General features: G+C 33.0%; 4 protein-coding genes and 1 pseudogene across 5 annotated transcripts; 2 read left to right on the top strand and 3 right to left on the bottom strand.

Moving 5' to 3' along the window:
* The first annotated feature begins 27,915 nt into the window (after positions 1–27,915).
* On the top strand, positions 27,916–30,343 carry LOC132280139 (uncharacterized). 2 transcript variants are annotated; one of them, XM_059782265.1, is made up of 4 exons: positions 27,916–28,022; positions 29,490–29,574; positions 29,665–29,827; positions 30,044–30,343. In XM_059782265.1, exons 1-4 carry the CDS (start codon positions 27,946–27,948, stop codon positions 30,046–30,048), a joined length of 330 nt encoding a protein of 109 aa, XP_059638248.1. In that variant the 5' UTR covers positions 27,916–27,945; the 3' UTR covers positions 30,049–30,343. The 2 variants fall into 2 exon arrangements, with proteins under 2 accessions (XP_059638248.1, XP_059638247.1); XM_059782264.1 differs by having other exon boundaries at positions 29,665–30,343.
* Positions 30,344–31,104: 761 nt separating this feature from the next.
* LOC132278121 (hexokinase-1-like) lies at positions 31,105–41,817 on the top strand (annotated as a pseudogene).
* Positions 41,818–42,163: 346 nt separating this feature from the next.
* LOC132280138 (receptor-like protein kinase 5) lies at positions 42,164–46,369 on the bottom strand. Its single transcript, XM_059782263.1, has 2 exons — positions 43,673–46,369; positions 42,164–43,573 (listed from the first exon to the last, which is right to left on the bottom strand). The coding sequence occupies exons 1-2, from the start codon at positions 46,296–46,298 to the stop codon at positions 43,146–43,148; spliced, it is 3,054 nt and encodes a 1,017-aa protein (XP_059638246.1). The 5' UTR covers positions 46,299–46,369; the 3' UTR covers positions 42,164–43,145.
* Positions 46,370–55,820: 9,451 nt separating this feature from the next.
* Positions 55,821–59,301, bottom strand: LOC132280137 (receptor-like protein 52). The gene is made up of 2 exons (XM_059782262.1): positions 56,619–59,301; positions 55,821–56,517 (listed from the first exon to the last, which is right to left on the bottom strand). Exon 1 carries the CDS (start codon positions 59,095–59,097, stop codon positions 58,324–58,326), a length of 774 nt encoding a protein of 257 aa, XP_059638245.1. The 5' UTR covers positions 59,098–59,301; the 3' UTR covers positions 55,821–56,517; positions 56,619–58,323.
* LOC132278120 (receptor-like protein kinase 5) lies at positions 56,189–58,242 on the bottom strand. Its single transcript, XM_059779939.1, has 2 exons — positions 56,619–58,242; positions 56,189–56,517 (listed from the first exon to the last, which is right to left on the bottom strand). The coding sequence occupies exons 1-2, from the start codon at positions 58,240–58,242 to the stop codon at positions 56,189–56,191; spliced, it is 1,953 nt and encodes a 650-aa protein (XP_059635922.1).
* Positions 59,302–72,089: the final 12,788 nt, after the last annotated feature.

Below are 72,089 nucleotides of genomic sequence, written 5' to 3'. Positions count from 1 at the left end.
CTAGATATTGGTATGTTTCTGTCTATTTTCTTCTTTTATTTATTTTATCGTAATTATTCCCTGTCTATTTTTATTTTATTTTTAACATTTAACCAAGCTTTAGATTTTTCTGTTTTATTTCTTTTACTTTTTTTTTTTTGGTCCCAACAAGGTCTTCATGAATCTCACTTCTACTAATTATTATATTTTACTTTTTTTCTAGTCAATACTCACACATTCATCTTTGAAAGAATTATTTATATTAAAGAAGAGTCGAATGTTCAAGCTCATGTTTTTTGAGGCACTAAGATACCTATTTGAACCAACCCTAGGGTTGTAGTTAGATATATTATTGTTGCGACTCAAAATTCCAAAATTCTATTTTAGAATTGTAGAATGAGTCGAGCGGAGCCAAGGGGGGGCTGGGGGTGGCCATGGCCCCTCCTAATTTTTTGGAATTTTTTTTAGTATAGGTAAAAATAAAAATAATATAACATGTATGGTATAAAATTTATACTTGGTCCCTCTAAGGAAAAAAAAAATTTCCTTTCTTTAATTAGCATTTAACAATAGATAATTTATATATAATCTAAAGGAAAGTAATTTAAATGACTGATAAAAACTGACTCATATAAAAATTTAATATGACTATCTTAAAATTTCAACTCAAATATAGTTATTTCCATAATGTGACTAACTTAAAATTCTTCCAACTTAATCACGATTTTTTCAATAACCTTATTATCCTTAAATTCCATCTCATACATGATTCTTTCGATCACTTTTTTTTTTTTCTTTTTTTTTCTTTTTACTTGCCAATATTCTTTGATTTAAGTTAGTCAAAATTGATTTATTGTTGTTTATTTTTTTATTGATATATTGTGTAATGATTATTACTTTGTGCGAGTAATATGAATTTCTTTATTTTTTATTTTTATAAACTAAAATCTAATTGTTTAATTAATTTTTTTTTTATTTATAATTTTGGCATAAATCTTGTTGGTGTTTGGTCAGAAAGTTTGATAAAAAACTTGTTTCAATAACTATTTTTTTTATTTAAATAAATTGGCAAAAGTTTAGATAGATATATTTTTATCTGAATATAATAAATAGTAAAATATTTTTATCTACGTAATATTTTTTTTCTCCCAGAAGTTCTAGCTAAGTAATGTTGCTTATAATTTTGGCCCCCCTAACCTCAAGATCTTGGCTCCGCCCAGAGAATGACAAGAGGTTTCATAAACTACTAAAAAGGTTAATGTGTGTATTGCCCGTGGTATATGGTGTTTTTCAAATTATTTAGACATTAAACCAAGTTCATGTTTAAAATTGAAAGCATAATTAATGAATACTGAATACATATAGGTGCTAGTTACATTCCTGTAATTTCTATGACGAATCACTATAAATCTTTGCACTTGTGTAATTTTCATTTTCAGTCAATAATTGACTGTACCTTTGTAGTAACATGCATTCATATGTGTCGAATTTCATAACAGAAATTTGGTAACTAGCTAATGACTTAGCATTTCAAGTTTAGTATTTAACACCATAACATGTATTTTAATAGTATGCTAATGTGTTTAGGTGTATGTTGCAAATTCATGATAGTGACCAGAAAATGAAGGAAAGCGAGGTATTTTAAAAAACCATTTAAGCCTAATTGGTGGGATATTAGCATAAGCCTAACCTTTAATGTTACTCTGACAGCTATTGTTTGATCTAATACCAAACTAAGACCAGAAACAGAATCTCCTTTAAATTTTAATGGTCAAACCAAGAATGAGGGCCATTTTAGACTCAACATTCTTGAAAGAAAATAAAAAATAAAAAATATTCTTTAATCGTATTTGTCAGAGCTTTCCATCTAAAAGAAAGGTGGAGAGTTCAAATTATTTTTTTTAAGACTATTGCTGAGAAAGTTATATCAGAATTGTCCAAGAGAAAAGAGAATTTGAACTCCGCATCTCAAGATGTAAGATAAAATTATTTATCATTAGACTATTTATTTGATGGAATGAATATATATACACCTTACTTTTAACATCCTTCTTATCTTTTGTCCAAGTTTTTGAGTATTAAAAACATGTTCAGAGTTGATTAAATTAATTCATACTTCCTTTTCCCCATCTCCTCAAAATAATTTAGATTATTGCATGCATGGATGAATAAATAGAATATGGAACTCAAACAAACATTCAATTAAAACTTTTGTTCACCAACTGTGGTGTTTGGGGTCCATTTTGCATTATCTCTAAGTAGCATAATTTAGTAGATAATATTTAAAATTCATTAAGATATTTTAAATTGGCTTCTATTTTAAGATTGCATGCATACACATATCAACACTTGACATCCTGTTACACCTAAATTGTAAGAAAAATGATTCTCAAATCTAATATATAAAATATAATCCATCAAAAAAAATAGAAATTCCTTGATTAGAATTCTAGACTAAATTATTAAATTTGAATAGCATTATTCAAAATTTAATTTTTTTTTTTGACAGAAAATAATTGTGATTTTGCAAAAATCAAAATGTCAAATGAATTTTTACTGGGCCACGTGGCAACACCCCACAGGATCAACAAATAGGAATATTCACACTTTTCATGAAATCAATTTTGAAGATTCAGAGTGCTTTTCATTACCAGCCTTTTTAGCCAAAAAGGTCTAAAGTCTGTACAAGCACAAAGGAGTTGGCAAACATATGCTACCAATACCAGATTTGGGCTTTAGGCCAGCTTTTTCTTAATGATTGCCTTTTTGAAAAGCTAAATTGCACTTTAGCCAAGCTTGCTTTTAAGTATATAACAATTAATTATTACTCGTGTAGATTCGTAGACAATATATACGAAATGTAAATGAAATTTAAATTCCTATCTGATTTGCCTCTAATAGATTAATAATAAATGGGACATGCACTAAGCCTAGCTTGTTGATTAGATTCATCAACCCAAAAAAGGTAAAGCAATTGTTGATCAATTTAGGTATCAACTTCATAAAGATTGGCTAGCTTGATACATGCAAGCCAATGAGGCTTAGCGACATATATATTAGTAATTTTTGATGAAAAGTGGTTCAAAAGTGACATAGTAGTTTTCTTTTATGAAAAGTGATTGAAATTAATCGCTCAGCTCAACAAATTTTTTATTTCGACTTCCTCATTAGTTGGCGGGCGTGTTTATTTATTTATCTCTTAACTCGGGATGGGAGTATTTATTTTGAAAAAAAAAGATCTTGAAGTGTTTAGATTATGTCGTGATGATATCGATCTTACCGCCTTTATTTCTTCTTTTAATTGAAGTTATATTATAAAGACCTGCCATGGTAACGAAGAAATTCAGAACTTGGAGCTTGACCGATTGAGTATTTCAATGGAGTGTAACTAGAACATGCAGTTGTAGCTAGGGTGAGCTAGTCTCCACATATGTCTACAAATAGTTTAATAAGAAGAAAGCAAAGCTGCCCATATCGCTGTCAACAAAATTGGAAAGGTCTTAAAAGAAGAAATATAGGCATGTGAAATGTGAGATTGTGTTGCCGAATAGCCTTTGCATATCCAGCTACTTGCCTCACACGCACAGCTTACCTCCACCTTCAACATTTCATATTAATGTTATCATATATATATATATATATATATATACAAAGTACAAATTAAAGATGAGAACATCTCTTTGACACACAAACACACACACACACACACATAACACCAAGGAGTGGTACGTACGGGCTATGCCTTGATCATATGCATACATAAAAACATATATATATATATATATATAATTTATGTATATTACCCATTATTTGAATCTTCTTTGTGTATGGGAGTGGGCATGTTATTTTCTTTGTTTGGTTGTAAACGCTTTATGAGACGATAGCCGAGAGCGAGCGAGTGTGTCACTTAAAATTAATTAAAGGCACAACCAATTGGAAGTGCCCCACACGCATGCCATATCCCACGTGGGGCGCATTTCTGCACATGGTTGTGATACATCTCATTGTCTCAACCCAATATGCCTATTTTGGCATGGTCAACACCTCCACCACCACTACTTTTTACCCTTCTCAGCTCATGCCTTGGTGTTTGCTGACTGGGCTCAGCCACGGACGTCTTCCAACTTGGCTCAGCAGCCACAGCCCACTTTTATATATGCTTTTGTGTGTGTGTGTGTGTGTGTGACTTGTGTGTGTATATATACATAGTGAATTGCATAAAAATATTGTATAAAATTTCCTCCACTTCCACTTGTAGCGTTTTGCAAGAATTTTTTTATCAAAATATCCCCAAGTCACCCGGCCAGGAGTAGAACTTAGGTGTACTGGACACATCAGCAGGACCGTGCGTATATTACCCGAGCGGTAGTCAACAGTAATGATTTGCAAATTCTTTTCCGGGGAAGGAGTTATGTAGCTAGACTAATTATAAATATTGTTAGAATATATTATAATTATATTGTATAATATATTCTAACCTTATATAAAGTTATCATATATAGGTTTATCTTGTATAGAATTATCATATGTATAATTACCATATAAATATAGGCTTTACTTTTTCATCACACATAACCCCTTTTATATAAACCCCTCTTGTATACATCTTATCTTGTATTAATATATACAATACAGAGTTCTCTCTTTTGTATTTAACATGATCATCACACGCGCCACAACGGTTGTGGCGCCTGATCCGCCTGTCGCGCGCCCAGGCATATCTATCTCCGCGTTATCTCCGCGTCATCAACAGCAGTGCTAACAGTAGTGTCATGTCACCTGCCACAGTTGCCATGTCAGACACAGTCAGCAGCGATACCAGCAGTAGTGCCACGTCAGTTGTTAATCGTGCCTCCATTATTATCATGGGTGAAAACCCATCTCCACCAAAATTCAATCAATTTTCATGATCTTGCCTTCAATCTCAAGTTGGGTTCATACTCACCTTGCAGTTTGAAGGGGACTGTTAGATTACAGAACTCAACTCACCTTGAATTTGAAGGGGACTGTTAGATTACATGACTCAACCCACCTTAAGTTTGAGGGGGACTGCTAGATTACAAGTTTACCCATTTACCTACCATCTAGATTTATTGCATATTACAAATTATCATATACATATAGAATATATTATTACACATAACATCCTACAAATCGTAGTTCCACCACAGGCTATTGTTTCTTTCTTGGTGATTCACTTATCTCTTGGCGTAACAAAAAACAGATTGTGGTTACACGATATAGCACAAAAGCTGAATTCAGGGAGCTTGCTGATACTATTTCTGAGCTTCTGTGGTTGCATTGGCTCCTTCAAGACATGGGAGTTTCTTCATCCACTGCCACTCTTATTTTTTGTGATAATAGGAGTGCAATCTAGATCGCACATAATGATATTTCTCCATCACTTCACATGAGCAATCTCAGATTGCTGATGTCTTCACCCTTCCGTCATGTCGCTTTTACAATATATTAGAATATATTATTACTATATTGTATATTATATTCTAACATTATATAGGATTACCATATATAGGATTACCTTGTATAGGATTACCATATGTATAGTTACCATATATATATACATATAGGGTTTATTTGTTCATCACACATAACCCTTCCTATATAAACTCCTTTTATATACATCTTATTTTACATCAATATATACAATAGAGGGTTCTCTTTTGTATTTAACAAATATAATTGGGCGAATTGTATAAAGCCTTTTAACTTGGTAAGGGTATTTTTGACAATAACTCAAAAAGTAAACCTCAAGGGTTTTGAAAAAAAAAAATTTAAAGTAATTTGCTCCAAAACATTGAAAATCAAGGAGGTTTTATATAATTTACTCCAAACCCATCATGCTAATGTAGCCCAAAAGATCTAAAATAAGTGTTCAAAAACAAAAGTTAGAATTTAAAATACATGTCCAAAAACAAAAGTTAGGCAATGCCTAATTTAATTTTATATTTAATTTTAAAACTTGTCCCAATTTTATTGGGCCACATCAGCAGATTGGATGAAATATTGTTCATACAATCTAAATTGGACCCAAGTATTGTTCATATATATACATATATATATACCGTTCATATATATACATATATATATACTAGGAAAAGGCACGTGCAATACACGTGATGAATGTTTGGTAACTTATTTTATTATTTGGTAAATTATACATATTTTACCTATTTTTAGTTTTTTTAATAATGATTTGAAACTCTTTTATTTTAATTCATTTTATATCAATTAATAAATAGTTTTATATTAATAAATAAATACTGAAATACTAAAAGAAAATAAAATAGTTAATTTGTGGTAGAGTTTTATAGAGTATTTTTTATATTAATAATTCTTGTCTAATTAGATTTCATTTTATTAAAAAATTCATAATAAAAGGTAATTTGTGGCTCTTTTTAGAAAAAATATTTAATTTTTTATATCAATTAATAAATATTTTTTTTTATTAATAATCTTATCTAATTAGATTTTCTTTTATTAAAAACTCATAATAAATAGATAAATAGGTAATTTGTGGTAAAGTTTTATAGAAAACTTTTTTAAAAACTATGTTTATATCAATTAATAAATATTTTTTTTATATTAATAATTTTTGTGTAATTAGATTTTTTTTCTTAAAAAACTCATAATAAATAGATAAATAGGTAATTTGTGTTAGAGTATAAAAACTCATTAAACATATCATTATCTAATGTGATAGAGTTTTATTGAAAATAAAATAGGTAATTTGTGTTAGAGTTTTATAAAAATTATTTTATTTTCTTTAAACATATCATTGTCTAATTAGATTTTCTTTTATTAAAAAAACTGAAAATAAAAGATAATTTGAGATAGAGTTTTAGAGAAATTATTTTATTTTTTATATTGATTAATAAATATTTTTTATAATAATAATTATTGTCTAATTAGATTTTCTTTTATGAAAAAACTCATAATAAATAGATAAATAGGTAATTATGTTAGAGTTTTATAGGAACTCTTTTAAAAAATTATTTTATTTTTTTTAAATATATCCTTCTCTAATTATATTTTCTTTTATTAAAAAACTTATAATAAATAGATAAAATACATGTTATATATGATAAAGTTTTAAAGAAAATAAAATAGGTAATTTGTGATAGAGTTTTATAGAAATTGTTTTATTTTCTTTAAATATATTCATAATAAATAGGTTATACGTGATAAAGTTTTAGAAAAGTTATTTTATTTTTTATATCAATTAATAAATATTTTTTATATTAATAATTATTGTCTAATTAGATTTTCTTTTATTTTCATTATAGAAATTTGTATTTTTTTATTTTTATTTTCATTGATCAATTGTAGAAATGGTAACATGACCTTGACTTTTGGAAATATGAAAGTGGACATTAAGAAAAGGGAAAGAATCTACCAACTTATTTGATTTGAAAATTTGAATTCTCAAATTTAGTTTTTGTTACAAGGAAATAGTAAAAAAAAATAAAATAAATAGTTATCATTCTCGTAAAATTTTAAATACAGCCCGTTATCTTTTCGAAGTAATAAAGAAGGTTGTAAAATTTTAAATACAACCCGTTATCTTTTCGAATTAATAAAGAAGGTTCTACTAATGTATGCTACCACTGCCAGATTACAACACAGCATCGAAGATGGACATTTTTTTTTTTTTCAACTTTCGTTGTTAAATCTTAATTTATTGTATATTAGTATTTAGTATAATTACTTTTATAAGTATTTGCTAGTAATTTATTAAAAAAATCAATAAGTTTTATTTTTAAGAGTAATTTAATAAAATTGACTATATGGGTAACCCAAATTAACCCGACTTTCAAACTCGAAATAAAAGCCCGAGTTTAAAATTAGAATGATGGGTTGGACTTGTGTTGAGTAGTTAGGGATAGGGTAGAGCTTGGGTTAAACATTTTATATGTCGGCGAGAATGTGTGTGAAATTACTCAATTCCACATGGAGACCATATAAATATTAATTCATAATAAATAGATAAATATATAATTTAAAATCAAGTCCAACCAAAAATGGAAAAATATTGAAACCTGACTCAAAATAATATATTAAGAATGAATCAAAAATAAAACAATAAAAATTGAAAAAAAATAACATATAAAAAATAATATATTAAGAATGAATCAAAAATAAAAAATAATAAAAATTGAAAAAAAAACATATAAAAAATTTTCAACAACAAATTCAATTCGAAATCAAGTCTAACCGAAAACCAAAAAACATTGAAACCTGTATTAAAAATGAACCAAAAATAAAAAATAAAATTGACAAAAAAAATTACAATCCAAAGTAAACTTATAAGGAGTAAAATAAAAATAAAAACTAAAGAAAAAAAAAGAATAATGATACTTCTGAAAAATAAAAGTAAAAGAAAAAAAAATAACAATAGTGACTCAAAATAATAATAAATTGTGAAAGAACCAAAAATAAAAAATAAAAGAAAAAAAAATCACGATCCAAAATAAACTTCCCAAATCAACCATTTCTAAACATCAATTAGAAAGAGAAAAATAAAATTTAAAAAATCAACTACTTCTAAACATCAATTAGAAAGAGAAAAATAAAAATAATAATAAAACAAAATAATAATAATAATAATAATAATGCTTCTAAAAAGAAAAAGTAAAGAAAAAAAATAACAATCCAATAAATTATGAATGAACCAAAAATAAAAAATAAAAGAAAAAAAATCACCATCCAAAATAAACTTACCAAATCAATCACTTCTAGACATCAATTAGAAAGAGAAAAATAAAATAAAACAAATCAATCACTTCTAAACATCAATTAGAAAGAGAAAAATAAAATAAAACAAATTAACTACTTCTAAACATCAATTAGAAAGAGAAAAATCAAAATAAAAATAAAGCAGAAGGAAAAAAAATAATAATAATGCTTCTAAAAAGAAAAAGTAAAGAAAAAAAAAATTTAACAATCCAACTTTCTCAATATAACAAATTAAGAATAACAAATTTTTAGGGGTGACAAATAGGCGGGTTGGGCCAGATTTGGATTGAGTTGAAAATAGGCGTGTCAATATGGCTCAAGACCCATATTTAACCCATTCAGAGCGGGTTAAATATGGACGGGTTGAAAATGGACAGGTGTAATACCCCTAATTTTGTAAAGGATATAATTGAAATTTACATTTTTATTTTTGTTCATTTTAGGTGCTTACGTGACTATATGTGTTATGTGGTTTCTGTTTTGTATTTAATTGGTTAATTGTTTTCTTTACTTGGATTGGTTGTGTAATTGATTATTTTGTTTTTGTCTAATTATTTGCATTAATTGGTTAATTATTTTTTTCATGTTATGTTATTTAATTAAATTAGTTTTAAATTTTTAAATATTTTGTTAGGTTAAATTATTAATGTATTTCATTTTAATGTAAATTAGGGTTTTAGTTTGATGGACCACATTATTGGGCTGATTAGGGTTTAGTTGGGTGTCCATCTCTAATGCAAATAGACGTAGGGTATATATGCCTATATATACTGTTATAAATCTGCTTAGGGTTAAAAGCACCAACCCTATTCACGAACAGTGAGCATATAGAGGGACGTGAAAACAGAGAGAGAAAACTGTAAGGAAAACAGAGGGATTTGTTGTTGGGGTTTCTACTGCGGATTAAAGGACGGGCCTAGGAGGAGGGAAGGTTGCACAATAGGAGATTGACAATGAATTAGACGGCGACAAGGTTTTTATTCAAAGACCACATAGGCAAGTTCTTTCCTTCTCTCTCCCGTTGCCTGTGTTCTGTGCATCCCTAGACAGTTTCTAGGGTTTAATTAATCAGTAACTGGGATTTACATGTTTACAGTATGCTATATTGATGATCTGTAAGTGTTGAATTAAATTCTATTACAGTTAGTGCATGTTTAGTTCAGTTCATTTCTTTAAACATGCTAAATTGTTATTGTTATTGGTTACTGTAATTGCTTCTAATCACTGTAAACAAACCATGGGGATGATACTAGGATTAGATAAGACTCCTAAGTTCAGTATAGAAGAAGAACAGAAGAGGTGGAAGCAGTCGGAGACGAGGCAGAAGGGCGTAGAAGTTGCAGAAGTGCAGACGGCTCTCAAAGGAGTGAGAGCCGGCTCTCCAAAGGGGAGAGCCGGCTCTAGGGCAAGGAGAGCTAGCTCCCCTTGTGGGAGAGCCGGCTCTAGGCTAGGGAGAGCCGGCTCCATGCAAAAATTGCACCTGTAGGTACAGTTCTGAGGGTTTTTTGTTAATTTTCAGGGGCTGTGGGGCAAATCTGGAATTGTAATTGGGCTTCTATATAATTTTAAATAATATGTTTAAGTCCCAGGATGGTTAGTTTATTCAATTAAGCTAAATTGACATCATGAAATTTAAATCACTTAATTGTATGTTGTCCATGGAAGTGAAGGATTTAACTGTAGGTTGCTATTCTAGCAAGTATTACGGGTTGGTATGATTATACTCTAAATGTAATTTAGTATAATATGCTCTGTTAGGTATCGGATTTGTAATATATCAGTTCCTGGATTGATAGTTATTTAATCGCATACTGTAACCGGATAGGGAATATTTAACTGCTTGTTGTGAGTCTAGCAAGTTAAAGGATTGGTATGATTGTACGCAAATATAACTGAATGTAATATACGTGGTTGGTTTTCTAGTTTAAATTATATTATTCTCGAATTTATAAATCGACACTTTACTATTGATAATGTTGTCAACTGCTGGACTGTATTAGGGGTTAGTTGAACTTTAAGTTAGATAAATTAAAGTATCAATGACATGGATGGATTCTGGATTTTAACTTGATGAAACATTAAACTTTATCTCATTAATTATATGGATGGATTCTAGATTTTAACTAGATGAAACATTAAACTTTGTCTCGTTAATTACATAGACGACTTCTGGATTTTAACTTGACAAATTAGTAAACTTTGTCTCGATTAATGACATGGATGGATTTTGAATTTTTAGTTGATGACTTGTTTAAACTCTGTGTTTATCAACTATATGAATATTGTGAACTTTATTTGATGTACTACTTATAATGTTGCATCATTTACGGATCATATGCATGGTATGTACCGGTATGAGACGGTGACATACGGAGGGACGGATTAGATCAAAACACTAATTCCAACCCATTCATACATACGGAATGGATTAACTAAAACAGTTAAATCCTACATGGTTTCATGTCTTGTCAACTAAAATAGTTGAACGACATACTGGATGGTTGTTTATATTTCTGCGTTAGGATGGATAGGGTTTTAACTAAAACGTTTAAATCCTGATTATATGTTGTGTCTTGACCAATGAACTATTGACCGGCACAACATTGTATTTGGAAGGAACTTATATATATAATTGGAGTAGGGATTTAATTAAAACAGTTAAATCCTAATTTTATGTCGTGTCATGGCAACGAATCAGTTGAGCGGCACTACATTAGTTTGGATGGGAATTTATATATATAAATTATGGTACCGCGATTTGAGCTTGAGTCTCATAGTCGACGGTTAGGGTGCGTATATGCAGTAGGATGCGTAGCTAGTTATGTTGGTTGAGGTATACCCCATTAGGCTTAGGTAGTCATGCCCACTCAGGTGCGTATTGCATGTTACCTTCTATTCAGGTTGAGGCCCTCAGCATAGTTAGTGAGAGTCCTGTAGTGTGGTTATATATTTATCTATTACGTACTATATAGATATGTTTGAGACGTCTAGGATGTATCTGCGTATCAGGTCTCTGTTTGGATTGTAGTTAGGATAGAACTTGTTCGTGGGCCTGACCCACTATTATTTTTCAGGTAACGGACGGTTCCAGGTCTTAGAGCTTGTTCGTGCTGAGCAGAGACGACTACTCATTCTACCGACGATGTAGGGGGGTTCTTCATGGTTTAGCAGTGGATTTCTTTTTAGTTGTTCGCTTTCCAGTATTGGCTTTTGATTAGGGGTCCACCAGATGGATTCCCGAGTTGTATTATAATTGGAAAAGTAGGATGTAACAGACTAGTTCTTATTTATAAGATTTATTCTGAAGTTTTTAATAAAGGATTTTCATTTAGTTTCTTTCCAGCAAATTTTATTTACTCATGTTTATCTTAATTATATTCTGTGTTCGGTTATTGCTAATTTGATTGATATCCTTGGGTAATCGGGCGTGGGCCTGGCCAACCCGCATCCGGAAATCCGGGGGTATCACAATAGGGTCAACCTGTTATGACTCGTGTCCTGTGATCTGGAATGTGCTGTCGGAAGATAGCACCCCCTTGCATGGACTATTTTTATATACTAAAAAGTTGTGACATCTGAAGAACCGATTTCATATTCTAATAGTCTGCTCGCTTCCATAGAACAATATCGTGGCAACGTAGACCTAAGCGGTCATATTAGATCCTTGGGAACCATCACAAGTACGGCCGGCCTATATTTGAACGAGAATGCTGTGTCGTCCAGCTGAGCCTAATGAGTAAACAAATACTCCTCCTAGCTAGCATTTTTGCCCGCTCTTTTGCTTCTTCTATTCATCCATTGAGGATGGAACCAATCGTACGCCCAAGTAAGAGAGGGCTCCAACAAAGCTAGTAGCAAAACAGAGGGACACTTGGTCCTGGCCCAGCAGGAAAGATTGCTAGAGAATAATTGAAATCCCTCATTTGAGGGAGACCAAGCCGAGCCACTAGTGGAGTGGTGAAGGAGGCCTACTATACGTATACCAGATTAGTAACCGGTGACCAAAAAAACGAAAATTTCAGTGAACTATTGTAATACCCCTAATTTTAAAATGATAGTCTCGGTAATTTGTTTAATTGTTTTCTGTTCATTAATTATTTTTGGTTCATTAATGGTTTTGAATTATATTTTAATTGACTTTTTAATGAGTTAGTTTATTTGTTTTCTTTGGGTTAATTAATTATTTGAATTATTTTAAGTTAATTGTTTTAATTATTTATTTGGCTTTAATTCTCTGTAAATTGTATGTTATTTTCTGTTTTACGGTTAACTTGGAATTTTTATTTGTTTCGTTAATTGAATTAGTAGTTAACTTGGAATTTTTATTGTTGACTTAGTAATTACATGTTTTAATTTGTGACTAGGTATAAAAGTGTGGTTAGGGTTTTAGTTCTGTTTAGGTTTAGGTTTATTTAAGGAGCCGACAAGGTTTACAACCTAGGTTGAGTTATGGGCCTCGTTTCAGACTGTAGGTATAATTGGACTTAGGGTTTTGGTTGCCTATAAATATATAAGATAAGTCTGCGTAGGGAACAAAATAATACAACCAAAACACGTCTGTGGAATTAGAAACGAGGAACAGAGGAAGTTGCAGTAGGAGTCGCCGGCGAGTGTAGATGACAACGTAGAGATTTTAACAAAAATCTCACAAGGCAAGTTCTAACCTTACTCTCTCCCTTATACTCGTGTTCTTTGCATACTCAATGGTTCCAGGATGAATTACAGGTTTAAAAATAAAAGACGTTGTCTGTGTCATGCTTAGAGTGTAACTGAAACTGAATTTGGTTTAAAACTTGTAAAACTGTTTAACTTTGAACTGTCTTATTTAATTCTTGGTTTATCCATATTAGTAGCATAATAAGGACTGGGTTAAGGACTGGAATCCTCTAGGATTAATTGAAACTCTCTGAAACCTTCTACTGTGAAGTGTCGGAGGCGTAAACGGCGACCGGAGAGGAGAACACGAAGAAGAGGAGGGGGAGAGCCGGCTCCTATTGGATTGGAGCCGGCTCCCCTTGGACTGGAGGCGGCTCCAATGGTCTAGGAGCCGGCTCCAGGGCCATTGGAGGCGGCTCCAATATTCTGGAGCCGGCTCCCGGTTGTGTATGCGTGAGTTTTGATTCTGTGGGTTGTTTTTCCAAATTTTTTTCCAGTGATTGGGCTTCCTACTGATTGTTTTAATGTGTTTATTGGTGAATGAATACTGTAATGGGTGATTTAGGAGTGGTCTAGGGTAAACATAAATATGCAAAGACCAGATTAACATAAAATTGGACACAAAGTGTTAACCATTAGGATTACATGGAGTTAATTACGAAGGTCTTGTAGACTGTGTAGATTTGGAGTTTCTAATTTCTTAATTATATTAGAAATTTTCTGTGAGAGCTTGTCCACTCGAATTATATGTTCATGACAATAGAAACTATGCTAAAAATTTATATTTCACTGAAAATTAGTTGATGATTAAATTTAACGGTTGGTGCGGCAAGTTGTTGGACAGGAAACTATAAGTATAATAGATTACTTATATTTATTCTGCGTGCTATGGATGTGAGTGGGAAAATATCTATTTAGGTTCTGTTAATTCTATGGAAACTGGGAATAGGGGATCATTATAAAGAAAGCCCTGTATGATCAAATTATGGATTCTGAATTGGCTTACTTAAGCATGTTTGTTAATCTGTTCTAACATGTTTAGTTTGGACTGTTGGTATTGACATTTATATGGTCATTATTTTGTCAACTGTGCATGTAAATAAGCATGTTGATTATCTATTTCAATATGCATAGTAAGGAGTAGTTGACATTGATATTTATATTTTCAATGTGAATCAATCATTGGTATTTTTAAGAATGGTTGCTAATGCATTCTATTATGTTTAGTATGGAATTGTTGATATTGTTGTTATAATTATCGATGCTTTATCAACTATTGGACGGATTGGATTGTATGTACCGGTATGGGACGGTGACATACTGGGTTGGATTAGCTCAAATTGCTAAGTCCTACCTATTTTGGAGTAAGGGCACGGGTTATAAACTACAATCCTCCTTATATATATAAGTCGGTACGGTTGACTACGCCGAGTGACTTACTGGATTTCTGGTGGATGGATAGAAACGGAGTTTAGATATATTTTTATGTTACCGTGTCATGAGCTTGAGTCTCAGTGTCGACGGTTAGGGTGCGTATATGCAGTTGGACGTGTAGCTGACTGTGAAGGTTGAGGTATACCCTGTTTAGGTTTAGGTACTCATACCCACTCAGGTGCGTATTGTGTGATGCCTTCTATCCAGGTTGAGACCCCCTTCATGGCCTAGCGAGAGTCCAGTAGTGTGGATATATTTATGTACGGATTATTAGTTATTGTTGAACTATTTAGTATGTACATGCGTATCGAGTCTCTGCTTGGATTGTAGTAGGTTAGAACTTGTTCGTGGGCCTGACCCACTCCTATTTTTCAGGTGTACGTCAGTTCCAGGCTTGAGCTTGTTCGTGCAGAGCAGAGACGATCTTCCATTCTACCGAAGATGTAGGGTTTCTTTCCAGATCTTGGATTTGGGTTTTATCTTTTATTTTACTTTCATTTAGTGTGAGACTTTTATTAGGGGTCCACTAGAGATGGATTCCCGAGTTGTTCAAATTATGGATATTTGGTTTATCAAATTTAAGTATTTAATTATTTAAGGATTATCTTTTAGTTTCTTTTCAGCTTTAAACTTTCATTTCTTAATTCATTTTGTATTCTGTGTTCGCTATAAAATATTAATTGTTTGATACTCCCTCGGGTTTGGGCCTGGGCCTGATCAACCCGTGTCTCGGATCCGAGGGGTATCACAGTTGGTATCAGAGCACTCTAGGTTCAAGTGTCTCTAGGATGTTTTTCATATTAAGTCTTCCGCGTAGCGTTCTCTTGAATAGAGCTTAAGTTAGGATTCATTGTATTCCTTATGGTTCGTATAGAAATAGTGAGCATGAGGAAGTTCAACAGACTCAGGGTCAGGACAGAGATCCAGAGATTCCTCCTCACCTCAATGACCTCGTTGCTCGGGCTATAGAGGCTGGGGTAACAGCTGCACTCCGGAACCAACCACAGGTTCAGCAGGCACCTGTACCAGCACGGGTGGTTCAGACGGATTCTTGGGGAAAGGCTAGGAGCGCTTTCACAAAGGGGAGTCCACCTGTGTTCTCAGGCTCAACCGATGCGAGAGCAGCTCACCAGTGGAAACAGGACATTGAGCGTCATCTTCGTTTGGTTCAGTGCACGGAGGTTCAGAAGCAGATGCTTGCTACTTTCAAGTTAGTTGGGGATGCACTACAGTGGTGGGAGTCAGTTACCACCTCAGAGGAGAGGATGACATTGTCTTATGATGAGTTCAGTGCTCGCTTTGATGAGAAATATTTTCCCTATGCAGTCAGGGCAGCTATGAAGACCGAGTTTCTAAGTCTGCAGCAGGGAAACATGACAGTGGCGGAGTATGAGCAGCAGTTCACACGCTTGTCTCTTTTTGCACCGGAGGAGGTGGATACAGAGGAAAAGAAGCGCAACAGTTTTGTCAAAGGACTGATGTGGTCTATCAAGAGAGCTATTACAGGTAGTCCAGCCTATACGACCTATGCTCAGGTGGTAGACGCCGCTCTACAACAGTATCAGTTGACTGTGGACATCAGACAGGCTCGTGGTGAGAAGCGGGGAGATAAAGACTCTACTAATCAGTCAGCTGAAAAGGGGAATGGTAATGGTCACCGGCAGAATGACAAAGGCAAGTTTCAAGGGCAACAGCCTTGGAAGAAGCACAAGGGTGGTTCAGATGCTCATCGGAATGGGGCACCTATTCAGAGGCAACAGAATGGGGGACCACAGGCAGGACAGGGTCAGCCACAGGCTAACCGACAGAGGAGGCCATTTGGTACTTTCCAGGGTAGTTGTTACACTTGTGGAGAGTATGGTCATACCACTAGGCAGTGTCCTAAAGCAGGACAGGGACAGGGACATGGACAGTATGTGCAGCAGGGACAGAGGGCGCCAGTGCCTCTACCAGCTCCACAGGTTCCACGAATTCAGGGACAGACACATCTGGCTTTACCGGCACCGCCGCAAACTCAGGGACAGGCGCCACAGCAGTTGCATTATGGCAGGGTGTATAACCCCAAGCCACAGGATGTTCAGGCACCTCAGACTATTGAGGGTAAGTTTCCTATTCATGGTTTACATGGACGTGTTTTATTTGATACGGGTGCTACACACTCATTTGTAGCTAGGACTTTTGTTGCTTTATCTGGGATGAGGACGAGGGTATGCACTAGACCTCAGGGTATTTCTACACCATTGGGTGATACAGCTATTATACATGAGAGTGATGGGCCTGTGACACTAGATATTGGCAGACTCAGATTTCTAGCCAATCTATTGGTCCTGGACATGCACACTTATGACGTGATACTTGGGATGGATTGGTTGTCTCACTACCATGCCCAAGTTGATTGTTTTGATAGGTCTCTTCTTTTTACCATACCTGGTCAAGATATGTATGTAGTAGCTATGCCACGTTCTAAAGGGGGCGGTAGCACCTATTTGTTCCATGTGGAGAAGGAAAAGGATGAGGGGATTACTGTGTCATTGGATAACATACCAATTGTACAGGATTTCCCGGATGTATTTCAGGAGATTCCAGGGTTGCCACCTAGTCGCGAGATCGATTTTGTGATAGACTTAGCTCCAGGCACTGCGCCTATTGCTAGGGCACCCTATAGGATGGCACCGGTGGAGATGAGAGAGCTGAGGGATCAGATTCAGCAGTTACTCAGCCAGGGTTTTATTCATAGGAGTACATCACCTTGGGGAGCACCAGTTCTGTTTGTGAAGAAGAAGGATGGTTCGCTTCGTCTGTGTATAGATTACAGGGAGTTGAATAAGGTTACGATTCGTAACAAGTATCCTTTGCCCAGGATTGATGACTTGTTTGATCAGTTAAGGGGAGCCACATACTTCTCCAAGATTGATCTGCGTTCTGGGTATCATCAGCTGAGGGTTAGGGAGCAGGATGTTCCTAAGACAGCGTTTCTCACGAGATATGGTTCTTATGAGTTTCGTGTTATGCCGTTTGGGACGACTAATGCACCTGCAGTGTTCATGGACTTAATGAATAGAGTCTTCCGGGCTTATTTGGATCAATTTGTTATTGTCTTTATTGATGACATCTTGATCTATTCTCGGTCGGAGGACGATCATGCTAGACATCTTCGCATAGTCTTGCAGACGCTTCGTGAACACCAGTTGTATGCCAAGTTCGAGAAGTGTGAATTTTGGCAGCGGGAGGTGAAATTTCTGGGTCACGTGGTGTCAGAAAAGGGGATCGCAGTGGATCCGGCCAAGGTTTCGGCGGTGGTTGAGTGGGGACAGCCTACATCACCTATAGAGATTCGGAGTTTTCTCGGTCTGGCAGGATATTACAGGAGATTCATCCAGGGGTTCTCCAAGATAGCAGGACCACTCACTCATCTGACCAAGAAGGGTGTACAGTTCGTGTGGGATGAGCACTGTCAGCGGGCTTTTGATGAGCTGAAAAGGAAGTTGACTTCTGCCCCGGTTCTGGCTACTCCGCAAAGCGGGATAGAGTATCTTGTTTACACGGATGCATCGTTGCAGGGTCTTGGATGTGTATTGATGCAGGAGGAGCGACCAATTTCTTATGGATCTCGGAAACTTAAGCCTCATGAGCTTAATTATCCGACACATGATTTGGAATTGGCAGCAGTGGTCTTTGCCTTGCGTATTTGGAGGCATTATCTGTTGGGTGAGTCTTTCAGATTATTCAGTGATCACAAGAGTCTGCAGTACTTGTTCACTCAGCGGGAGCTGAATATGAGACAGCGCAGATGGTTGGAGTTTGTAAAAGACTATCATTTTTCCATACAGTACCATCCAGGGAAAGCGAATGTGGTGGCGGATGCCCTCAGTCGCCGACCTGTTGGTAGTCTTTCTGCTCTATTCACTACTGAGTGGAATGCTTTGAAGGATGTAGATGAGTTGTCAGATGCTTTTATGGCTTGCATGGTGGTTACACCTTCCATCATTCGCAAGATTTTACAAGCACAACTCACTGATCAGCAATGTGTCGACAAGGTCACAGAGATAGCTTCCGGAAAGGTTCCATTCTACCATGTTGGGGCTGATGGAGGTTTAAGGTACAAGGGACGGTTAGTGGTACCTTCTGCTGATAATTTGAGGAAGGATGTGATGACTGAGACTCATCACTCTGAGTTCTCTGTTCATCCAGGAGGCGATAAGATGTATCAAGATATGAAGCGGCAGTTTTGGTGGGCAGGTATGAAGAGGGACATTGCTCTTTTTGTTTCTCAGTGTAGTACTTGTCAGATGGTTAAGATTGATCATCAGAGGCCGCCAGGAGCTCTACAGTCACTACCAATTCCGGAGTGGAAATGGGAGAGCATATCTATGGATTTTGTGGAAGGGTTGCCAAATTCTTTCAAGGGGCATAATTCCATATGGGTCATTGTGGATAGGTTGACCAAGTCAGCTCATTTCTTGCCTATTTGCACTGACTACACTTCGGAGCAGTTGGCGAGGCTTTACATTTCAGAGATTGTGAAGCTACATGGCATTCCATTGTCTATTATATCGGACAGGGATTCGAGCTTTGTATCTGGATTTTGGAAGAGTTTTCAGCAGGCTTTAGGTACGGAGTTACACCTTAGTACTGCTTACCATCCTCAGACTGACGGACAGACTGAGAGGGTGAATCAGATTATGGAAGATATGCTTCGGTCGTGTGTTCTGGATTTCAAGGGCCACTGGGAGGAATATTTGCCACTTGTGGAGTTTGCTTATAACAATAGTTTCCAGAAGACTATTGGGATGGCACCTTTTGAGGCGTTATACGGTCGACCGTGTCGATCACCTGTTTGTTGGATGGAGGTTGGAGAGAATCGATTCTTAGGTCCTGAGTTCATCAAGGATACCTCTGAAAAGATTGCTCTTATTCGAGATCGCATGCGTACTGCCCAAAGTAGGCAGAAGAGCTATGCTGATCGTCGCACTCGTGCTTTGGAGTTTCAGGTTGGGGATCAGGTTCTTCTTAAAGTATCTCCTATGAAGGGTGTTATGCGTTTTGGGAAGAAAGGGAAGTTGTCTCCGCGGTTTGTCGGTCCATTCATGATTACGGATCGCGTTGGAGCTGTCGCTTATCGGTTGGCACTCCCGGATACTTTGGATCGCGTTCACAACGTGTTTCATGTTTCCATGTTGCGGAAATTTCTGCGAGATGAGGATCGATATCAGCATATCGATGTTGGGGAAATTGAGTTGCAACCGGATGCAACTTATTTAGAGCCACCGTGTCGTATTGTCGACCGACGAGATCAGATTCTTCGTAATAAGGTTATTCCTTTGGTTCGTGTTCAGTGGAGTCATCACAATGAGGCTGAGTCTACTTGGGAACGGGAAGATGTCATTCGCTCGCAGTTTCCTGAAATTTTGGAAGAAGGTAAGAGCGAATTCCGAGGACGGAATTCCTTTTGTTAGGGGGGAAGAATGTAATACCCCTAATTTTAAAAGGATAGTCTCGGTAATTTGTTTAATTGTTTTCTGTTCATTAATTATTTTTGGTTCATTAATGGTTTTGAATTATATTTTAATTGACTTTTTAATGAGTTAGTTTATTTGTTTTCTTTGGGTTAATTAATTATTTGAATTATTTTAAGTTAATTGTTTTAATTATTTATTTGGCTTTAATTCTCTGTAAATTGTATGTTATTTTCTGTTTTACGGTTAACTTGGAATTTTTATTTGTTTCGTTAATTGAATTAGTAGTTAACTTGGAATTTTTATTGTTGACTTAGTAATTACATGTTTTAATTTGTGACTAGGTATAAAAGTGTGGTTAGGGTTTTAGTTCTGTTTAGGTTTAGGTTTATTTAAGGAGCCGACAAGGTTTACAACCTAGGTTGAGTTATGGGCCTCGTTTCAGACTGTAGGTATAATTGGACTTAGGGTTTTGGTTGCCTATAAATATATAAGATAAGTCTGCGTAGGGAACAAAATAATACAACCAAAACACGTCTGTGGAATTAGAAACGAGGAACAGAGGAAGTTGCAGTAGGAGTCGCCGGCGAGTGTAGATGACAACGTAGAGATTTTAACAAAAATCTCACAAGGCAAGTTCTAACCTTACTCTCTCCCTTATACTCGTGTTCTTTGCATACTCAATGGTTCCAGGATGAATTACAGGTTTAAAAATAAAAGACGTTGTCTGTGTCATGCTTAGAGTGTAACTGAAACTGAATTTGGTTTAAAACTTGTAAAACTGTTTAACTTTGAACTGTCTTATTTAATTCTTGGTTTATCCATATTAGTAGCATAATAAGGACTGGGTTAAGGACTGGAATCCTCTAGGATTAATTGAAACTCTCTGAAACCTTCTACTGTGAAGTGTCGGAGGCGTAAACGGCGACCGGAGAGGAGAACACGAAGAAGAGGAGGGGGAGAGCCGGCTCCTATTGGATTGGAGCCGGCTCCCCTTGGACTGGAGGCGGCTCCAATGGTCTAGGAGCCGGCTCCAGGGCCATTGGAGGCGGCTCCAATATTCTGGAGCCGGCTCCCGGTTGTGTATGCGTGAGTTTTGATTCTGTGGGTTGTTTTTCCAAATTTTTTTCCAGTGATTGGGCTTCCTACTGATTGTTTTAATGTGTTTATTGGTGAATGAATACTGTAATGGGTGATTTAGGAGTGGTCTAGGGTAAACATAAATATGCAAAGACCAGATTAACATAAAATTGGACACAAAGTGTTAACCATTAGGATTACATGGAGTTAATTACGAAGGTCTTGTAGACTGTGTAGATTTGGAGTTTCTAATTTCTTAATTATATTAGAAATTTTCTGTGAGAGCTTGTCCACTCGAATTATATGTTCATGACAATAGAAACTATGCTAAAAATTTATATTTCACTGAAAATTAGTTGATGATTAAATTTAACGGTTGGTGCGGCAAGTTGTTGGACAGGAAACTATAAGTATAATAGATTACTTATATTTATTCTGCGTGCTATGGATGTGAGTGGGAAAATATCTATTTAGGTTCTGTTAATTCTATGGAAACTGGGAATAGGGGATCATTATAAAGAAAGCCCTGTATGATCAAATTATGGATTCTGAATTGGCTTACTTAAGCATGTTTGTTAATCTGTTCTAACATGTTTAGTTTGGACTGTTGGTATTGACATTTATATGGTCATTATTTTGTCAACTGTGCATGTAAATAAGCATGTTGATTATCTATTTTAATATGCATAGTAAGGAGTAGTTGACATTGATATTTATATTTTCAAATGTGAATCAATCATTGGTATTTTTAAGAATGGTTGCTAATGCATTCTATTATGTTTAGTATGGAATTGTTGATATTGTTGTTATAATTATCGATGCTTTATCAACTATTGGACGGATTGGATTGTATGTACCGGTATGAGACGGTGACATACTGGGTTGGATTAGCTCAAATTGCTAAGTCCTACCTATTTTGGAGTAAGGGCACGGGTTATAAACTACAATCCTCCTTATATATATAAGTCGGTACGGTTGACTACGCCGAGTGACTTACTGGATTTCTGGTGGATGGATAGAAACGGAGTTTAGATATATTTTTATGTTACCGTGTCATGAGCTTGAGTCTCAGTGTCGACGGTTAGGGTGCGTATATACAGTTGGACGTGTAGCTGACTGTGAAGGTTGAGGTATACCCTGTTTAGGTTTAGGTACTCATACCCACTCAGGTGCGTATTGTGTGATGCCTTCTATCCAGGTTGAGACCCCCTTCATGGCCTAGCGAGAGTCCAGTAGTGTGGATATATTTATGTACGGATTATTAGTTATTGTTGAACTATTTAGTATGTACATGCGTATCGAGTCTCTGCTTGGATTGTAGTAGGTTAGAACTTGTTCGTGGGCCTGACCCACTCCTATTTTTCAGGTGTACGTCAGTTCCAGGCTTGAGCTTGTTCATGCAGAGCAGAGACGATCTTCCATTCTACCGAAGATGTAGGGTTTCTTTCCAGATCTTGGATTTGGGTTTTATCTTTTATTTTACTTTCATTTAGTGTGAGACTTTTATTAGGGGTCCACTAGAGATGGATTCCCGAGTTGTTCAAATTATGGATATTTGGTTTATCAAATTTAAGTATTTAATTATTTAAGGATTATCTTTTAGTTTCTTTTCAGCTTTAAACTTTCATTTCTTAATTCATTTTGTATTCTATGTTCGCTATAAAATATTAATTGTTTGATACTCCCTCGGGTTTGGGCCTGGGCCTGATCAACCCGTGTCTCGGATCCGAGGGGTATCATAACTATTGAAGCTATCAGTATGATTGATCAGACAACGCGGTCTATTATTCCTTGCATCATAGGTGTTGCTGCTTCTTGAGATCCTAATTGGCATGGTTCTGCATCACAAGAAGAAATTGTGAGGAATAACCATTCTAGAACAATCATTTGCTTTGGTTCATTCTTTGACTGCTCTACAGTGTATAATGTTACTCTAGAATTAAACTAAACAATATGAAAATATTCACAAAATACCCCAGTGTTATTTTTTCATATCCTATAGAGTAATATTACATTAATTATTATTTTTAATTAAATTATTTTTTAATTTTTAATTTTTAAAAATTTTTAATTAAATTTTGTAAAATTTGTTAATTATTTTTTTATTTTTATATATTTTTAATTTTTTTTTATTGAAATTTTTATTTTTTTAATTTTATTTATTTATTTTTAATATTTTAAAACTGTTTTAATTTAAATTTATTTATTTTTAAAATTTTTAATTTTTAAAAATTGATTTATTTATTTAAAAAATATTAATTTTTTTATTCAAAATTATTATTTAATTTTTTTAGAAAAAATTTCTAGAAAAAGAAACTTAGAAAGAGAGAGAATTGATGAGAGACAAATTTAGAGAGAGTGGATTGTGAGTAAGAAAATTTTAGAGAGAGAAATGAGGTGGATGCAATATAGAATAGATGTGTGTTGTGTGTTTATTTTAGAGAGAGAGGATTGCGAGTGAGAGAATTTTAGAGAGATAAATGAGTTGAGTGCAATATAGAATATATGTGTGTTGTGTGTTTATTATGTGATAGATGAAATATGGGTTGAATATGATTCTTGATCCTCAAATTAGGTGGTTAAAAATTACCCAACCCATTTTGACCCTCAAATTAAATATGGTTCACTCATAACCATTAAAAAACAGGCGGATATGGGCGGATTGATGGTTTCTAACCCATTTTGCCACTCCTACAAATTTTGAACCATCCAAAGTATACTTTACAAAGAGTAAAATAAAAATAAAAACTAAAGAAAAAAGAAGAATGATACTTCTGAAAAAGAAAAAGAAAAACAATAATGACTCAAAATAATAATAAATTAAGAATGAACCAAAAATAATAAAATTAAAAAATAAAGAAAAAAAAATCAACCACTTCTAAACATCAATTAGAAAGATAAAATAAAAATAAAACAAATCAACTACTTCTAAACATAAACATCCATTAGAAAGAGAAAAAAAAAAAATAATAACATATAATAATAATGCTTATAAAAAGAAAAAGTAAAGGAAAAACTTACAAGACCAATTATAAAGAGAAAAGAAAAAATACGCACACCACAAGCCTGAACTAATATATATATATATATATATAGAGAGAGAGAGAGAGGGGTTATATGTGATAGAATTTTATAGAAAATAAAATAGGTAACTGAAATTTTATTAGGATAGAAAATAAAATAGGTAATTGAAATTTTATTAGGTAATTTATGTTAGAATTTTATAGAAATTATTTTTAATTATATGTGATAGAATTTTATAGAAAATAAAATAGGTAACTGAAATTTTATTAGGATAGAAAATAAAATAGGTAACTGAAATTTTATTAGGTAATTTATGTTAGAATTTTATAGACATTATTTTTATAAAAAATATTTTTATATTAATTAATAAATATATATTTATATTAATAAATAAATACTGAACTACTGAAACACATTTCACATTTAATAAAAGTATAAATATAAGGTTTGAATTCTTTCAACCATGACCCAATGGCTGTCCAATGAGGGGGAAGAGGGAGGAGGAAAAGAGTTAGTGTTGTTCTAGGTGGCAAAGGGGTTTCGTGGCACGTGAAGTCGGTGGATTTGCTAAGTTCATATGTTGGAATTAGAAGTCAAAATATGGTGCTTCTTTTGCAAAGCAAACAAATTTATTCAAATGGGATTCCTTAATCAATGGAATAATCAAAGGTATGACCAAGATATTCAAGTTCAAACAATCATAATTTTTTTTAGATGTACCCATTGCTACAACACATAATTTATGGTCAAAAGTTGATGAAAAGTCTCGCAATTGTGGTGCACCACATCATGCAAGGTCATGTTTGGATATATATTGAACTTTTTTCCAAACTGTTCAAATCTGAGGGAGTAAAAGTCATAATGTGATTATTTTACCACAAGAAGATTATCTCATGTTGATATGATTGGAGAAGTGGAATATGAGAAATTAATGATTTGCTAAAAGCATTAATAAACTAAAAATATGGAATGATGAGTATTGTAAGATCTGGCTGGATATGGGGGATCATATATCACTTATACCTGCAATCTCGGAGCCAAATTATTCTTTAAAGGATACAAAGTTTCTTAACATTCATGCGAAAAAATGTTGGAATAAGGTTACTACTAGAAAAATGAAAATTATAAAACTGTATAAAAACTCGGAGGCCATATTAGCACTCTACTTTTGTATAGAATTTCACACCACTTTTCTTTTTTCTTTAAAGGAAAAAAGAAAAAAATCACTATAAACTTATAAACTTTTTCTCATTAATGCATCCTCTCTCATTTTATAATACCATATCTATCATTTTCACTATAAATTTTTTCTTTTCTTACCTTTTTTACTTTCTCTACTATTTTTTTCTTCAAGCAAAAAAAAAAAAAAAAAAAAAAAAAAAAAAATTATTCAAGGGAAATTATGAGTTCGATTACATGATATTTACTAAATATTGCAACTTTTTCTCTAAATTTACAACCGTTCCTTGTAGATATTTTAAGATGAATCATTACATATCATAGTGGTATATAATATCATCTGTTTATTATTTTATTTTATTTTTGTTTTTTTTCAGAAAATCCCTAGTCTTATAATTTTATTATCAAAAAAGTTAGGACTTTAATTATCAATAAAGTAAATTTAAATATTCAAATTAATTCTTAAAAATCACATATGTAAAAAAATAAAGTTAAACTCAAAGTATAAAATAGAAAAGAATTTTTTAAAAGAAATTACTATTCCCATCACCATCCAAATTAATTTATAAAAATCACATCATGAGAAAAAAAAAAAAAAATCCAAACGTAGTCTCAAAGCATAAATATTTCATTGCTACTTACAAAGATCAAATATCAAACCCTAATGAAATCGAGAGAGAAGAAAAAATTTATACAAAATAGAGAAAGAGCTAAAAGATGTAGGAAGCAAAAGAAAAAAAAAAACGGAGGTTAACCAAAAAAAAAAAAAAAAAAACCACAGCATATCAAAAACGTTAATTGAGATAGATGGAGAACAAAAAAATGTTACAATAACTGAAATGAGTAGTTGTAGAGGTAAGAAGCAAACATATCTTACTATAATTAAAATGAGTAGTTGTAGTACTTTTAAAATAATAGTTATTAAAATTTAAAATTAGAATTGTCATTTCTTTTACAAATGTATAAAATTGGGGTGAACTCAATTTTAAAAAGACTTATTTTTAAATAATCGCATTTTATAATTTTTTAAAAATAATTTATTTATTTATTTATTTTTTTTAAGTCCTGGACAATTATTTTGCAAGAGACAAATTGGCTGTCCCAAAGTCAAAGACAGGATCCAAAATCACTTAAGTGGACTTGTTACTTTTTGATCATCTATGATAACACATAGTCCTAAAAGAAGACTAGCATTAAGATGAATAGATGATACTAATAATATCCCTACTTTTGTTGAATCATCATGCTAGTGATTGTCGATGTTGATCTTCTCTCAACCAACAGGCATAGATCCCGCTAATTGAATGAAATTATTATCAATGGTCGGGTATGGTTTTTTAGTTGGGATTCACACATATTGTGTTTATTAAAGTTCAAATTTTTAACTTTTTTGAAAAATATAAGAGTCTTATACAATCAAGTCACAAGTCTGTTGAAAAATGACGGGTTATTATTATATTTTCATTTGACTTAAATACTCCCCATCATCGTTAAAATACTTTGCTTTTTTATACCACCATTTTAGTCTTTGCTACCACGGAGTAAAAGTATTTTGTAGTGATTCAATTTTAGTGACAATACTACTTAGTAGTAGTAAATTGCTTATCATTGCACGAATCCAGCGTACGTGGGCCTGATCAGAACTGGACTAGTTTCAAACGGCACGCATCGTTTTTTTCTGGACTTTCTTGGCTGCACTTTCAAGTGACTACGATTTGTTTGGTTCAACAATGTACAGGTTTGGGCAAAGTTCGCTTTGTCTATTCATCCATCACAATATTCTTTTGAATTGCTTGTCAGCTTTTACATAACAAGTCACCTGGGGTCGGAAAACACTACCACTTACATGTGAGGTTTGTCACTAATTAATTAAAATTTAGCACATAACATGAAGTCCACTCAAATAGATACAATTAATTTTATTTTTTTTTTCTTTTTTTTTTTTTTTTCAGTTGACACTAGCACATTCACTTTGTTTCAATTATTTAAATGATATGGTTGTTATCATATTTAATTTCACTTTGTCACACTTGTTAATTTTGACATTATATGGCCGGCAACTAAATTTGGCATTTTGAACCATGAGCAGCAGCTTTTTATTAGACAATCAATGAATATTAGTTCAGATGGTATGATCTTTATTTCCCGTCGGAGAGGTTGAGTGTTTGAATTCTCTGGGGAAAATATTATGAGCGTGAGAGTTTGCTTAAAAAATTAAAATAAAAGGACACATGTTCCTTCAGGTTCAGCAACTATGGGCTAATTGATTTTGAAAGTGGTTTTTAAATGGGCCTTGGCCCGTTAATTAAATAGTCTATAGGTTGGGCTTCATGTGTATTGAGAATTAACGAACCATTGGCCCTTATGTTAATAGGGCTCTGTTATGAATCTCGAGAGCGAAAACGCGAAAATGGAACCTGAACCGAAGAAGAGGAAGACTTATCGTGCACCGCCTCGCAGGTAATCCGTCTCCAGAAAGCTTCAATCTCTGCTAAAACTCGTTTTTTCTTTGAATTAACTTGTAATCGTAACTTTAGTCAATAATCTTCTTGTTAATTGGTAATACCGAGTAAGATTCATATGATTTGGTTTTCAAATTCTGTATTGAAGCAAAACGACTTGATTTCTTATGAATTCTGAATTCTGAATTCTGATCTCTTAGTTTAAAATTTTCATGTTCATTATGCACATATATATTAGATTTTACTTGTACAGGTGAATGCAAATTTATATATATATATATATATACACACGGGTGTGTTTTGTTGTTGTTGTTGATTGAGTTGAGGACCACTTTTCTTCTTCTTTTTTTATTTTTTATTATTTTTATTATTTATTGTTTGATATGGTTCTAGAATAGGCATGAGCTAGTGGCTATGAAGAGAAGAGCATATTGGACTCTCATCTATATCAATTGAATGATTTAATGTTAAAAGAGGTCGCTGGTCAGAGGAAACCCATGGTGGGTTGGGTAAAGGGGTTTCTTCATATGATCTTGTAGGGATTAGTTTTTTTTTATGCCATTAGCAAAATGTATTGGGTAATGACCAATTTCATTAGAGGATGTTTCTTCTTAGTTCTCACTATTGCATTAAATTATTTATTTTTTATTTTTTTTTATCAACAACTTCTGTGTTTTAGCTGACAAGATGAATATAAGGAACACAAATAAGACGAGATAATATAGATAGTCAAATATGATATTCTGGAATGAAATTTATTGCATTTGTAATCATGGAATCTAAATCACAAATTAATGAGGCAGTGGTAAAAATGCTCAAACTGTCAAGCATGAAACGTGGTTCGAATCATGAGAGTAGCCACTTCTGCCCCTCCCAGCACCCTGGATTGACGGATACTACACTGGGTAATGTGACCCTTTTATTGGAAAATATTTTGCTATGCATTTGTTTTCATGCTTTCAAATAGATATTGTGTCCAAGAATATTTTGCTGAAGCTTATTTTTCATTTCATTTCATTTTTTTAATTTTAATTTCTTATTTCTCCCCTGCACGTAGTAAGTTCGTTTATTTAAGATTTTGAAGCTATGGTTATTGTTTTGATTAGCAACTTTTTTTTCCCTCAATAAAGGAGACCCTAATCTTCCTTTCTGTTAGTGGTGTATCTGAAACTGTTTACTCTCGAATTACATATCTTTCTGCATAAAGGATTATGTTGTTTGAAGCATGAGTGAACCTTGTTGTAACACATATTTAACTTAATGCAGCAATGGAACCACACTAAGCAAAAGAGTTCTCTTAAAAGGAATGAATCTGTATCTATCATGTCTAAGTAAACGTATCAAACTTAAGCTACAAACATATATTATTCATGCAAGATATCACTTTCTTGAAAGTGATTATGCTTTGAGCTTCACCTCCCATTGAATGCAACTCAGTGCAAGTATATAAATTTTTTCATTGCAGGATTGCCTCTTCACCTACCAAAAAGAAAGACACGGTTACAATATCAAAGAGAAACACAGCTACAACATCAATGAATAGTTCAACGGTATGCATTTTCTGCTCAGCTCTGTCAATGTAGTTTGTGTGTGTATGTGTGTGTGTATAGCATCTCCTAATATGTGACTGGAATACACAGGTTCATGTGGCTCAAAATAGCGCTGTCTATCTTGGCATTCAACAGGCTAAGAACTCTGCAGTAGCACAGGCGCGGCAAGATGGTTGCACAGGAAATTTCAGGATTTTTGATTCTCCATTTGGGAATTATCTTCTACCTGTAGTACCAACTCGTGCAGAACTTGGTGGGTAGTTTTATGCTCTACTGGTTTCTAATACCATGATTTTGTACTTAAGAAATTAGAACATCCATATCCTCAATGAAAGATCTAAAATATTAGGCAAAAAAAAGAAGATGGTAGTTTGATGACTTCAACCATTTACATAGGCTTAGAGCGTTCTATTCTGAGTGATCCTTGTGATACTGATAGAATATATGATTGGCGATCATTCATGAGCAGGTTGAACTGGTAGTATATATGTAAATGATCTCAATTGAAATGTGTACACCGCGAAGCATGGATCTGAATGATAGTAATTTTCACATCCAGTGAAGACAGATGATACAATATGGGTATTTGTTTCTGTTTAATACATATATATGTATCTATGTACACATGAAGATATGTAAATTGGTGGGGAATGGTTGTGACTTTTGTGATTGATCACTTGGCATTTGGCACCCCACGTTGAACGCCATTCAAATGTACTTCAAAAAATATCCCATGTATATGTACTTTTTTCTCTCTCTTTTGTTTTTATGTTTCTGGTCTTGTGCTTTTGGCTTCAAAAAATAATTTGATGAATACTGGTAGATTGGTGTCGTGTGAGTGGTGGTGAGGAGTTTATGGTTTTGGGTTGTGGATAAAGATCCATAGACAAGTCTCACTTGTAACATTTTATCCCGTTGGAACTCGGACAATGCCCTCCTCCACTGGAACTCGGGTAACGTTCTCGTTGTGGTCGGACCACTCTGCCTATCCAGAGTAAGACCGGGACGCCCTCCGGGCCAGACGATTGATGTGACACCGGATTAAGGATTGGGTCTGATTCTGATATCAACTGTAATGAGTGAAAGTTTGCCTATTTACTCAAATTCAATGCGGGATAAATTTTACTTGTAACAGAAGATAATCACATTAGCTCTCGATTTAGTGTAATGGTTTCATAATAAATAAATAATAATGAAAATTGTGACTTATGAGCATCTTCGTAGTAAGTCCCAAGACATATAGAACAAATCCACACTTTAAGGACCGTCCAAAAAATTTATTAGTTTAAATACCTATCCAGACTTTTGATTAAGGAACGTCCAAAAAAATTTATAGTTTAAATACAGATCCAGACTTTTGATTTCTACATTCATTTTTTGTCCTATTTAGATGAAAAAAAAAAAGGGAGTACTACACAAGAAAAAAATTAAAAATAAAAGAAAAATCTTCTTTTGCCAAAACATTTAACCAAAAAGAAAGAGTCCCCCCCCCCCCCCCCCCACCCCAAAAACTGCACCATGGGACCGATAAAAATATTAGTGCTGCACCGGCGGACCAGTCACAAGTTAGTTGAGCTCAGTGGTAGGCCCCGCTCACATATTCGCCCTCCTTTTAACTCTGTCCTTTCTCACTACCATGGAGTAGAAATTTCTGAGAGAGAGAGAGAGAGAGAGAGCAGTAGTGCTTTTTAGAAAAATAGAGTTTTGTTTGTGTATTTCATCGATCTCTGTTCGGTGACCGCAGCGGTGGTGTGCGCAGTGGCGGCGCTGCTGGTGCGGCAGGCGGTGGGCTAAGACGATGGCTATACTAAAGGAATTAGAGGAAAAATGTGGAACCCCTATTGGGAAGCTCATACAGGTTGCCGACGCCATGACCGTCGAGATGCACTCGGGCCTCGCCTCCGAAGGTGGTAGCAAGCTCAAGATGATCATTAGCTACGTCGACAACCTCCCCACCGGGTATATATACACACACATACACAGTGTCTAGAAATATATATTACTATATAGTGTTTTAATGGTTTGTCCAATTTTGATAAGAAGTTTTGTACTTTGACTTGAAATTCGGTATTAACTTTACATCTATGGTCCATACATTATTGTATTTTGATGCTTCATTTGTTGATATTTTCTGAACAAACAATGATTTTGCTGTTCATACTCGGGAATTTAAAATCTTGGAAAATTTGCTTTGAAGAATTGGTGATTTTATTTATTTATTTTTATTTTTGGGGAGGGGGTTTAATGAACTCTATATTGTAGCAAATTATTTTTAGTGTGCAATTAACTCTTAATGAATGCCAGGTTGAATTTTACTAGTTTTTTCTTTCTTCTAATTTTATTAATTTTCAAGCTATCTATGATTCCTGATTAGTGAAGGTGAGACTTGAACTGAATTAGTGATTGTTTTGAGATTTGTCTCAAATAAAACAAGCATAGTTTAATGTTCTCTTGATGACTTCAAAGCACATTTCTGATTTGAATCAGGATTTTAACTTTGATTGATTGAGTTGGTGAGTTTCAGTTTGATAAAAAAATGTAGGACTCTTATGCTGAGAAAAGCTAACTCGGTTGGTTGTTTGTTTACCGCTAGTTTTCCTTCAAACTTTATGCTTTTTGGTTCTTCCTTTGAGTGCTAATCTGGCATATACATAGTGTGTGTTGCTTATTCTTTCTTTTTGATTTCTTTAGTGATCTATATTCCTTTATCATTTGGAATATAGCTTACCATCTAATACCCATTGCTTTTCACCTTTTTAGCTCAGGCTTGGTCCTTGATTCTTGGTTACTGTCTTTTTGGGATTTTTGTTCAGCTCAAACAAGAAAAATCTCTCCGCTGTAAATATTATATATATAGTATATATTTTGTCTATCTAGTTGAAATGATTTTATTTAAGAAAGTTATGGGTTTTGAGAGAATGATGAAATGGAACGTCACTTCACACTTTGACAGATAAGCAAACTGATTTTGTCTCATATATGAATCCCATAGTTCATAAAGTTTCTTTTTAGTTTCCATGTCCGAATATGCATTCTTCATGGACTCATCTATTTTGTAATTAGTGGTTGGTTGTGTTTGAAATGATTGAGACAGGAATATCAGTGGTTATTTATGTAAGTGCCTTTACGTTCTTTTCTCACTTGGATATGGGCCATATGGAAATAATATGTATGTTCATTGATGGCAGTTAAAAAGGCAATTAGTAAGACCAAGGAGATCAAATAATGTTTGGGGAAAAAGTCATGTAATGATAATTAGTTATCAACAGCTGAATTGCTTTGATTGTCAATTATTGATTGTTGTTCTTCTTTTCATTGATATTTTGGAAATAGTAAGTACTTTGTTGGCCTAGTAATTATAAGTATACAATATTAAATAAAATCCTGTTTTTTAACCAAATTGGGCAATGTGCTTCTGTTTGCCAAGGAAGTCAAGGTGACTGTGTACTCCGAGAGGCTTCTCATTAACCATATAATTGCCTTTTCTGGGGCTGATTTACCTAAAATGAAAATTTAATACTTCTTAAGCCATAGAGTTTCTAGATCCCTAGTTCCTGACAAGAAGATTTAGATAAACATGCATGTGACTTTTGCTTTTTACTTGTAGGGATGAGGAAGGATTGTTTTATTGGCACAAACTTCCGTGTCCTGCATGTACAGTTGGGAGGGAAAGATAAACGTGTTGTTAAACAAGAACTTGAGAAAGTTTCAATTCCCCCACATTTGATGGTTGGAACTTCAAGTGTGAGTATTGTAATGTTTATATATATATATATATATATATATATTAAAGTTAAAAGTTTTTTTTCAAAAGTTGGTGGGCTCCATTAATAAATTAAAACATAACAAAGGCGATAAGGCCATTTCGCAGATCATTAGCCTCTCTCTCTCTCTCTGCTGCATCATTCTCACCTCGGCAGTTTCTTCTTTTTTTTTTTCTTTTTGCAAGTTCAAGACTTGATCTAGCATCACTCAATTGGAATTTGGTAGAACCTTGTGAAGCAAAGTCGGAGAGCACGGCGAGATCTACGCGTGGGTACCAGCAATTTCAACTTTAGTACTCTCTAGGGAGTTCGAAATTCTAGGGTTCTTGGGATCAAATTGGGAGTTTTCATCAATTTGAGGTAGGGGTGCTCTAATCCACTAATTCTTGGATTTCTTGTGATTTTCCCCTTTAAATTGACTTTAAGCATGATTAATTTTAATTTTTTGTGATTATATTTGTTAGGGTTATTTATGTTGATGGTGATAAATGTGCGTTGTGTGTTAAATGGCTTATTAGTATGATAATTTTTAACTTGTAAAGAAGTATGCTTAGTGTTGGTTTGTTTTCATGATCTCAATTGCTATAAAAAAAAAAAAAATTATGGTACAATTATGGAAATAAATTTGTGAATTGTATATTTAAATTGTTATCAAAATGTGGGATGAGAAAATGAATTGTGTACTTTTAGTAATTTATTAATTTATTTGAACAAGTATGTGGGAGCATTATAGTGGAATTGATGAAATGAAGCATGGAGCATTCATGCATCCATTGGGGAAGAAATAAGGGGAAAAATGTTTTAAAATAAATGAATTGTTCTTGGAAAAAAATATTTTTTAAAGGAGTTTGCGAAAAACCGGACACCTAGGAGGCGCCTAGTGGTCCGTGTTGTTAGTGTAGTCTAGAATGGAGTATGGTTGAGCTAACTAGGCCGGATGCGACGCCTTGGAGGTGCCTTGTGGTCGTGGATAGTTAGCCAACCCTCCATTCGTGACGCCTTGGAGGTGTCTTGGGTCGGATTACACTAACGGTTTGTTTGTTGAAACGGAATTGTTTCGGAAATGGGGAGCGACATATGCATAACATTGCACTTCATGGCATTTTAGTAAAACGGTGATTGGTTGTGGTTGAGAATATGTATTCCTCATGGTATGACTCCATTTCTTTTTACCCTTTTCTTATGTGAATTTACGGGGTCATAAGAAGTGTGTCTTAGACACTTCCTACTGAGCTTATGCTCACCCCATTATTTTTAACATCTTTCAGGACATGGAAAAGAGGTGGCGGACGACGATCCACCACGATTTTAGACGAGCACGGAGACCTATTTTATTTTTGCTATCTTTTGTATTAAAACTCTCTAATATTTTATAAATGTAATATTAACTAACTCGTAAAACTTTAGTTTAATTAGTATAATGTTTTAAACTATGGACTTTTAATTCTAGCTACATTTTATGGACTGTAATTTGATGTAACTTAAGTGGGTTTCACGTTCGGATGAGATGGAGGAACGGGATTTTTGTATGTATGTAGTCATTTTAAAAATGTGATATAATATCTGTATTGTGCGTTGGGATATGATATGTTATTTTTGAGGCCCAGTGAGGCTATTGCATCAATTTATGTATTTCAACATGTTGTAGAGGGACTATTTCTGCGGAGGTCATGCCGAAATTTTTATAGATTTTATTATTATTATTTTGGTATCTTTTCGGGTCGTTACAAGTATCTATCCAGTTATCGGCAAAATATTTGACCTTTGGATTGCTTCCATGCTCTGAAGCTTTAAACTGTGTTGATTTCAGGCATTATTTGAATTTATTGCTGAGGCACTCGCAAAATTTGTTGCTACAGAAGGTGAAGATTTTCATGTTTTGCCTGGCAGACAAAGGGAGCTGGGTTTCACATTTTCATTCCCAGTTAGGCAATCATCAATTGCATCAGGGTCTCTTATTAAATGGACAAAGGGTTTCTCTGTAGAAGATGCAGTTAATTTCAATTACCTTTACAGTCTTTACTCCTCTACAATTAATCTTTAATGCTGATTTTGCCATCTTTATTTGCAGTATCAAATAGTAATCCTGGAACTAAACTAAGTTGATATTTACAATTAGAAGAAATCGACTGCTGTAACTAAATGAGATGTGATGGGTATCATTGACCGCTGTAACTAAATCAGATATGTGCATGTAATGTATGTATTTATCTTGAGGATCTTCTCTGCACACGTGGCAAACAGTACATGTGTTGCCATGGAAACCCTTTTCATTCTTTTTTTTCGTCATGATTTTACCATTTTAAAGGAAAAGGCTTCCCCCACTCCCCTTCTAAAGAGTTCCGTTTTACATTTTATTCTTGTTCAGAGGTCTCTTTAATAGTAAAATTTAGCATTCTATTATGGAAAACACATACTGGCCGGTTTCTATATACTACTATTACAAATTTTTGACAAAATTTTAGAATTTCCTTTTGCTTTTCTTCCCATTTTGTTCAAACATTGAGAGAACTATTCTGCCTATTTCTTTCAAGACTGCATTCTTTTAGCATATCTCGTTTAAGCTTCTTAATAGATGGAGTGGCCTATGACCTGTCCTGTAATTAGATGCTTTTGTCCAATTGATGTGGGTCAATTCATAATACTATAGAATGATTCTTTTGAATTCGTACTAAATTTCAGCAGGAGAAGCACTCTTGCTGTCTGCATCCTGAGAATGACAGTATCTGGAAGTAGAATGCAATTGACCCACATTACTCACCATGTTGTAGGCTTTCATCTCCATGAACTTTCTTGAAAATTGGTCTCCTTTTACCCGTCGATTGTTTTTTGGCACTAAGCATACCATCAGGTGGACCTTTTACTTTACGCAGTGTTACTTTTTAAGTATACACTCCAGTCCAGTCTTTATCTTTAACATTAAGAAAATCATGTAGCCAGAACAATGTCTTTCAAAGGATTGATTTCTTTAAATAAGCTAGAACAATGTCTTGTGATTTCATTTTGGACTGGCTTTGTCATAGGTTGGACAAGATGTTGTTGGAGATTGACAAAAGCTATGGAAAGAGTTGGTCTTGATATGCGCGTTACTGCTTCGGTAAGTATTAGTTTCCTGTTGTGAGAACTCTGTTATGACTTTCCTGAGGGCGACAATCTACAGTTTGGTTATGGTAATAGATATTTTGATTATTTTCAAATGTCAATCTGGTAGGCTTCCTCAGTATTTTACTTGGTGGACTAATTTGTAGACTACAACTCGTCAACTTGTTGAATTGATGCAGGTCAATGATACAATTGGAACATTAGCAGGAGGCAAATATTACAACCAGGATGTCGTTGCTGCTGTTATTTTGGGTACTGGAACTAATGCAGCATATGTGGAGTGGGCACATGCAATTCCCAAGTGGCACGGTTTACTGCCTAAATCAGGAGAGATGGTTAGCAGCTTCCAACTTTTGTTATCTTATATAATTCAATTCTGATCTAAACTTACATGCAAAACAATTTCTATTTACTTTAATATATCTCTCTTTTTGTGTGTGTGTGTAGAACCATGAAAGTGTGTTTTATTTTTTTTTGGTTTGGGGGGTGTTAATCAAGTGTCGCTGTAACCTTTTTTTTTTTTGTTAAGATAATTAACATGGAGTGTGGCAACTTCCGGTCCTCGCATGTTCCAATATGATGAAGCACTAGATGATGAGAGTTTGAATCCTGGCGAACAAGTTGCTCTGTTGCTCGTGTATTTATTTAGTATTTTAATTTTCACCTAGCTTTCTTAGATGGATTAAACAATGGACATCTGATTCCACCTTTTTAGCTAACTTGCACAGATTTTTGAGAAGAGTATATCTGGTATGTACTTGGGAGAAATCATACGCAGAGTCTTGTGTAGGATGGCTGAAGAAGCTTCCTTTTTTGGTGATACAGTGCCGCTGAAATTGAAAATTCCATTCATATTAAGGTATGCCATTATGTTTTACAGGCTCTCTGCTCTATCCTTCTCTTTTATATAGCTTGCTTTTCTGACTTTGTATTCTGCTCCATTTTGAAAGCTTCAGTCACCATTCCATGCTCTGTATGAGCAGTGGTCTGCTGAGTGCTGATCATATTAACGTGTTGAACAACAAGAATGAATATAGAATTGGCAAGCTAGTACTGTAGTTGGATAATATCTTGGGTTTTTCTTTGTGGTTAGTGTCAGGCACATCATGCTGATATGCTGCAAAATTCCTTGTGACGTTGAAACAAATTAAGTGCGTATGAAGTTCTTTTCATTTTCATGAGGAGCAAATCAGGCAAGCTGGATGGTTTCATTAGCTGAATCACATATTTGATTTTTGAATGTATCTATGTAGGAATATATTTGAAAAAAAAAAGGCAAATAGAGGATTTTCTAGGAGTGCCTTGATGGGTCCATATTCAACTTCATATTATGGATTAGAGGCTCATATCATACTTTCAACTAAGTTTTCATGGTTTTGGATGCGCAAGTCATGCATGTAGGATGGACCCTATAGGGGATGCAGGATTTTAGTTGAGTTTCAATTCTTTTCATCATGTTTAATACTTAGGGTATTTTCTCTGCTTACTTTTATTCATTTATATATATATATATATATGTATATGTATATATGTATGTGTGTGTGTGTGTATCTTATATTACTAGAAAGCATCAAAGGGTTGCACCTATATTACACGTGTATATACAAGGTATCTAAACGATGCTATTTTCTTGTCTCACCCAAAAACTCTACGATAGGATCAAATAAACCTGAAGATTTCATAGTAATCTGGGCGGATAAAAAATGAGTGATAACTCAACATACCATGCTTCGCAGCAAAATAGGTGTTTTCACCCTTTGAAGGTCCTCCTATTGTGCTCTCTCAATTGGTCCCCCATAAGCACAACGGGGCTGCCTACCACTCTAATCTAGCTTTTCAGTTCACTCTACTGCCTTTTCAATCGGCAAGCACATCTTCTATCAAATTCTGTGAGGAACTCCAACAAGCAAAGAACAAGATCACAAATCCCTTGTCTAGGTGCAACAATAAATGGCTTACAGTTTCTCTCTTTGCACATACAGCACCCAATCAACCATAAACTATTTTTTTTTTGGTGAACAGGTTGTCAATTATTAGTTTCCAAGAACTGCCGTCTAGCCAGAAAAGACTACTTTAATAGGGGCTTTAGTGCACGAAATAGCCTTCCAAGGGGACCCACAACGATATCCTTCCCCAAGCACCCTATAATCTCAACTAAAAAAAATCCTCTTTTGGTTCAGCCCACCTCGTAGAATCCTCCTCCCCTCCACAATAACCTATGCATGTAACATATGAAGAAGGCCTCTATTTTCATCCAGCTCTCATTCCTGCGGCAGTGTGAAGAAGTGGATGTCCCATACTACTGACTCGGAAGATAGTTATGCTGATCATACCGATACTACTGACTCAGAAGATAGTTATGCTGATCATAGTTAGAAACAAATCCTCAATCAACATTACCATCTAATCTTTTTTACTATATTACTTTAGGTTGACATATTACCAATTTTTTTTTTCATACCTATATGGTGCCTCAATCTAATGAAAAGTTGAAATTGGTCCCAAGTGTCTGCAATAATAAATAAGGTTTTTTTGGTACTTCTTCCTTGTATATTTGAACAATTTGCAGACAGCTAGTAAGCACTTCCTTTAGATGATCCATAACTATATCTAGTTTTATTGTTCATTCCATTAGTGGTCTGTACAGCTAATTGGCAAAAATCAGAAAATAGTGCTACAATATATCTGACGAACCAAACATGGTGCCATGAGTTATGCTAAACAAAACTTATGGCTTTAGATGATCCATAACTACAGCTAGTTCTTTGAATGATGATTATTTGATATTTATCTGTGAACCATGTAAATTTTTTGCATCCTTATTGTTTAAATGTGTTTGGCTGAAATGTGATGTGCTTTAAATATCATGTGCATTGATCTAATGAAGCATTAGAGCTTGCAAGAAGCTTATTATTGCAACATGTGCAGGATTCTTGACATGTCTGCAATGCATAACGACACTTCTGATGATCTCAGAGTGGTCGGGAGCAAGCTAAGGGATATCTTTGAGGTAAGTACTCTGAACATATTGTGCAAGTAATAAGTGCTTATTTATAATTTCTGTAAGGACATTTTTTCTTTTTTGGATCTCTCTTCCTTTTTGTATAGGATACATTAAAGCTAATGCAGTTTAATGTGAATTTTTCTATCCTAGGGGAGGTGAATTTTAGGGTTTTCTCATTTGTCTCTTCATTTTGATTTGTATCAGATATCTATTACTTCCCTGAAAACACGAAAAATGGGTCTCTCGCTGGTCCTTCAACTCTTCAGCACTGAAGCTTCAACCCAGCTTACCCATTGTGTTTGTAATAAAATACAATAATATATAATAAGGGCAGATAAGTAATTTCGGGCATATATTAAGGGAACAAAAGGGTAAAATCGGGTTTTCATATTTAATTTTTGCCAAAAAGTAGTTAGAGGGGCTTATTTGCATATTTTTTGAATTTTGTGAGCTGAAATGCACCTTTTAAAAAAGGAGGGATACATTCTGCACATAACCTATATTATAGGGGGTTTTAAGCACTTAACCCTTTTAATTTTCAGGTGGGGAGGTGCTAACAAATGGAAGATTTGGTTAACAACTTAGTTAACAGCTTAGAGATGGTGTTGAAAGAGAGACTGGTGGTCGGTGGTGGTGGTCCGGTGGTGGTGGTTGTGGTTGTGGTGGTCCAATGGTGGTGGTGGTGGTGGTGTTGTATATATATAGGTGGCATATAAAGAAAGATGTAATGGGAAATTCTTAAAAGAATAGGAGTAATTTTATCTCAATTGTACTTATCAAATATTAAAGTACGGTGTATAAATTAGCATTGTAATTATTTTTTGTTAAGTCGCATTATACGTAGTTAGAATTTTTTTTAGGTATTTATACTAATTTAAATAGTGTTTAAAATATTTATTATTTTTTAAATTATCCCCAATTTCTAAGTCCAAAAAACTCGAAAGTGTAAAGTTTTTGACTTTATCTATATATATATATTTAGGTTAAAAGAAATTTTTTATTTAGCTGTGGGACGCACTTTATTTTATGTTATCATGTGCCAAATGGAATTAGAGACCCATTGTTTCTGTTCCTCTTCTCTCTCCCCACTGCCTTTCTTCCTCTCTGTATTTCTTTTTTTCTTTTTCTTTTGCAACTTCCACTCTTGATTTCTTCCTTAATCCTTGGTAGATTTGAGAGCCGTTTGAGGCAAAACGAAGCCCACAACGAGCTCTACGCGCTAGTGTAAGCAATTTCAGATTTTGTCTTCCTAGGGACTTCGAATTTAGAGACCCATTTTAAGGGTTTTGGCTCACTTTTGAGGTAGGGACACCTTAATCCACTACTTTCTTGTTCCATTGTGAGTTATACTTCTTTGTTGTGCCAAGCATGCTTAATTAGAAGTTAATTGTATCAATGATTATTTAAATGAATGTTGTCTAGAGAAATTCATGTGTATGAATGTGAGTTGTTTTATGTGTAAAGCATGCTTAAATGTATTTTGTTGTATCTTAATGTATTAATAATTACTTGGGAGAGTTGAACATGTTGAATATTTAATTTTATGGTGTAGAATTTTAAATGCCATGGTATTGAATGTATGGAACATATATACATGCACATACCATTAGGTTTGCATGAAATGGGAGAAATTGTTCTTGAAATAAATATGGAGAATTTCAGGGAAGTGTTTTTGATGAAATGGTTTTATGTGAAACCCGGTCGCTGCGGGGTTACCAACAGGCCGGAGGTTAATATAGCCTAGAGGGGACTAGGGAGTCGCCCTAGCGTGGTTGAGCTAGCTGGGCCCCATAATGACGCCGCGGGGTTACCAAGGGTCAGGGACACTAGCCAACCCTCCTCTCGTGTCGCAGCGGGGCTACCAAAGGGCGGGCTGTATTAACAGTTTGGAAACGATGTTTTGGATTATGAAAATGGGGAGCAACACTAGCATGCATTGCATCTCATACCATTGCATTGGATATACTTGAGATTGAATCGTTATGCTGTATTATTTCCCGACATTGTATGATCCCCATTTCCTATTGGCCTATGTTTTGTTTGTATTCACAAGGACACAAGATGTGTGTCTTAAGTGTCACCTGCTGAGCTTTATGCTCACCCTACTATTTATATTATTTTTTTCAGGTCTTGGAAATGAACTGGTGGACGACAATCCACCTCAAGCTTGAAAGTTGTTAGAAGGTTGTTTGCTATTTTGTATTTTGACCGTTCTATGTATATTCGTAGTTGTGGAAATGTAACTAAGTTAGTATTCATGGCCTTGTAACTTAAGAACGAACTTATATTTTGTTTAATGTAAATGAAACTAATGGAATTATGGTATATGTTTCCATACAATTGTATCATGTAACGTTGTAAGACAGACTTTAAATCTTAACCATATATTTTGGGACTGTAATTATGATAATTTAGATTAATTGGTGTGTGGATGTTCTACCATGAGAGGAACTATGTTGAGGTATAATGAACGGATGAATGGGATGCTGGATGATATTATGTGTTTTGTGTATTGGGACAGGTTGTTGAAGGCCCATTTTTTAGGGAGGTTATGCCGATTTTTTTTTTTTTAAATTTTGGCATCAGCTAGGGTCGTTACAGAGAGTATTTTTTGAAAAACCAATCGAGAGAGTTAATGAAAACGCGGAAAACTTTATTAGGAGGAGGTAATGAAAACGCATGAGAATTTCACATTGCTGTATACGCACATCAAAAGCGCATAAACACACACGTATACACAAGGAAAGGCAATGGTAGAATCATGGAAGCTTCGGAAAATTAATTCTCATAAATAGCCTATTACATGACAATTTAACACTCTCTTGCATTTTATGATATTTTTTTATTTATTATAGTCTAACTATTATCATTTATTTGGACAATATGATCCCCCCTACATCTCTTTTCTACTTTGTGATGTTCGCTTGATAGTTTAGAACATTTCCACATTAGACGATGTTTTGTTAAAAAATATTGCTTTGTTTTGAGAAATTAAAGCAAATGTTAATCAACTTATGTGGAGTGTTATGAACTATCAGATTGAACAACACTGAGTAAAAGAGAGAGAATAATAAGGGAGAGGATCTCAAGCTCACTAGGTATAGAGAGAGTCTTCAATGCATCCCCAAATGGTGTGATGTCTTGCCAGCAGAATGACATGAATTCTCTACAATCTTATGAAGTATTTCACACAATCAAAATCTTCTCTGTTAATGATTTTTTTTGTTGTTCCGCTTGGTTGGTGACACTGAGTAAAAGAGAGAGAATAATAAGGGAGAGGATCTCAAGCTCACTGGGTATAGAGAGAGTCTTTAAAGAGAGTCTTCAATGCATCCCCAAATGGTGTGATGTCTTGCCAGCAGAATGACATGAATTCTCTACAATCTTATGATGTATTTCACACAATCAAAATCTTCTCTGTTAATGATTTTTTTTTGTTGTTCCGCTTGGTTGGTAAAGTTCACCACATTCAATATTATAGTAGTGAAATTTCACCAATTTGCATTCGCTTTTTTGTGAAATTTCATAATTATAATAGTGATTTCTAAACACTTTTTCCACTATAATAGTGAAATTTCACCAATTTGTGTTTGCTTTTGTGAAATTTCATAATTATAATAGTACAACTTAAAAGGTGATGAACTACACAAAACAACATAAAATCGTTACCAGAGATGATTCGATCCCATTCCACCAGAGCATCAAACATTGGACGCCAAATCATCATCGTCAGTTTCTAACCTTCTCTCTCGCTTAGAATTCTTGAGCAGGGGAGCGGCATCATACTCACCTCCACCATTATTCTCTTGAAATGCCATCCCGCGTTTGTACCGTAACAGTATTTGCAAAACCTCCTTCATGGTAGGTCTGGTGGAAGGCAGTGTGAAGGTACAATTGATCCCAAGTTTGAACACACCACACATCTCCTCCAAGTAACAAGGTTCCTTGATCTCCTCATCCAATGCATCTTCTATGGACTTGCCTTCTTGCAATTGATGCCATGCCCATCCTGCTAGCCCCATTTCTTCATCTCCTTCACTGGCTTTCTTTCCGGTTGCTAGTTCCAATAGGACTACCCCAAAGCTATACACATCAATCTTCTCATTCACTCTTGATGTAAGAGCATACTCTGGAATTCATAGTTAGAGAGATGAATGTTTTGGTCAAGCATATTGGTAACAAATTAAAAGCTAGGAAAATTTATATATGTACCATGTATATCACTTACCCGGAGCAATGTACCCAATGGAGCCAGCCACAGCTGACACTGTGTTAGGCTCTCCATGCTTGATCAACATCTTGGCTAAGCCAAAATCTGCTATTTTCGCATTGAATTCGGGATCTAACAAGATATTGCTTGATTTCAAGTCGCGATGAACAATAGGTGGTGAGCAGTCATTGTGCATGTAGCATAGCCCCTGGGCTGCTCCGACTGCAATCTGGAACCTCTTAGGCCAGTCCAGGACAACATGGTGGACTGAACCCGATACACTTGGCTGCCTAGGCCTATTGTTTCCATGGAGCCAGTCATGCAAGCTACCATTTTCCAAAAACTCGTAAACAAGAAGTTTCGAGGTCTCGTTTGACATACAACACAACAATTTCACTATGTTGGAGTGGCGAATTGTGCCTAGTATCTCAACTTCTGCAAGGAATTGCTTCTCCAGTTTTTGGTCCAACTTTCTGTTGTTCCAAATCCTCTTAACAGCAACAAATTCGTCTTCTGAGCTGTTGACTGGAACGCGATACACTTTCCCCGATCCCCCACTTCCTATCATGCAGTTTTCAGTCAATCTCGACAAAATGCTCGACACAGTGAAGTTTAACCTCTGAAATGAAGTGAGTTTCCAGGTCAAATCCAATCCAAGCTTTCTCTTTGGATGAACCTTGATCACGAAGAACGTGAATATAATAGCTAAAACGAACAGAACTGATGCTACACTTATCAACGTAGCAAAAAGCTGGGTGGAAATTCTGCCAGATTTTCTTGCTCCTGAAGAGCAAACTTCAATGCCCAATGATGGCTTACTTGAACAAAGACCAGGATTGTTTAAAAAACTGGCATCAAAAAATGCAATTTCATACTTACCTGGGATTCTCCCAGTGAGACTATTGGAAGAAAGGTTGAGTGAATTCAGCGTCAACTTTCCAAATTCAGGTGGAATTTGACCGGAGAATTGGTTGTCCGACAAGTCCAAAGAAGTAAGGACAGGCAAAGAACCAATCTCAGCTGGAATGTTCCCAGAGAGTTGGTTTCTACTGAGATTTAAAGTATTCAGTGACTTCCAAGAGACTATTTCTGAAGGAAAATGCCCTGAAAGCCGATTCCTATCAAGCGAAAGAGTTGTCAAGAATGGAAGATTTAAATCTTGTGGAATTGTGCCAGTAAAGAGATTGTTGCTTGCTGTGAACACCGTCAAATTCCTCAATGATGAAATCCCAGCTGGAATTTCACCGGAAAGCTGGTTGTTACTGATCTCAAATCGCGTTAAGTTCCTGGGCAATTTATCAGGAAGATGACCGGTAAAGAGATTGTCCCTTATTATCAATTGTGTCAAATTCAATGATGCCCATAAACCAGCCGGAATTTCGCCGGAAAGTCGATTACCATGAACCCGAATATATAATAGACTCATACAATTCCCTAGTGAACTTGGCAATTCACCGGTGAGATTGTTGTACATTGCCATTAAACCTACCAACACTCCGTTGGCGCATATGTACTCCGGCAATTGGCCTGTAAACTGATTGTTGCCCACTTGAAAATCTCTGAGCATTGAGTATCGCCCCAGGTCTGGTGGCAATTGTCCTGATAGATTGTTGCCGAACAACTTTATAACTTGCAGCCCCGCAAACCGGCCAATGCTTTGGGGGACTTCGCCGGAAAGATGGTTGGTAAACAGAGCCAAACCAGTCAGTTTGGTCAGTTTTCCAAAATCATCCGGTATTGTCCCGGTCAACTTGTTTTCTGATAAATCAACCACATCCAAGTTAAAAGCTTCAACTGATGTTGGAATTTCCCCGGACAATTTGTTTTTGTGAAGATGCAGAGTAGTCAAATTCTTCAACAAAAACACGCCATTAGGAATGTTACCAGTCAACTGGTTTGTCGACACATCCAAGAGCTCCAAGGCCGTCATATTCCCGATTGCTTCCGGGATTTCTCCGATCAAATTCGCCGACGACATCCACAAACTTTTGAGTTTCCTCAACTGGGTAAAATTCGAAGGTATCTTCGATGGGGCAAACGGATTGACTGCCATCCATAGTAATTCAAGATTCCACAAGTTTCCAATTTCTGGCGGGAAAGTTCCGTTGAACAGGTTTAGTTCAATATTAAGAGTCCTGAGCTCCGAAAACCGCCCAATTGAGGCGGGAATGTCACCGGTGAAGTTATTGTAGGCGATGTTGAGCTCCCGGAGCTGAGAGGACAACCGGTGGATGTCGCTGGGAATTGATCCGACGAAGTAATTTTGAGAAATGTCGAGTGTTTGAAGCTTGGAACAGTTGTAGAGGACAGTTGGGAACGGTCCGGGGATGTTATTATATTGAAGAACAAGAAGGGTCAAGTTTTGGAGGTCACAAATGAATGGTGGGATTATTCCGCTGATGTTTTTGTCAATGAGTGAGAGTTCTGTCACTGAGCCACTGATGCAGGTGATCTCCGGCCATGTACAGTGGCTTGAGGTTGAGTTCCAATGCTCGATGGAGGGTGGATTGGACCAGTGTTGTTTCAGCTTCAGTAGGATTGCTTGCTCTGGATCAGTGATGGTTTGTGTGTTTCCATGGGAGGGTAGGGTGAAAATGAGGAGAGTGAGTGTGATTTGGAGAAATGTTGGGGATATTTTCGACATTTGGAGGGGTGGGTGTTGGGTCTGCCTGCAGATCAACTATCTGTGTCTGGCTGAGTTTAACATTTCCAGGAAGGAGAGTTTATTGAATGAATTGGTCTCTGAGTCAACGGCAGAATTGGAAATGCAATCATTAAAGTCAACAGTAGAAATTCAAACATGGAAATTTCAAAAGCAAATGAGGTACTAAAAGTCTGACTATTATTATTATTTTTTTTCTTTTTCATGACAAAGATGTTAGGGTCACTGGTTTAAAGGAAAGAGGAGTGTGCATGACTTAAACACAGATTTCTAAATATAAGGAGTAATTTAATCATTCAAATAACATGATAGTTGATGTGATTTACCTTATATTTTTTCCTTCATGAATTATACACGTCATTAATCAATGTTCAATTTAAATTAGGTTGAACAAATGATAGAACTTAAATTAAATTAATCAATCTTCAACTTAAATTAAATTCTAAAGCTCTTAAATCAAAAGTACATATATCCATCTTTCATAGTTAAGGTGATATACATGAGTGAAACTAAGATTTTGCATACACAAATCGATGTGCCGAGCCTAATAATAACAGTGGACGACCTAGATTATTCAAAAATTTCTTATACATATTAGGGTCAAGAAAGTTAGGGGCTAATGGTTAATAATTTGAGGTAAAGAGAGAATATAAGACTCCTAGACATGAGAAGCACCCTAACCACCCAAACAGCACGACACTTCAATTTGTGTAATGAATAAAATTTTGATAGTCTTTAATGTCCACACACACACACATATATATATATATATATATCACGAATAATAAAAAGGTTAAAACAAAGTTTTCATCTATGCTTAAGGAGAGTTCGGAACTACTTTTGCCACCCAAGAAAAGGAGTTGATGATGTTATGATTGTGAACAAAACATTGCCCTATGACAGACATTGTGCTATTTTTGTTGTTATCAAATTATGTTGTTCATGATTCACGAGTCAATACAAAGTCAATCCGTGTCATCTTGCTTACACAATATGACTATATATATGTTAAGACTTGATTAGGTGATAGAATGTTTAAATGGCGTATTATTATTATTCTTGTGATGTAGATCAGAAATTTCATACTAAATTTCAATTTGTATTTTTTCTTCCATTTAAAGGTAAAATAATTAAATGATCAAAGAATCATGCAACTCTAAAAAGATGTATTCGTATATGGAGTAGTTTTGGCATTATATATATATATTTTTTGGCATAATTACAGAATTTAAAATAGGAAAAATGAAATACTAATTTGCTTGTTCTTATGCTCAAAACAAATGACTTTTCATTGACCTAAAGAAAACTAGTAGCACACATCTTATATTCGACACAAATGAATCAAATCAATTAACAAAAAATGGCTCATCGCATAAATGGTACAATGTAGTACAATGAAAATTGTTGACTGAAAAATTAAATGGATCGCACTCTACTGTTTATCGAAAAGTATCTCGCGAATTTTCTTCCAATGCCTTCAAGAAAGGTCATAAATAATAAATAAATAAATAAATAAATAACCATATATTAAGTTCTAAGCTTGCCTACATGAAATGTTGGGAGGGAAGTTCGACTTAGATTGGCTAAATCGGATCCAATTCAATCCTTTTGGTTCGGACAACTAATTTTACAATTAAGATTGAATTTGAGATTTAATCCCCATTGGACTAATATTGATGAGCCTAAATTTAATCAAGTTTTTTTTTTTTTTTTTTTTTTTTTTTCAACATACAAAAGATATTTATAATTGTGATTGATAATTTTTTTTTTTCTTTTCAATTTCTTTTAGTGAAATAAGAGAAATTATTGAGTACCACAAACACACTATAATTCATGGAGAAAAAAAACACCAAACGTAAAGTGAACACAAAAGAATGTGGAAGATGCTACTTGTTGCAATTTTCCGTGTGGAACGCCTTTTTTGAACGCTGACCCATTGATAGTGCAAAGACTAGGAAAAACTTTACATCGCACTAATTTTTTCTCCATAAAAGTACAAAACCAAACCATTGGGGCCCAAGTTGACTAGACTATTTTTTATTTATTTATTTATTTATTTTTACTTTGGACTGGACTTGACTTGGTCGAGATAGAAACTACTGTATTATTTTAATGAGATTTGATCTAATGTGTTGAATGACATTCCTGTCGTTAATAAAAATTTAAGATTTAATTAAGTTGTTATTTTATTATGTTAAAATGTTTTAATAATTTTATATTTTGACATAAAATAACAAAAATGTTATGAAATGTCAAATACAAAGTATCAATTTATATTATTACATTTTACAATTTATTTATTTATTATTATTAATGACATTTGCTTAGGTTTTTTTAGGGTTTGATTAGGTTTCTTTTTTTCTTTTCTTTTTGAAAAAAAAAAAAAAATAGATAGTGTAATATAGTGTTTATAAGATTGTAAAAAAATGAATAAAAGGACAATAAAGTTTTTTGATTTGACAACTATTGTATATTAAACTATTATTAAATTAGATAAGAGTATAAAAGACATTTCCTACATTTTATTGCAAAGTTACAAAGGCCAAACCTCAATGGTGGTCAGTGTAAATTTCTTAACTTTTCTTGCAGCTAAATTGCAATAATAATATTAAATAAATTTAATTAATGTCTATAATGAAATTCTTCACTTTATAAAATCAAATGAAACTTGACAAAAACTCCAACTACGCAATATTCTTTTAGTTTACTTAATTTATGTACTTTGGTAATTTAAAATAAATCTATAGAATTTTTTGTAACGAGTTTCTCAAAATATATATATAATAATAAAATAAATTTGATTACATTTAAACTTGTTCAACAGACAAATAATCAATGTTCACTGTGACAAAATTAATCGCGATGAAAATATACTCATAATGCTTTGACTTCACGTACACTTTCATGTTCCTTCGCGCCATCTCTTGTCGTGGTATTGGAAATATTGAGATTAAATCCATCTTCATTTAGACTTTGGAGATCTATGGTGTGGGTACGGTAAATTTGCCTCAAAAAAAAAAAAAAAGAAAAAAAAAAAAAAAAAAAAAAAAACAACATTATACTGGGTGCGCCTTGCACGTTACGTTATTAGTATATTCGTCTAATAATAAATAAAGAATAAAAAATAAAAAAGTTAGTAATCAACTTTTTTATTTTTCATTCTTTTTATTATTAGACGAATATACTATATTTGATTACTAACTTTTTTATTTATATATATTTGATTACTAACTTTTTTATTTTTTATTCTTTATTTATTATTAGACGAATATACTATATTTGATTACTAACTTTTTTATTTTTTATTCTTTATTTATTATTAGACGAATATACTAATAACGTAACGTGCAAGGCGCACCCAGTATTTACTCAACCTCATGTAACTATCTAGTACCCAGAAAGAGTTTGTTGAATTGAGTCGAGTTTCTTGAATAATAAAAATAGCTAGCTGGTCATACATAATAATAATGCCAGAAGTGCTTAACCCCACTAAAGAAATTGAATTTTACCAAGTGCCCATTTGAAATTATGTTAAAAATCACTTTGATGTATAAATGTGGAAGACAATATTATGAATGTACATTTCAAGGACCTTTTCACTTTCAAAATTTGACAACAGTCAATAGAAATATGTGTTGGGTTTGGGGCTCAAAATTGTGTACAGAAATTAATTTCCTTTTTTCACTTTGAAATGCTGAAATTTGTAAAAGAAATTGTCTTATTTAGTTTGTATTTTAGAATTGGGATTGATATGGTAACTCCTTGTAGGCAAGTTGGGAAATGCGTGTTCAACAAGAAATTGTGTTTTGAAAATTCTATAAAAAAAGATAGGTGTAAGGGGTTTACAGAAAAAGAGAAGAGAGAAAAAATGTAAAGGTTTTAAGGGTGAGTGTTGTGTGGAGAGAGGAGAGTATATGAAATTACTAAATGTATACCTGTCGTCTCAAAAGAGATGATTAGTGAGTAAGTGAGGTTTTAACATGTGGTTGTATATTCAATTCCTTGTTTCATAATAATGAAATCTCTCTCCCATGGACGTAATCTTAGAATTTGGTGAATTATGTAAAATATCGTTTTGCGTGGATGTGTATGATTATTATCTCTATATATGTTTGTGTTGATGTGATGATGTTTTCACTATTTGTGATTAATGGGGAATTTAACTTTCAATAACAGCCGACCTTTGAGTGGGTTGGACATAATTAATTGTTACCCCCAACAATGTGAAGGGAAAAAAATTACTACTGAATAATGATGTTCTTTTATACGAGGATAGAAGAAATTCAAGTGATGTATTCAAATTAAAACATACAAACATATATGTTCAACCGGGGGATTGTGAATTTGAAATTGAGGAACAGACAAATCACAGCCAAAATCAAAGACAAAATAATAATAATAAATATATAAAGCAACGAAGCCATCATAGTATTTTTTAACTTCTTCGAAAAAAAAGGTGGTAATTTGATTATTTACTAATCTAGATTTGATAGATCCGATTTTTTTTTTTTTTTTCGATGGTGGGTAAGGGTAAATTCTATATTGTAAAGCGGTATGCAATGCACAAAAATGAGGCAAAAGAGGAGAATTTCGAGAAAATTATCTAAAGTTGAAGCAGTTGTCACCATTCAATCGGAATGAATCTAATAAATTTGATTTAGCAAAATCTTTTCAATGTTAGCCTCTTGGTACATGGATGTAAAATTTGAATACCCAGTCGTAGAAACTTATGAGCTTACGTTGGTCGACAATCAAATAGGCAAAAATTTCAAAGATAAATCACTGAATTTCCAAGGCAAGTGGTGTATTTATATTAGATTTAATTTGTTAGAGTATTTCAATTAAAATTAATTGAAGTTTCTTCATTAATGGAGTCAAAATTTATTAATTATGTAACTGTGATATTAGTTGTACCAACAGGCCTATAGCCTAACGGTACAAGGCTCCTACTTCTTAAAAGGAGGTCAGGGGTTCGAACCTCAGTGGAGGTAGTGTGTGTGAACCATAACTAGGAAAAAAAAAAGATATTAGTTGTGACATTAGTTATAAAATCTTAGGTTTACGCTGATTTATTATTATTATTAGTAGTAGTGGCCCTGGTGGGTGTTGACAAAGTCGATTGAAAATGCCACCTTAGCAAAAATAAATAAGAGAAAATTATGTTTAAGAATAGTCATTTTTAAAGTTAGTTTTCAGTTTAATTGAATTAAGCAAAATAATTACAAATAAAATGAGAATAATTATTTAGGTTTAAAATGCCTTCAAGTACTTCTTATTCAAAAGGATCAAATTGTCTTTTTAAAATAAGATAATATCTTCACTCAATAAATCTAGCAAAACTTATTGGTAACTCCGTTTAATTTCTGTATAATTGAAGGAGGATTTGCGAGTAAAGAAAATTTAAGATATCATTATTTTTGTCCCATAAAAAGAACTCCATTAGGAGAGAATTGATTTGTACACAATATATGCTCATTCCTCGAAAAGAAGCACGAACATTGTATTCATTTAAGAAGTCTACTCCGAGACTTACACAATACTGACACGGATGAAAGTTTATTGGCTAGCTGTAACAAAGGTCATTTTTTCCGCATCGGATCCGGATGGGAAAGTGATTGGGTATAAATGGGTGGGTATGCAGCACTACCCAACAGCTTGAACTTTTGGATAAATGGGCAAGGGCGTCTGAGTTTTCAGCTCGGGTAGGCAAGGTGACCCGAGCCGCAATGAGAGCGTTGCGAGTTTGGGTGGGGGAAAATGTAACAAGGGTCACTTGTCCTATATCGGATCCAGATGAGGCACTACCCAACAACTTGAGCTTTTGGGTAAATGGGCAAGCGTCCACCCGTTATACTAGCTTCAAATCCAAATCAACAGTGTGTCTTTGGAAGAGTGTTGATTTATAAAATATTACTTTCGTTTTTTTGAAGAAAAGACTTTGTTAATGTGTGGTTTAAGGTGAAATTGTGTACAAATCAATTCTTCAGTTAAACACTCAATTAAAAAATCATTAAACATTGAAACTCTCGTGGCATGCTAACTGGTGCGTGGCACGCAAAACGAGATGCATAATAAATAAATCTTGAAAAATAAAAAATGAGAAACATTACATTAATAATATAAAATTGGTATGAAAATTGGTACTTTGCATTTCAATGGCATTTCGTGGTGATTTTTTTATTTTATGTCAAAATATAAGGTTATTGAGGTCTTTTAACACAAGAAAATGATAACTTAGTTATTTTTTGAATTTTCATTATCAACAGAGGGTGTCGTTGAGCAGACACACGCAATCTTAGAAGAGGCCAAACTAATAAAAACCAAACGTGTTGTCTCTGTATAATTTACCTAAACTTTAAGGGATAAGAGTATAATGTGAGTTGTGCAGCGGAAGATTACTTGTGTTGAAAGTTTTGTATTTTGAAAACAGATTTGTATCTTTTTAAATTTACTTATTTTAGCAATTAATCAATTAATATCATGTAAGATAAAATAAAGTAAAGTAATAAAGTTAGAGATAATATCAGGATTTTTAGCGAGGAAATCTCAATTGGTAAAATAGATAAACTATTTGCGCGGGAAAAACCTCGTACACTGTGCAGTCCAAAGTAAACCGATACACTATATTTGAAACAAAGTACAATGAATTTTGACTCAAGCTTACACCCTATCGTTCTACTAAACACCAATCGCTGCCAATCTTCTGGCTTTGCGATGTCTTGTTTAACGGCTCTTGACCTTAGTCTTATTCTTGATCTCTGTAGAAGGATTGATGGTAAATCAAACAACACTCCTCGAATGCTTTGACCCTTTCAAAATGTGATCGCTTCACCTCTGTTCTTCAAAATCTTAATTTGTAGAAGAAGTAATAGATCTGCTTTTCTAATCGTTGTAGATGCAAGACTTTGATCACAATCAGGATTTGAACATGACTCTAAATTCACTCTTGTGTTTACGTGTGTGTTCTAGAAAGAATGACAGAAAAACCAACTTTGATTTTATGCAAAAATATCTTTTAAGGCTTTTTAAGAATTATGAAGTTGTATTGCAAAAGCAGTATAAACCTAAATGTAAATCAATGTTTATATAGAATTTTCAAAGATCTAGATATGCTTAGGAAAAGTTAATTTTCGTGCATAGGACTTTTGGAAGAATTCTAAACCAAATAGGAAGTTTTAGACAGAACAGGAAACAATTACCTAAACTGTATCAGCAGTTGGTACTGGTAGCCAAAAAGTGGAACCGATTCCCAAAGGACAGAAGACTTTCTTCGAAGCAATGGTTCTTGAACCAGTTCCCACTTGACAGAATCTTGATGAAGGTTTAAAACTTGGAAAGAATTATGTTTTGGCAACTTGAAGAATATACCATATAGGTATAGTGTCCTAAGTGGGAAATAACTTCCTAAAGTGTTGTTTGTTCATTTTTCGTAGATCTCAGTATGAACAATCTTCCAATTTCGCAGCTGATCTTGATCTTGATATGGTAACTTAAGAATTATAACTCGATCAGACTTGTTTTGACATCAAAATTTGCCTATTACAAAAATTATGTCTCACATATAATTTATTCTAAAAAGTTCTGATGTGCTTAGTGGATATTTCATCTCCTAGTCCCTCCCCTAAAGCCCTAACCAACTAACATAAATTGAAAAACTTACATAATCTAATCTCTTAACTTGCAATCATTTAATATTTTTGTTATCAATTATAAGAAATTTAATTTTATAGGTGTAACAAGTAGTTTGGTTGAAAAATTTATGTTTAGTTTTAGAGGAATTTTTGGTCAAATTATATCTTCAGTTACTTCAAGCAATATGTGTTTTGAGAAGAATATTTTACTTATATAAGAAAAAGGATTTTAACAATAATTTGAAACTTATGATATAACTCCAAGGGGTTAGTCTAATTAAAAAATATTTGGGTCCAGGTGTTTTATGAAGTATCAAGTCTTAAGATCAATTGTTGTTATACCAATAATTCTTTAGAAGGGGTGTGTGAGTACCAACTTGGAAAAAAAAAAACTTTGATACATAAAACAAAAAAAAAATTTAATGTTAAAAAAAGTACTTTGATACATAAAACAAAAGACTTTTAATGTTTTCACTAAAATACATGTTCAAATTTAACTACTCTAAGTAGGGTAACTACGAAAACCTTTTCTAAGTGCGGTAGTCCATGCAATCTGTTAAGTTCACCACTATAATAGTGAAATTTATCAAATTTTATTTACTTATTTGTGAAATTTCTTAACAGCATCAAACATTTTTGACGCCAAATCATCATTGTGAGTTTCTATCCTCCTCTCTCACTTAGAATTCTTGAGCAGGGGAGCGGCATCATGCAATTGGTAAGAACCTTCTTCGTGGGTGTGCACGCTGGGCTCTCTCCAGCGCTCACGCGTGCATCCCAATCAACGTCGACATCAAACAGATGTTGGATCAAGGAATATATGCTAGTGCTTTTTCAGCAAGATGAAGGAATATCTGCAGATCTGATCTGGATTTGTATGGTGGTAAGTTGGGCCTTTGCCATTAGGGCCACAAAAGGTTGAGATTGCTGGTGAAGATATGTGGACGCTTTAGTACATGAAATAGGTGTGTCGAGCAGTTACTGTTTTTTGTAAAAAAAGAGTACCTGCTCTTGTGTTTCCCAATGAGCCCGAAAATTCAGGCTTCTTTGGGTTGGGTGTTGATTAAGAAAGTTCTAGAATAGTAGCCTAGTGATTTCTCTTCCCTACCAAAGTGAAGTTTGATGATTCCGTCTCCTAAAGACGAGTGTTTAAGGTATTTTCTTAGGAGGGAATAAAAATTAAAACTGTATGTTGAGGGAAATAATCCTACATCTAATTTTGTAGCTTGTCTAAAAAAAACAAAAAAGGACTTGAAATCTAATTGAAACTCTATATAACTCATTGATCTTTAAAGTGAAAAGCAAGACTTAACGGGGATTTACTATAAATAAAAGGTAATGAGATGTTGACAAGGAGGAAGAATTTCACATTGTTATATGCCTATCAAAAGTGCGTATGCACCCACACACGTGCATACGGAAGGAAAAGTAATGGTAGAGCCATGGAAGGTTATGGAAATTGATTTTCATAATAGGCATCAACAGACCACGGTTCAAATCCAAGAGTTGCTCTTCTATATTCTAAGTCAAAGTTGAGGGTTAAAGTGGAGGAATCAAATTGACACGTGCATGACTTTTACTATTACAAACGAGAGACATCATGTCTCTTTTCTTTTCATTTTATTATTATTCTTTCTATCCTATTCTAACCATATCACTTATTAGGACAAGATCCTGTCATGGCATTATCTTTTTACTATGTGATGTTTAATACAATGGTGATGCCATGTCGTCTAGCTGGCATGACATCACCATTTGCAGCTAGCATTAGCATTTCACATAATCAAAATCATCTCTAGTAATAAGTTCTAACCCAAAAAATTCAAACTATTGTTTGAAAAGCCAGAGAGAGTTAATGAAAAATTGGGAGAAACTTTACTAGGAGGAGGTAATGAAAACTAGTGTGAATTTCAGATTGCAATATGCCCATCAAAAGCTTATGCGGGCGTGCGTACAAGGAGGTTCGGAAAGATCCTCATAAATAGGAATCAACATTTCAAATCCTAGAGAACCTACCCTTTCCCTCACGCAAAGTACATGACAATTTGTCAATCAAAAGAGATAAAACTGTAAGTTCAAGTGATATCTTTCAAATGGAAGGATAAGGGACCAATCGAAGAAATAGATGCTCCACTTTATTCTATATCAAAAGATGGAGGGTTCAAGTCCTTTGTTGTACCGATGAATGTCAGAGAGAAACCATCTCTTTTTTCCGGAGTGGCATCGTACTCACTTCAACCATTATCGTCTCGGCATGCCAGTGCAGTTGCATAGTAGCAGTATTTGCAAAACCTCCTTCATGGTGGGCCTGGTCGAAGGCAGTGTGCAAGTACAATTGATCCCGAGCTTGAACACATTACTCATCTCCTTCAAGTAACAAGGTTTCTTGATCTCCTCATCCAATGCATCTTCTATGGACTTGCCTTCTTGCAATTGATGCCACGCCCATTCTACTAGACCCATATCTTCGTCTCCATCATTGGCTCTCCTTCCAGTTGCTAGTTCTAGAAGGACTACTCCAAAGCTATACACATCGATCTTCTCGTTCACTCTTGTTGTGTGAGCATACTCTGAAATTCATAGTAAGAAAGATGAATATTTTCGTCATGCATATATTGGTAACAAATTAAGAGCTAGCAAATATTATATATGAACTATGTATGTCACTTACCTGGAGCAATGTACCCAAACGAGCCAGCCACAGCTGACATTGTATTAGGCTCGCCATGCTTCATCAACATCTTGGCTAAGCCAAAATCTGCCATTTTCGCATTGAATTCAGGATCCAACAAGATATTGCTTGATTTCACATCGCGATGGACAATAGGTGGTGAGCAGTCATGGTGCATGTAGCACAGCCCCTGTGCTGCTCCAACTGCAATCTGGAACCTCTTAGGCCAGTCCAGGATGACATGATGGACTGAACCCGGCTGCCTAGTCGTCTCCCTTCCGTGGAGCCATTGATCCAAGCTACCATTTTCCAAGTACTCGTAAACAAGAAGTTTTGAGGTCTCATTTGACATGCAACACAATAATTTCACTATGTTGGAGTGGCGAATTGTGCCCAGTATCTCTATTTCTGCTAGGAATTGCTTCTCGAGATTTTGGTCCGACTTTCTGTTGTTCGAAATCCTCTTAACAGCAACAAATTCACCTCCTGAGTGGTTTACAGCAACGCGATACACCTTCCCCGACCCCCCACTTCCTATCATGCAATTTTCGGTCAAGCTCGACAAAATGCTGGACTCTGTAAAGTTCAACCTCTGAAATGAAGTGAGTTTCCACGTCAAATCCAATCCAAGCTCTCTCTTTCCATGAACTTTTATCACAAATAACGTGAATATAATAGCCAAAATGAACACAATTGATGATATACCTATCAATATAGCTAAAAGCTGGGAGGAGATTCTGCTAGATTTTCTGGCTCCTGAAGGGCAAATTTTAGGGCCCAGTAATGGGTTAATTGTACAAAGACCAGGATTGTTTAAGAAACTGCTATCGAAGAAGGGTGTTTCAAGTTGATATGGAATTCTCCCTCTGAGACGATTAGAAGAAAGGTTGAGTGAATTTAGCTTCAATTGGCCAACTTGAGGTGGAATTTGACCCGAGAATTTGTTCTCCGACAAGTCCAAATAATTAAGCACAGGCAAAGAACCAATCTCAGCTGGAATTTTCCCGGAGAGTCGGTTTCTTTTGAGACTTAAAGTCGTTAGTGAATTCCATGAGAGTATTTTTGAAGGAAAATGCCCGGAGAGCTGATTCCGATCAAGTAAAAGAGTTGTCAAGAGTGGAAGATCTGTTAGCTCTTTTGGAATTTTACCAGTAAAGTGATTGTTGCTTGCTTCAAACACAGTTAAATTCCTCAATGAGGAAATCCCAGCTGGAATTTTACCGGAAAACTGGTTGTGACTTATCAGCAACCATGTCAAACTGATTGATGTCCATAAACCAGCCGGAATGTGGCCAGAAAGTCGATTACCATGAACCCGAACAACTTTCAAACTCCAACAATTCCCAAGTGAACTTGGCAATTCACCGGTCAAATAGTTGTCAAATGCTGTGACAGCTTCCAGCACTCCGTTTGCGCATAAATACTCCGGCAATTGGCCTATAAACCAATTAGCTGAGATTTTAAATTCTCTAAGCATTGAGTGTCGCCCGAAGTCCGGTGGCAATTTTCCTGATAGATTGTTGCCCATCAACTTTATAACTTGCAACGCCGGAAGGCGGCCAATGCTTTGTGGCACTTCGCCGGAAAGTTGATTGTTAAACAGAGCCAAATAAGTCAGTTTCATCAGTTTTCCGATTTCATCCGGTATTGTACCGGTCAATTCATTTTCTGATAAATCAATCACATTCAAGCTCAAAGCTTCAACTTATCTGGGAATTACCCCGAGCAATTGGTTTCTGTGAAGATGCAGAATAGTCAAATTCTTCAACAAAAACACCCCACTAGGAATGTTACCACTCAACTGGTTTGCCGACAAGTCCAAGAGCTCCAAGACCGTCAAATTCTCGATTGTTTCCGGGATTTCTCCGACCAAATTCGCCATGGACATCCACAAAATTTTTAGTTTCTTCAACTGCATAAAAGTCGAAGGTATTATCGATGGCGCAAACTCATTGTAAGCCATCTGAAGAGTACCGAGCTCGGACAACTGGCCAATTGAGGCGGGAATGTGGCCGGTGAATTTGTTGTAGGCGAGATTGAGGTCCTGGAGAGAGGACAACCGGTGGATGTCGCCGGGAATTGGGCCAACAAACTTGTTAGAAGAAAGGTCGAGTTTTTGAAGCTTGGAACAGTTGTAGAGAACCGTAGGGAACGGTCCCGAGATGTTATTATTTTGAAGATGGAGAAGGGTCAAGTTTTGGAGGTCACAAATGAAAGGTGGGATTGTTTCTGTGAGGTTTTTGTCACGGAGTGAGAGTCCGGTTACGGAGCCACCGCTGCAGGTGATCTCCGGCCATGTACAGTGGGTTGAGGTTGAGTTCCAGTGCTTGATGGAGGGTGGATTGGACCAATGTTGTTTGAGCTTCAGTAGGATTGCTTGCTCCGGATCAGTGGTGGTCTGTGAATTTCCATGGAAGGGTAGGGTGAAAATGAGGAGAGAGAGTATCATTTGAAGAGATGCTGGGGATGTTTTAGACATTTGGAGAGGTGGTGGGCGTTGGGTTTTCCGGCTAAGCCACTGTGTGCGTTTGATGAGTTTACATTTCCAGGTGGGAGAATTTATTGAATGGAAATTGATAGAAGTCACTATAGAGTTCTATAACTTGGTGAAGTGTCAATTCAATAGTTCAACTAAACACCTTATGGAAAGGATGCAATGTGAAATCAATGGCTGAATCTCAAACATGAGGGATTTTTGTAAATAAATAAATAATAATATTGCCAATGTGGAATGGTTTTTTTAAAAAGGACTTAAAGTCAACAAGTTAATGGCACGTTCAAGAGTTTTTTTTTTCTTCTTTCTTCTATACCACCAATTGTCCTGCTGTACAAGTCAAGCAGTCAACTTTATCCGAAATATCCAAGATACTTCTTGTATAACATAACAGCGGCACAATAAAAATGAATCACATATTTGATTTTTGAATGTATCTACGTAGGAATATATTTGAAAAAAAAAAAAAAAGAAAGAAAGAAAGAAAGAAAAGGCAAATAGAGGATTTTCTAGGACTGATGGCTCCTAGAAATTGATGGCTCCGTATTCAACTTCATAATTAGAGGCTCATATCTCTTTCTGTCGACTACATTTGATGCAAAATCATACTGTCAACTAAGTTTCCGTGATTTTGGCTGCATAAGTCATACATATAGGACGAACCCTCTTGAGGGGGATCCAGGTTTTTGGTTGAGTTTCACTTCTTTTTTCTATTCATCATTATTTATATCTATATCTATATTATTATTAAATATAAAAAATTTCAGTGTTTTAGTATTTATTTATTTATATAAAAAAATATATATTAATTAATATAAAAATAATTTTTATAAAAATAATTTTTATAAAATTTTAAAAATTAGCTAATAAAATTAATCACAATAAAATATTTATTAATTAATATAAAAAAAATAATTATTTTTTATAAATAATTATCACAATATAACCTGTTCGATTAAATTATAATAATATTATTATCAGAAGAACACACGTGTCAATTCAATAGTTCAACTAAACACCATGTGGAAAGGATGCAATGTGAAATCAATGGCTGAATCTCAAACATGAGGGATTTTTGTAAATAAATAATAATATCGCCAACGTGGAATGGTTTTTTAAAAAGGGACTTAAAGTCAACAAGTTAGTAGCATGTTCAAGAGTTTTTTTTTTTCTTCTTTCTATACCACCAATTGTCCTGCTGTACAAGTCAAGCAGTCAACTTTATCCGAAATATCCAAGATACTTCTTGTATAACATAACGGCGGCACGATAAAAATGAATCACATATTTGATTTTTGAATGTATCTACGTAGGAATATATTTGAAAAAAAAAAAAAAAAAAAAAGAAAAAAAAGAAAAAGAAAAAAAAGAAGGCAAATAGAGGATTTTCTAGGAGTGAGGGCTCCTAGAAATTGATGGCTCCGTATTCAACTTCATATTACGGATCAGAGGCTCATATCTCTTTCTGTCGACTATCTTTGATGCAAAATCATACTTTCAACTAAGTTTTTGTAGTTTTGGCTGCAGAAGTCATACATATAGGACGAACCCCCTTGAGGGATTCCGGATTTTAGTTGAGTTTCACTTCTTTTCTCTATTCACTTTTATTCGTATCTATATCTATATTATTATTAAATGTATAAAGAGTTTCAGTATTTCAGTATTTTTTTATTTATATAAAAAAAAATATTTATTAATTGATATAAAAATAATTTTTATAAAAATAGTTTTTATAAAATTTTAAAAATTACCTAATAAAATCAATCACAATAAAATAGTTATTTTTTATGCATAATTATCATAATATAACCTGCCCGGCCAAGTTATGATTATGTTATTATCAGGAGAGGACACATGTCATCATCATATTAATCTAAGGAACCTATAAATACAGGCATGGAGGAAGGAGGAAGGGGCACAAAAATTAAGAATTCTAAAAATTCAGAATAAAATACAGAAACTCTGCCAAAAAGTTTCAGTATTTATTTATTTATTTATATAAAATATATTTATTAATTGATATAAGAAAAGTTTTTATCTATGATATTATTAAATGTGCGAAGCATTTCAATATTTAAGTATTTATATATAAAAATATTTATTAATTGATATGAAAAGATTTTGAAAAAAAAAAAAACCTACCTAATAAAATTTAAATTAACCTATTTATCTATTTATTATTATGAATTTTTTAACAAAACAAAATCTAATTAGACAAGAATTATTAATATAAAAAATATTTTTTAATTGATATATAAAATAAAATAATTTTTCTAAAATTCTACCACAAATTAGCTAGGATATATTTAAAGAAAATAAAATAATTTCTATAAAATTCTATCACAAATTGCCTATTTTATTTTCAATAAAACTTTATTACACTAGACAAAGATATATTTAAAGAGTTTCTATAAAACTCTAAAACAAATTACCAATTTATATATTTATTATGAGTTTTTTAATAAAAAGAAATCTAAATAGACAAGTATTACTAATATAAAAAATTATTTATTAATTGATATAAAAAGGGGTTTTAAAAGAGTTTCTATAAAACTTTAACTCAAATTATCTATTTATTATAATCTTTTAATAAAAAGGAAATATAATTAGACAAGAATTATTAATATAAAAAATATTTATTAATTGATATAAAAAGAGTTTTTAAAAGAGTTTCTATTAAACTTAAACTCTAACACAAATTACCTATTTCTCTATTTATTATAATTTTTTTAATAAAAGTAAATCTAATTAGACAAGAATTATTAATATAAAAAATATTTTTAAATTTTTATAAAAAATAAATTAATTTGTATAAATCTATATCTATACTATTATTAAATGTGCAAAGAGTTTTAGTGTTTCAGTATTTATTTATTTATATAAAAAAAATTTATTAATTGATATAAAAATTGTTTCTTTAAAACTTTAAAATAAGATATATTTAAAGAGTTTCTATAAAACTCTAACAGAAATTACCAATTTATCTATTTATTATGAATTTTTTAATAAAAGGAAATCTAATTAGACAAGTAACATTAATGTAAAAAATTATTTATTAATTGATATAAAAAGAGGCTTTAAAAGAGTTTCTATAAAACTTTAACACAAATTAGTTATTTATCTATTTATTATGATTTTTTAATAAAATAAAATATAATTAGACAAGAATTATTAATATAAAAAATATTATTAATTGATATAAAAAGAGTTTTTAAAAGAGTTTCTATTAAAGTCTAACACAAATTACCTATTTATTTATTTATTATAAGTTTTTTAATAAAAGAAAATCTAATTAGATAAGAATTATTAATATAAAAAATATTTTTTAATTTATATGAAAATATCTATACTTTTATTAAATGTACAAAGAGTTTTAGTGTTTCAGTATTTATTTATTTATATAAAAAAATAATATTTATTAATTGATATAAAAACAGTTTCTATAAAACTCTAAAATAAGATATATTTAAAGAGTTTCTACCAAATTATAACACAAATTACCAATTTATCTATTTATTATTAGATTTTTAATAAAAGGAAATCTAATTAGACAAGTATTATTAATATAAAAAATTATTTTATATAGACCGAGATTTTTTATTTATTTATTATTTATTATTATTTTCGGGTTCGGTTCATGTGGGCCTGGGTCAGGTCAAGTGTTTGGGATTGGTGAAGGCCTAAATTAAAGATTATTGGGGACCCAATTGATATGGTTGTGATAAGATGTTGCCTTAGTGTATTTAAGTGGAAGTTGCTTGGAGGAAGGAGGTAATTACTTGGAAGTTTTGGGTTAAGTGACGTGATTATGCATAGTTGTGGGGTGGACTATAAGTAGGGTTTGGAAGACATCTTCTTCATTGTCTTCTTCATTTTTCTCTCTCTATATCTTGAGATATCACCCACCATATATAGGCACCTTTGACCTTGAGATTTGAAGGCCTTAGGTTAGAATTTTGGTTGTGGCCAAGAAGAGAAAACTTGTCTTCTCTTCTTCCTCTTCATTTATATGGAAGAAAATTTGAGTTTGAAGCACATTGGAGATTCAGGTTCCATGGAAGTTGGATTTGAGAGAGGGGACAATTGGAGAAGTTGAAGAGCATGTCTTGATCTACACAATGGTGTAAATTTTGTGGCCATTGGAGTATCTTGGATTTTCGGCCAAGCCAAAAGTAGAGGCGTTCGGGGTGGCCTCAAGAAGAGAAGTTGTTCTCCACTCTTTCCTCTTCTCATTGGTGGTCTTAGCTTCCATTTTAGTGGAGCTTAATATGAATTTGGAGTATTTTGAACCTTTGATAATTTGGGGGTTTTTACTCTCTTTGATGTATGAGTATAATTACCAATTGATCTATGATTTTGAAGTATTTTTACGTCATTATTAGGTGTTTTGCATGCATAGAAAAGAATGACTTGTATTATATCATTAAACTGTTTTAACTTGAAATTAATCTTATCAAATTAAACATAGATCATGAACATATAATTAATTAGCTTCCACTTAGTTTTGGTTTCATGTAATTTGGATTTAAAATGAATTAGTTATGAATTTTTGAAGTTGCAAGCTAGTTGCTAGAAATTAAAATCTTTCCTTACCTAGTCCGGAAATGAATTTTTATATGGAGCTGTGATTCTTCAATTTCTTTGAAATTTTTACTGGAACTTCCCCCATGGGTCTTCTAGTACCCAGATTTTTTGAACGAATTTAGAGCATTCCTAAATTTTATTAAAAATCTGAAACTACCTACTGTCTGTATTTTTATTGCAACTGGAAAACCTATTTTTAGATGATTTATTTCACTAACCTTTTGACACTAGATCGTGGCTTAAATTTTCAATTTTACACTCTCATATGTTTACTTTCAAAATAAATTTATTTTGCCTAATTTGGATGTCAAATGAATTATTTACGAATTTCTTTTGTATCCGCTACCCAAATTTTCTTCGAGTTAAAGATTACTGTTTTTCTTTTGAAAATTGATTTAAATGGCAAATGTCTTTGCTAAAGTAAATTGATATTTTCAAAGTATGATATTTAAACTTTATTTGGGCTTTAGATTCATTCAATTTGATTAAGAATTGCATTTTTTGTGAATTTTCAAAGTTAGATGTAACAAGCTGAAAACTCTATTTTTTGAACAGAAAATTTGAAGTTTGTTTTCATTTCGGTGGATTTTGGGGTTTTCATCCCAAATTGAGGTAGGAGTGTATTGTGTTTATAACTTAGGATTTCTTGGAGTTTTACGAGCATGGTGTGAGTTATACATGCATATGAGTGTGTGTGTTGAATTTAAAGTATGCATAAAATGATGAAATTTCAAGCTATTAATGTCCTATGTATTTCTTTCATTGAGATTCATGTATAGGATGTCTAATTGGTTTATTATTGTGGATATGTGTAATAACTATGGTATTCTTACATGGGTATATATGTTTTCCTCCAAAAGAAGCTTACTTTAATTGTGATTATGAGGCTTACGACTATTGTTGTTATTCTTGGTAGCTTGTAAAGTTGATGACATGTTTTATAAGGCTAATTGGGATATTGTATGCCAATTGTGTTATATAATGTCTATGTGAGTTATAATGATATGTTTATGAATATATTATGTCTTAATGGGAGTCATTGCATTAATGAGTATGCATGGTCGTGACTTGGACAATATGGTATGGATTGTGTGGTTAGTTTGATTTACTTGTGCTTGTGACATGCAATGTGGCATATCATGATATATGAATTATGTTGTGGATTCATTGTTGATTTTGGGATGCACTCGGGGGATTATGCGGTTTTATTCTGTTTGTGAATGCGAGGGCTCAACACTTGCGGGTGAAACATAAGTTTCCCCATTTTTATATTGGCTAATCGGTTGGTTTCCGGTGGACTAGTAATCCGAGAACGACAATTATTATTTAAATGCATAGCATGGCTATGTGAACGGGAGTGTGGGTGTGTTCCGAGTTATCCCATTTTTTGATTTTGGATTTATTACTCAAGTTGGCATTCTTGTGTTATTGCAACTTATGGATTATTTTTATTGTGCTATTGTGCTTATGTTTGCTTATAGTGAAATGATGAATTGTTTTTTTGTGATGGTTGGTTAGTTTTCTTTAATGTTGAAAGCATGATCGTGTTCATATGTTAGCGTAAGATGAGCCTTTGATAGGTCCCCTTGAGACTAGACGTTAGGGAGCATGTCTCTTGCATTGTATAACCATATTATGTTTGTAGGATTTTCGAGAAACCTAATTTATATTCATGAGACATCTCTACTGAGCAGTTGGGCTCCCCTACTATATTAACATTTTTGAGGAAATTGAGGTTTGTCTTGGAGTTTCTAATGGATGTTTGATAACTTCTATTGAAGCTTTGGTTCATGCTATATATAGCATTTTACCTGCATCTGAATCATGTATATTCTTGTATATTCATCCAAGTAAGATTCATGGTTGTAAATTATTTAAATGATGTATAAGGCCATAAGTCCATTTTGTTTTCATTGCATGGATTATAGAGATGGTATTTGTGTCTAGTGATGGTTCTATTTATATTCGCTTCCGCATTATGATTTTAGCTTTGGGTCGGGTTAGGACCTGTTTTGTTAATGCACCGGGTCGTGGGATTCGGGGTGTTATATATTTATTAATTGATATAAAAAGAGGTTTTAAAAGAGTTTCTATAAAACTCTAACACAAATTAATTGTTTATATATTTATTATAATTTTTTAATAAAAGAAAATATAATTAAACAAGAATTATTAATATAAAAAATAATTATTAATTGATATAAAAAGAGTTTTTAAAAGTCTATTAAACTCTAACACAAATTACCTATTTTATTTATTTATTATAAGTTTTTTAATAAAATAAAATCTAATTCAACAAAAATTATTAATATAAAAAATATTTTTTAATTTATATAAAAAATAAAATAATTTTTTTAAAACTCAACCACAAATTACCTTTTATTATGAATTTTTTTTTCTTTTTTTAATAAAAGGTAAACTAATTAGATAATAATTATTAATATATAAAAATATTTATTAATTCATATATTTTTCATAAAACTCTAACACGTATTATCTATTTATCTTTTTATTATAAGTTTTTTTAATAAAAGAAAATATAATTAAGCAAGAATATATTAAAGAAAATAAAAATTTTCTATAAAATCTACCACAAATTAGCTAACTCTAAAATCTACCTAATAAAATTCAAATTAACCTATTTATCTATTTATTATTTTAAAATTTTAAAATAAAAAAATCTAATTAGACAAGAATTCTTAATAGAAAAATATTTACTAATTGATTTATAAAATAAAATAATTTTTCTAAAACTCTACCATAAATTAGCTTTTATTATTAATTTCTTAATAAAATGAAATCTAATTAGACAATGATATATTTAATCAAAATAAATTATTTCTATAAAACTCTATCACAAATTACCTATTTTATTTTCAATAAAACTCTATCAAATTGGACAAAGATATATTTAAAGAGTTTCTATAAAACTCTAACACAAATTACCTATTTATTTATTTATTATGAGTTTTTTAATAATAAAAAATATAATTAGATAAGTACTATTAATATAAAAATTTATATACTAATTGATATAAAAAGAGGTTTTAAAAGAGTTTTTATAAAACTCTAACAAAAATTATCTATTTATTATGAGTTTTTTCAATAAACGGATATTTTATTAGACAAGAATTATTAATATAAAAATATTTTTTAATTGACATAAAAAGAGTTTTTAAAAGAGTTTCTATTAAAATCTAACATAAATTACCTATTTATTTATTTATTATAAGTTTTTAAATAAAAGAAAATCTAATTAGACAAGAATTGTTAATATAAAAATAGTTTTTAATCGATATAAAAAATAAAATAAATTTTCTAAAACTTTACCACAAATTACTGTTTATTATGAGCTATTTTAATAAAGGATAATCTAATTAGAAAATAATTATTAATATATCAAAATATTTATTAATTCATATAAAAAGGGTTTTAAAAAGAATTTCTGTAAAACCATAACACATATTACCTATTTATCTATTTATTATGAGTTTTTTAACAAAAGAATATATAATTAAACAGTAATATAGTTAAAGAAATTGAAAATTTTCTATAAAATCTACTACAAATTAGCTGTTTTATTTTTTATAAAACTCTATCTCATTATCTATTTATTATGAGTTTTTTAATAAAATAAAATCTATAGATAAAAATATATTTAAACAAAATAAAATAATTTCTATAAAACTCTATCACAAATTAGTTATTTTATTTTCTATAAAACTCTATTACATATAACCTGTATTTATCTATTTATTATGAATATTTTTACAAAAAATAAAATAATTTCTACAAAATTTTATCACAAATTATCTATTTTATTTTATTTAGAACTGAATCAAATATAACCTGTATTTATCTATTTATTACAATATTTTTAATAAAAGGAAATCTAATTAGACAATAATATATTTAAAGAAAATAAAATAATTTTTTAATGAAGTTTGTATAAAACTCATACACAAATTACCTATTTATCTATTTTTTCTGAGTTTTTTTAATAAAAAGAAAATATAAGTAGACAAGAATTATTAATATAAAAATATTTAATAATTGATATAAACAATAAAATAATTTTTCTAAAACTTTACCACAAATTACCTTTTATTATGAATTTTTTAATAAAAGAAAATATAATTAGACAAGGATATATATATTTAAAGAAAATAAATAATTTATATAAAATGTTACCACAAATTACCTATTTTGTTTTCAATGAAACTCTATCATATTAGAGAAGGATATATTTAAAAAGTTTCTATAAAACTCTAACACAAATTACCTAAACTCTATCAGAAATTAACTATTTTATTTTCTTTAAAACTCTATCACATATAACCTATATTTATCTATTTATTATGATTTTATTAATAAAAAGAAATCTAATTAGGCAAGAATATATTTAAAGAAAATAAAATAATTTCTATAAGACTCTACAACAAATTACCTATTTTTTTTTCTTTAAAACTCTCTCACATTAGACTAGTAAATATTCAAAGAAAATAAATAATAGATATAATAATGGATATAAATAAAATATAAAAGTGTAAAGAATTTCAACATTTTAGTATTTTTTTAATATAAAAAATATTTATTAATTAATATAAAAAGAGAACTTTATCACATATAACCCCTATTTATCTATTTATTATGAGTTTTTTAATAAAAGAAAATCTAATTTTACAATGATATATTTAAATAAAATAAAATAATTTATATAAAACTCTACCACAAATTACTTATTTTATTTTCTATAAAACTCTATCACATTAGATAAAGATATATTTAACGAAAATAAAATATAACCTATGGATCTTCCAAAAAAACCACAAACTCCATTTAATAAATTTTTATATCAATTTCAATCTAATGTATGATTTGTATAATTGAATTTCTATTGTAAATTTAAAATTATACTAAATTTCAAATTACCTAATAAAATTGAAATTACAAATTAGCTAATAAAATTCAAATCTATACTATTTTATATATATATATATATATATATATATATATATATATATATATATATATATATATATATATATAAATTTTTAAATATTACCTAATAAAATTCAAATTATCTAAAAGAATTTATTATTTTGCAAAACTCAAATATTTTAGTATTAAAAAAAAATATTAATTAATAAAAAAAGAAAATATAAATATTTCATTATTAATATAAAAACTTAAAAGAATTTAATACTTTACAAAATTCAAACTCTACCACCAATTTCAAAATATTTCAATTTTTATTTATTGATATGATTTTTGTAACTCTTTTTATATTAATTAATATTTTTTTTTTATATATATGTATATGTGTATGTCTGTGTATCTTATATCACTAAAAATCATTAAGCATCATAGGGTTGCACCTATGTTACACATGTATATACAAGGTATCTAAACGATGCTATTCTCTTGTCTCTCCCAAAAACAATACAATAGGATCAAATAAACCTGAAGATTTCATAGTAATCCAGGAGGATAAAAAATGAGTGAGAACTCAACAAACTATGCTTCGCAGCAAAATAGGTGTTTTCACCCTTGAAGGTCCTCCTATTGTGACTTTTATAACAGTGAATCTCAGTATTGAGAGCTTGGTTTTCTATTGAGACAGTTCGGCAAACCATAGGAGAGAACTTTGAAATATAGTTAGTCAGTGGAAGCACGAATGACCTGGTCTTAAAGTTGATAAAAAGAAGAGAACAACGTTGATTTAGAGGATATTGAATCCTATCACCACATACTACAATAATAATAATAATAATAATAATAATAAAATCAAATCAAATCAAATCAAGAGAAAACTTTTACAAAAGAAAACACACTATTTCTATAAATAGATTGTTTATAATGGAGAGCTCTTGTACAGAAAGTTTACGTCTCAAAATCACACAACTCTAAACATGAAATAAATGAGGAGACTTGAATACAAAGAGCATCACCAACAGGTTAGTGGTTTAACGGTATCGGCCTCTTACCTCCTAAAGGAAGATCAGGAATTTAAATTTCAGAAAAGACATGTATATATAAGTACCAACTAGAAAAAAAAATAATAATAATAATACAAAGAGCATCTAAGCATATAAAAAGACAATCTCAAAAATAAAACTCTTGGACAGACCAGAAACACCAATCGGGTCCGTGAAGCTGTAATGTTAATTAAGCTTGTGATTTTGTCTTCACAAACTCAACACATAACTATTTAGAGGATATAGCTAGTAAGGTAACACATAACTTTTCTGTTTTTTTTTTTTTTAACCAACACAACTATTTAGAGGATATCGAATCTTCTCTAATTTGAGAATTTTGTTATGTAGTAAGGTTTAACGTAACTATTAGGCTTGAACTATCCTTATTAGATTTCCAAAATGATCAATTTTTACCCCCTTTTTTTTTTTTTTTTTTTTGAGTGTGAAGAGTATATAGTTAATTTCATTTTTAGAGAATATCATCTCTAGCAGAGGTGATGCGATTTTGTCTCATTAGAACAATTTATAGGGATAATTTAAAAAATAGTAAGTATTTATGACACTATTTAACATATCATACTCCCTATGTCACAAAAAAAAATGTTGTGCTTTTTTTTTTTGGTTCGTCCCAAAATAATTATTATTTTTCTTTTTCAAATAATATATTTTACATCTTTCCATATATGTCCTTGGAGTTTAAAATTTCAAACTCAAATTTTCAAAACTTAAAAGGGCAAATTAGTAACTTTACAGGGAGACAAAGCATGCCCCATATGTTTCCTTAAAAATTCCTACTCCCCAAAAGCAACATCTAAATTAGGACAGAGGGAGTAAATACGAAAAAGAAACTACGTATAAAATATTTTAACAAAAATAATTACAAATACCGGAATCATACACCAAAGGTCCAAAATGCCCCTCAACCCTTATAATATTTCCATCCATCTCATTTGTGAAACCAGAGTTACGCGGGGTGCGGAAACAGTTAGTTAATTTTAATTGTGATTAACTCCTTTAATGACCTAGATCTAATTATTAGGTCAACTTGCTCAATTTATGATTGATTAAATTATATAACCAATTTAAACATTCACAATCACAAATATATGAAAATTAAAGAAAGTTAGAGTTAGAGAGATTGTACTAGGATTTTTAGCGAGAAAACCTTAGTTGATAAAATATGTCAACTGTTTGCATAGAAAAAATCTCGAGGACTATGCAGTCCAAAGTAAACCGATCCACTATGTTTAAAACAAAGTATACCGAACTTTGACTCTGGCTCACACCCTATCGTTCTACCAAACACCAATTGCTGACAATCCTTTGGCTTTGGGACTCCCCGTCCAACAGTAACTTGACGTTAGGCTTATGCTTGATATTTGCAGAAGAGTAGTAGGTAGATCAGACAACACTCCTCGAATGCTCCAACTCTTTCAAAGTGTGATCGCTTTTACTTCTGTTCTTCAAGATTTGAACTCGATTGTAGAAGAATTAAATCATGTTGATCATCCGGAATCTCTGAATCTTTAATATAGCTCTAATTCCAATGAGATAGAGAATAATACAACTGAATCACTAATAAATATATATGTGTGCTCTCAAAAATAAATTCAGAATAATCATATTTGATTTTCTGAATTTTTCCCCCTCTAAAGGCTTTCTCAAAATATATAATTGATTTTCCCTAAAGCCGTGAAAACAAACCAATGTATATGACAGGGTTTATATAGAGTTTAGACAGTCATAATCCCTCAGAAAATATGATAAATTTCGTGTATAGGACTTAGAAGGAAGTTAGGATAAAAAAGGAATCAAACAACAAAAAAGAAACTTAAATCCAAGTGCTGCAAGGAGACCTTGAACCGATTTAGAGGGGCTGAACCGGTTCAAGATGATTAGTAAAGAATCTCTTGAATTCTTGAACTGGTTCAGCCCTCTTGAACCGGTTCAAGATGGCCAGTCTTGAAACTTTGACTATTTTGCTGATGTTGAACCTGTTCGATAAATCTTGAACCAGTTCAAGATGGACATAATGTAAAATATTGTTTAAAACCTTTCAAAACCCTTCCCAAATGTTCTCACTACCTCTCAAAACTTCTTAGAGCATTGTTCTCATCATCTCGGAGTGTAGACACTTGAACTTCTTCAAATCCACATCCGATCTTCAATCTTCAAAATTTTGAACCGAAAGATTACAACTCGATTGGACTTGTTTTGATAACGAAATTAGCCAATTGCAAAATATATATCTCATATCCTCTTCTCCCACTTCATCCCATTCATCCATCTCTTCTTCCTCTTCACTCTTTCCGTGCAGCATTTCTTCTGATGACCTAGGCCATCACACGTCGTCATCCCCTCCATCGGTCGACAAACACCTACACTTCCGGTGAACACGTTGTCACACCACCACCA

Source organism: Cornus florida, unplaced genomic scaffold (assembly GCF_030987335.1).
Source record: "Cornus florida cultivar Cherokee Brave unplaced genomic scaffold, ASM3098733v1 CherokeeBrave_3.0.0_Hap2_Chr10, whole genome shotgun sequence".
NCBI lineage: Eukaryota > Viridiplantae > Streptophyta > Magnoliopsida > Cornales > Cornaceae > Cornus > Cornus florida.
Note: the sequence above shows the minus strand (reverse complement) of the source record. Positions and strands in the feature narration are given on the sequence as shown.

Coding starts and splice junctions, on each gene's coding strand:
- LOC132278120 (XM_059779939.1), bottom strand. CDS start 58,242: ATGAAACTGACTTATTTGGCTCTGTTTAACAATCAACTTTCCGGCGAA. Junction 56,518..56,618: donor GTTTGGGTACATTGCTCCAG/GTAAGTGACATA, acceptor TATGAATTTCAG/AGTATGCTCACACAACAAGA.
- LOC132280138 (XM_059782263.1), bottom strand. CDS start 46,298: ATGTCGAAAATATCCCCAACATTTCTCCAAATCACACTCACTCTCCTC. Junction 43,574..43,672: donor CATTGGGTACATTGCTCCGG/GTAAGTGATATA, acceptor TATGAATTCCAG/AGTATGCTCTTACATCAAGA.
- LOC132280137 (XM_059782262.1), bottom strand. CDS start 59,097: ATGTCTAAAACATCCCCAGCATCTCTTCAAATGATACTCTCTCTCCTC.
- LOC132280139 (XM_059782264.1), top strand. CDS start 27,946: ATGAATCTCGAGAGCGAAAACGCGAAAATGGAACCTGAACCGAAGAAG. Junction 28,023..29,489: donor TATCGTGCACCGCCTCGCAG/GTAATCCGTCTC, acceptor TTTTCATTGCAG/GATTGCCTCTTCACCTACCA. Junction 29,575..29,664: donor CATCAATGAATAGTTCAACG/GTATGCATTTTC, acceptor TGGAATACACAG/GTTCATGTGGCTCAAAATAG.